The sequence below is a fragment of the Malaclemys terrapin genome, chromosome 15, assembly GCF_027887155.1.
Source record: "Malaclemys terrapin pileata isolate rMalTer1 chromosome 15, rMalTer1.hap1, whole genome shotgun sequence".
Lineage (NCBI taxonomy): Eukaryota > Metazoa > Chordata > Testudines > Emydidae > Malaclemys > Malaclemys terrapin.
The window spans coordinates 24,660,600-24,732,688 of record NC_071519.1 but is presented as its reverse complement, the minus strand read 5'-3'; positions in this window follow the sequence as shown (position 1 = coordinate 24,732,688).

Genomic DNA, 72,089 nt, shown 5'->3' with positions numbered 1-72,089 from the left:
AATGCTTTGCTGAAGTGGGGCCAGAGGAAGCATCGTCTGCCCCCTTTCCATAGTGCACACATTCTCTCTGCCTCTTTAATTCCCCGTGGCTAGAAAAGAAGCTTCTTTGTGAGGGACGAACTCCTGCAAGATACTGTTCTGATCTGACTAGTTTTTATTATTGCTGTCGCTCCAGCGATGACCTCTACATAATCTCCCATCTACACCAGGCTTAGCAATAATAGAGTGGCTTGAATAAATTATGTTTTCAAAGGCGAGGGCTGGATTTTTGGTGCTGAGCTCTGGAAATTGATGTCTCTCTTATTTCCTTAACCAAACAGCGACGGAGAGGTCTGCTGTGCTATCAGCATTACTGCTTGCCTACCTAGCACTCCCCACTCCCAGAGGAGGTCTCCGGCCTCAGTGAAAAGCCCCAGTTCATCTCTCTTTCCTTTCCCTGCTGCGGAGTCGAGATAGCGCTGTCTCCAACCGGTGATTAGTGACATTAGCGGCCTCCTGACAGTTCAAGCTGTTGCCAATGTGGATGTGTGCATCATTTTATATAGGAGGAAGAGGAGAGAGATGTGTGGAGAAGGAGGGAGAGAGGCAGATAAGAGAGAGAGAAAATACTGTTTCCCCTACAGTCACAACATCCAAAACAAAAGATGCTGAATGGTTTTACTGGCAAACTTGATTAATCTTTGGAGGCACCTCCATTCTTCCTCGTCACCTCTTCCCTTTCCCGCTTTGTCGGCGTCTCTCTCCCTTTCACTATTCCTGCTGTATAGACATATGGAAATTCATTAAGATCAGATCCTCAGAGGGTGTAAAGTGGCATGTGCATCCAGTGCAGTCAGTGAAGTTATGCTGACTTGCACCAGCTGAGGTTCTATATATTTTTGCTGTTTTCTCTAGTCCATGACCAATTTAGCAAATACAACTTTCTCTAAAGGGTCTCTCCATCTTTCTTTCACCAAAGGTCCTCCTTCATCCCCTGCCCCTGGCTGGCCATAACATAGAATAATAGAATATCAGGGTTGGAAGAGACCTCAGGAGGTCATCTAGTCCAACGCCCTGCTCAAAGCAGGACCAACCCTAACTAAATCATCCCAGCCAGGGCTTTGTCAAGCCTGACCTTAAAAACCTCCAAGGATGGAGATTCCACCACCTCCCTAGGTAACCCATTCCAGTGCTTCACCATCCTCCTAGTGAAATAGTTTTTCCTAATATCTAACCTAGACCTCCCCCATTGCAACTTGAGACCATTACTCCTTGTTCTGTCATCTGCCACCAGTGAGAACAGCTGAGCTCCATCCTCTTTGGAACCCCCCCTCAGGTAGTTGAAGACTGCTATCTAATCCCCCCTCGCTCTTCTCTTCTGCAGACTAAACAAGCCCAGTTCCCTCAGCCTCTCCTCGTAAGTCATGTGCCCCAGCCCCCTAATCATTTTCTTTGCCCTCTGCTGGACTCTCTCCAATTTGTCCACATCCCTTCTGTAGTGAGGGCCCAAAACTGGATGTAATACTCCAGATATGGCCTCACCAGTGCTGAATAGAGGGGAATAATCACTTCCCTCAATCTGCTGGCAATGCTCCTACTAATGCAGCTCAATATGCCGTTAGCCTTCTTGGCAACAAGGGCACACGGTTGACTCATATCCAGCTTCTCGTTCACTGTAATCCCCAGGTCCTTTTCTGCAGAACTGCTGCGTAGCCAGTCGGTCCCCAGCCTGTAATGGTCCATGGGATTCTTCCATCCTAAGTGCAGGACTCCGCACTTATTCTTGTTTAACCTCATCAGATTTCTTTTAGCCCAATCCTCCAATTTGTCTAGGTCACTCTGGACCCTATCCGTACCCTCCAGCATGTCTACGTCTCCCCCTAGCTTAGTGTCATCTGCGAACTTGCTGAAGGTGCAATCCATCCCATCATCCAGATCATTAATGAAGATGTTGAACAAAACCAGCCCCAGGACTGACCCCTGGGGCACTCTGCTTGATACCGGCTGCCAACTAGACATTGAGCCATTGATCACTACCCGTTGAGCCCGATGATCTAGCCAGCTTTCTATCCACCTTATAGTCCATTCATCCAATCCATACTTCTTTAACTGGCTGGCAAGAATATTGTGGGAAGCCGTATCAAAAGCTTTGCTAAAGTCAAGGTATATCATGTCCACCGCTTTCCCCATATCCACAGAGCCAGTTATCTCATCATAGAAGGCAGTCAGGTTGTCAGGCATGACTTGCCCTTAGTGAATCCATGTTGACTGTTCCTGATCACCTTCCTCTCCTCCAAGTGCTTCAAAATGGATTCCTTGATGACCTGCTCCATGATTTTTCCAGGGACTGAGGTGAGTCTGTAGTTCCCCGGATCCTTCTTCCCATTTTAAAAGATGGGCACTATATTTGCCTTTTTCCAGTCATCCAGGACCTCCCTCGATCGCCACGAGTTTTCAAACATGCCCATCTCTGCCTCTTCATGCCTGTCCAGTGCTATGAGAAATGGCCACTTCTCGTGCACTGACCACCATGTCACCCCAGGGAGCTGAAGTGTTCGAATCACTGTCAGGCAACACTTGGTGTTTGCTGGCCGGCATGATGTCAAACCTGCCTCCACTGCAGGTGGGCTCCAGGGGAAGACCACCAGGAAGGATGGATGGTATCTGATGGTTGCTACGTGCTCGTGCCCATCTGTAATGATGGTAGGCCAAGGGGAAACCAACCAGCGTCCCCCATCAGAGCAGTCGCACAGGATTATGGGGCACTGCGGGATGGCCTTGTGCAGGGAAGGCAGGAGCTAGGTAGATCTCAGAGTTCAGGGTGGAAATGAACTAAGGAGTGGCACAGTGCCCTAAAGAATAGGCAGCGGCAGCAACAGAATCCATTGTGTTCAAGGCAGCATGGGTGCATGGAGTTAATCCAGACTGGAAAGATCAGCCAGTCAGGCTGAAAGCACCAAGCAATGACACTAAAGCATGAAGTGTGTGTGTGGGGGGGCATCTGAAGCATCGTGTGTGGATCGACATGGTGGATGGCACTGTCCCGTGAACGTAATGGCAGCTAAGGTTAACGTGTTCTGTCCACGGACACAGCCACCTCTTTTTTCCCCCTGCAAAGCGGGTCAGCTGGTCTCCCAGGAGGGGGCCCTGCTGTGTCTGGGAGGTCCATGGTCATGGTGAGGAGGTAGTTGCTTAGTGCGGAGAATGGAACACTGTAAGGTGCTTGAGGGATACCTTGAACTGGTGGCTTAGGGCAGGTGACTGCTTAACAAGGATAGGTTTCTACCCAGTTTCACTGTGTTTGATGGTCAGGTAATCTGCCAAAGAAACAAACGGTTCTGAAAAGGAAAACGGGCTTGCATGTGACTCATCTGCCATCTCTGAACTGACCCATGAGTCACTGCCTTCCAGGGCTCCAGAAGGGTCACTGAAAGTTCACTCAGCCCCCAGTTGCCGAATGACTAAGGACATGAGTCAGGCATTAACGGTCCATTGTCCTACCCCCAGGGTCTCTGACATACGGCATGTGGCATCTGACCTTGTGGCAATAATTATACCATGTTTCAGGTAGCAAGTGTGCAGGGGACACTTCCAATGAATACAGTGTTATCCAAGCTTTGCAAGTCTTCGGCTTCTTGAGAAACGTGGAAACTTCCGATGCTGCTGATTATTAATTAGCTCTTTTGCCTGGCGGGTTTTGCTGAGCTAATATCTGACTGGTGAGTTTATTCAGTCTGGGGGATTTGCCAAATGTGATTTCTGTCTGAGAGATGCTGATCTTCGCTCCTGTCGACGTTGATAGAGGAAACCTCCCCTCCCACTCAGCTGGGAGAACCTTGTAACCGTCAGGCTCCCAGTTGTGAGTTTCTGAATGGCTGAGTGCCCATGGCTCCAGATGAAGCCAATGGGAGCTGCAGGTGCTCAGCCCTTCTGTAAATCTGCCCTGCCCTTGTACCTGAGTCCTGCCAGCAGATGCAGGATTCTGTCAATTGGACAAGCCCCCCCAGTGCTGGCCAACATCTGGCGGATCCAGTACAGTGTTCAGAACAGTGCTGCTGCTGTTGACCCATTCTTGGGGGCCACGTTTTCATTTCCGATGCCTCCGTTGAGGCTGCAAAATTGGAGCGTCATCTCATATCTGCGTGTGCAAAATCCTGGTGAGCCAACATAATTGCACAACGGCATGTGTGCGGTGTCCCGACTGGCATGTGCGGCTCTGAGATTTGTGAGTACAATTCAGTGCAAAGTTGGACCCGTCAGGATATTGCTGCCATTCTTGCCTTACCATCACCCACCACTTATGGCGCTAATGTAAACCTCCTCTAGGCCTCTTGTTCTCCTATGGGGAGTTTCTCCAAAGCCAATGACACAGTTCCCTAGGTTTTGCCGGCGCATGGGAGAAGAAGTGGATCCCAGCAGTGTAGCCCTTGCCCAAGGCGAACTGTGACAGCTCAGAGGTTGAAGAGCTGGCTAGTTGCTCTTAGTCCGTAGCAGTGGGCTGTTTGTAATAGGATGTGAGCCGTCCCGCAAAGAACTCTAAAGCAGCAGCAGAAAGGAAAGGCTTGGCACGTGTTCTGGTGTCGCGGGAGGATTTGGGGATTAGCGCTGTGTAATTGTATGTAGTGCATGACAAAACAAAATAAGTGGCAGAAAGAACTCGGCCGCATTAAGAATTCAAAGCAGACACTGGGCTTTTTTACATATGAAAAAAAGCAAGAAAGAAAGATGTGTAAATTGACTGGAGACCAAAGGATAAAATTGCCTCCTCTCCTCTCTGAAATCCCCACTCTGTGCGTGTCCCTTAGACTTCTGTTTCAAGAGTCCCAATGAGTTCCCCTCTTTCAGTGAGTGCTAGGGACAGAGAAGAGGGTATACGAGCCACTTCAGAAACAGCCCTGGCTGTTTTGGTGTAGATCCTGTGTGCCTGATTCTGCTCTCTCTTAGCCTGGCTCTTAGACGCAGTTCACACCAGTGGAGTTGTTGCTGATTTACACAGTCACTCTTATGTAACAGGGATCAGAATGTGACCCTATAAGCCAGATCCTCAGTGGAACTCAGCCCATCTACACCAGCTGTGGATCTGTCCCTATAACTTTGACTCTGCCCCAATATGCAGGTTTTTTCTCCCCTCAATTTTTTTTTCTCAGAGATTTCTGCCTCCCTCTCCCACCATATGACAAGTGTGGCCAATGCCCCACCAAGGACAGAAAGCAAAATGGATTCCTCCAGCAATGACCAGGAATGGCCCTGCTCTGCTCCCAGGAGGTGAGTAAAATTCACCTTCAATTGGATCTGTAGGTACTCAACGGTTCTGAAAATCATGTATACTTAGGTGCCAAACGTTGGATTTAAAAGCTGGCTTTAGGCACATGGGTTTGGAAACTTTGGCCTAAATATTTGTGTTGTTCACCATCTTGCAAGCAGGACGAAGCATGAGTTCGAAGAAGAGATGGGAATAGAACCCCCCGTGCCTTGGTTGCCAGCCCTGACGCTCAATCCTTACTCTAACTACTAGGCTATTCTACTTTCCTGTTCAGTTCGTCCCTGTTGCCATGCGGTTGTGTATTTTAACCCAATTACACATGTGACTTTGCAAGGCAGCTGTATGCTTTTCTATTGGGATTCTTGCCACCGTGAGACTTTCCTAGATTAAGTAAATAGTTTCACATTTGTATAATGAAGTCTTAATAGACTCATTAGTTCAGTCTTCGTGCTTGATCCCAAGGGAGTGGTGGCCAGTAAGAATGAAGAATTGCTGCAAAGAAATCCTGTGGACTCTGAAAATCAGGCAATGGGAACTTTGCTTCTGGGAGATGGTGGATCCTCCACTCCAGGGGTTTCATAGTTGTGTCTGTGTGTCAAAACTAGGACCTCAGTCCCCATCATCTGCCACTGGGTTTCTTGTCACCTCCTAGTCCAAACCTATATGAGAGAGATCACAGCATTGATATTGGCCTGATCTAAATACTCCTGAACTTGCAGGGGCATCCAAAACCCAGACCAGCATCTCTATTATAGTTCAAACTAACATCTTGGATCTGACCACCCCGCTGCTCCCCAAAGTTTGGGGTATCTCAGAAGGTTCTGAGGGTTGGCTCAGATAAGCACCAAAGTGAACTAGGTCTCTTGGGACTGCAGAATTGATTTGGCAATCTGATGAGAACAGGGCTTCTGGCATTTCTATCACCTCCCTCTTCCAGTTGGGTAGGAAAACAAGAACAGCCTTTTCATGGTATTTTGCCACTTCTTCTACCTGGCTCAGAAGCTGAGAATCTACTGCTGTGAAAATTCTCTGCAACGGAAGGAGTTGCGGGAGGGGGAAGTTATCTGAACATCATCAAACTTTGATTCAGGAGGCCAGTGTTCTGTAATGGCTGGTACTGATGGTGAATGACGGTCATTGATGGTGAGTGATGGTCTTACTCTGGCTAATTGGCCTATTCCTAGCCTCCTCATGCTTCATCCTGAGGTGGTCTTCTTCACTCAGGCTTAGCTCTTTTTGAGAAAATGAGAGTTTTGCCTGAGTAAGGACTTAAGGAACTGACCCGCTCTATTTTTGATTAATTTCTTAGGCGCTCAGCTGTGCAGCCCTTCCTCATGCAAGCTATCCCACTGGCTTCAGTGTGCGATGAACTCACATGAGTAAGGGCTCCAGCATTGAACCTTAGAATTCTGCATAACTCCAAGTTCCAGAAGGGCAAGAGACAGAGTGATTGATCGTGCACAGATGTTCAGTAAAGTAACAGATGTGGGGAAAAAAATGCAACTTTTCTGAACAGAAGGGGATGGGGAATGGTGAGATAGTGCTGGGCAAATCTTAAGGGAAGTTCAAATCCATGTACGTGTGCAGAAGCCCAGGTGTTTGGAAATGGTGGGGAGGATGAGTAATAGTGAGCAGGGGAAGAGAATTCAAGGGTTTGTTACCTATCTTACTGGTGGGTTGTATTAAATCACATATGGCATTTTTATGATACATTGTGAAGTTACATCAAGGACACCCAGAGTATATGGAGAGGTGATTGTTTTTAGTATTTGCCTAAATCTAAATATAAGTAAAATAAAAATGGAAGCAAAAGGAAGGTACCTACAATGGCTCTTACTCTCGTGGCATATTTCTATCACACACACACAATGCTGTGGAGTAAAAAGCCTTCAGGAGGCAGGGAGACATCTGTTTTTCCCTTTCAAGACCATTGCCTGTTCCTTATTTATAAAGAAATGATTGTATTTAAAACAAATATTATTCTTGTACACCAGCATAAGAGTAGAGATAGATGGATAGATTGGAGGAAAACTGATTTTGCATATAAATGGGAGTTAATTTGCTAACTCTTTGGAGATGTAATGACTGGCTGAAGAGTGTAGGGTTAGGAGCTTCGAGAAGTAGCTTCCAGAGTGCTATTTACATTACAAATGTCGTGGGCAGAGTGACTATGTTTTGAAATGCATCAGGCACCGTTCTATCTTCCCGTAGGTAACTGCAGGTCTTGCTAATTTAAGGTGACGAGTGAAGCCATTGGCTGATTTGAAATATTGTTCCATGAAAATTATGGTTGTTCCCAGTCTACCTCCCTGTCCTCTCAGCTTCCCTCTTCTTGACTGATGGCTTCCCCACATGGTTTGCCCTATTTCTTCCTGATTACTCACCTCTTTTTGCTAACATCGATGTTGCTGTTTCATCTCCAAGTTGCTCAGTCTCCCCCCGCACCCTCACCGCTGGCTGCCTCTCTCCACTGCATGCACCTGGTTCTCTTCAATCCCTGAGCTGAGCACAATTCTAGACACAGCTGCATGCTTCGGAGAGAAGCAGCCAGCAGAAAGCTGGGAAGGTGGTTGCCAGGCAGTGGCCTGACACACAATCTGGATAGATATTCAAAACCTGGGACTCTCTGGCCAGACCAGGTATGCTGATGACTTCTCCCCCTTTCCTTCTCCCTTCCCCAGCATGCTGGCGGGGGTGTGGGGGGGCATACAAGTGTTAGGAGTGGGTAGGGTTCCCTTTGGGTCTCTCTGCAGCTATTGACAGTGCTCAGCATCTCACCTTGCAGAGTGGAGCTCTGAGTTATTGTCCATCTACACAATGGAGTAACTGCTTTGACGTCCCCGGAGTTACTCCAGATGAACGTTGGTGTAAATGACAGTAGAATCTGACCCTGGCTAATGACTTTGCCGTATTGGCAAAGGGGGTGTGGGAAAAGGAAGAATGAATAGAAGAATAGAACTGATGAGACTGAAGCATCTACCAAAATCTGGCTAGAAGATCCAGTGACAACCCCCCCCACACACACACACACAAAAGCAAGAACACTACATTTAATTCATCTTGTTTTATTTCACAAGAAAAATCTTCACTACCCAAGGCTGTCATTTTGGAAATAATTTGTGGCTGGAGATTTCAACACCCACTCCAATGATATTTTATTCTGACCCTAAACAAAATCAATAGCTTATTTTTTTTCCTCCTCCTTTCAGAAAAACAGTATTTTTCAGCTCAGTGGAAGAAGAAAATAGATTCTTCCCAGTGTTGTTAAAAAGATATTATAACCACTGTCCCTGGAAGTGTAAAAAGTACACGATCTAATATGTCTGGAGCAATTTTGAAAGGCTGCTTTATTTAGGATAATGGTGAAGCAGCAGTAAACCTCATAATCTTGTTGGTAAAACGTACAGTAGAAGGGCTCAGAGATGCATCTTTCTGCCCTGGCTTTTTAACTGTAAAGGAGACAGGTTCATATTTGGATTAGGTCAGTAGGAAAAGTGGTTTGCAGTTCTCTGCTTTGTGGGCATACGGTGACCAGACAGCAAGTGTGAAAAATCGGGACAGGGGGTGGGGGGTAATATATAAGAAAAAGACCCCCAAATCAGGACTGTTCCTATTAAATTGGGACATCTGGTCACCCTATGTGGGCATCTAGTTCTATTAGATCAGCTCCTCAACACACAGGATTCAGCCAAAATTAAATCTTTGTTTGGAAGAGCCCAGTAGAGGAACAGCAGGGTGCAATGCAGATCAAGTTTGAAGTGCATTGGCAAAGGCGAGCAGGAGCCCAGGACTGGAACAATGCAGGGGGGGGGGGGGTGCTGTAGGTCAGGAACGAGGTGTGTTGAGCAGAGCAGTGGACCGATGGACATTAAACATATGACCGAATTCAAAGACCTGTGATTGCAATTCATGTTCTAGCTTGCTGGAAGTTGAATCTAGGCAAACTCAGCCTGGAAATAAAGCATACATTTTTAACAGTGAGGGTAATGGACCATTGCAACATCTTACCAAGGGTTATGGTGGGTTCTCCATCACTGGCAATGTTTAGATTGGATGGTTTGTTTTGTTTAAGTTTTGTTCTGGTTCAAAAGTTATTATTCTGGGGAGTTTTCTGGCCTGTTCCACGGGATGTCAGACTAGATGATCGCAGTGGTCCCTTGTTGCCTTGAAAATGACGAATCTCTGTTCCACAGTCCAGCTAAAGACATGACCGTGTCCAGGGACTTATACACATGTTACAGATGGGATGTTCTGTGGAGGCCCTGGGCTGGAATATCAGGTGGTGGTGCTGATCTTGAGTGAGGTGCATTGGTAGAGTTGTGTGTGGAATAGGCAGACATGTTCAGGACTGAGATGCGTTCACAGATGTGGGAGCGGAGCTGGAGCTTGTGCGTCAGGGCTTGGGGCAGGGGAGCTTGTCCACATTTTCTCTGGCTACTGGCTTCACTCTGGGTTCCTCATGTTCACGAGCACTGCAATAAAAGGGGACAACCTGCAGCAATACCATTCTCTTAACTGCTCTTCTTGGGCACTTCAGAAAAGCGTGTTTGTCAGAAGGGAAAAAAAAATCTTGTGAATTTTAAAATAAATTATAAAATATTTTTGAATAAATTATAAATACATCTCCTCTGTCAGGATTTGAGACGCCGTGCTCTGATCAGAAAGATTTTAAATGTCGTCTCTCGGCTTACTCAAACTCAGCTGTGTGCATCTGGGTGTTTTAAATGTTGGTTTTGATGAATTTTTTACTCCACCACCAACGAATACTTTGTTTGTTCTTGATCGGTGTCAAGGGAGAAAACTTCTGATAACGTGCTCAGACGCTTCGTGGGCAATCAGTGTCAATGGTAAAAGGTTTCACTGTCTAGCTGCAGTCTTCCCAGTGACACAGCACTCTAAGGGACTGGGGAAGAGGGGGATCCAGTGAAAAAGGGGTGGGGTTAGCCTTGTGGTTAAAGCACTGGACAGGGAGTCAGGAGATGTGGGTTTGGTTCCTATCTTTGTCACAGAGTTGCTCTGTGACCTTGGGAAAATCACTTCATCTCTTAGTTCCCTATTTGCAAAATAGGGGTCATAATACTTCCTTTCTCACATCTGTCTTATCTATCGACATGCATTATTATTTATTATTGGTATTGCAGTAGCACCTACTAGCCCCAGTCGTGGACCAGAACTCCATTGTGCCAGGAACTGTACAATCATGGAACAAACCCCCGTGAAACCCTAGTCCCTGCCTCAAAGAGCTTACAATCGAGGTATAAGACAAGTGATGACAGACAAACTGATGGAGGAGCACTAGGAAACAAGGAGACAATTGATCAGTACAGCGCCTCAGTGGTCCCACAATGGGACCACTGCTTGCGACCACAACATAGATAAATAAATGTACCAGTGAAGTTGCAGCAGCTAGTTTCTGTGGCCGGGCCGGCTCATTACACTGGAAGCTTTGCTAAGTAGCAGTTTTCACATGATAACTGGCTAGCCCTCCAAAATGTTTGGGTTTGCCAGGGCAGGTGGAAACAAAGCCTGTAATGGAAACATACTATAGGAACATGAAAAAACATTGCCTGAGCCATCCTGCACAGGCAAGTCAAAGCTGGGTTATTATTTGGTCAAGGAATTGCCCCCTCTTTCTCACTATGTGCCTTTCACATGTCTGCCCATGCCTGTTTGTATGAGTGCCCTGCCCATCTATCTGTGTGTGCCCTTCCCTGTGGCTGTATGCTGGTGCAAGCACATGCCTGTGCCCGCACACCTGTGCATGCCCATTCCACTATGACTTTTGTGCATGCTTCCTGCATGCCCGTTAGTACACGCTTGCATCTGTGCATACTCACACATCGACCAGTGTGCATTGCCTAACCCCTGCAATGAGCTCCGCATTAGCCATCGGGCTGGTTCACTCAGTCCTGGCACCTCCCTCAGGGATGTGGGGAGAATGGGAAGCAGCTGCAGGGATGGGTAGCAGCCTAGTTTCCTTACGAGCTCCCTGTCACCACTGTGGGAGGTGCTTTGCCTCCTCCGAGCGGCATGTCCTTGGGTCGCTCGTTGGATGGATGAAAGGTACTTTATTAGCCTTCCTTTCACAGGCTAACAGGAGTAATCACTCTTGTAGCTTTTAATTTAAATGTTTAATTAAGCACAGTTCTAGAAGGCAGAAAAGTTAAAGCTGCTCTTGGCCAAGTCAGTGCAGGTGGGGGAAAAAGGGAGTTTTTTTCTTCCTTGAAGGATGCCAGTGGAAGGCGCTTGGGGGCAGAGAACAGACCTCTCAGCCAGGTTGGAGGTGATGCATTAGGCTGGGCATCAGTGACACTACATGCCCTCTCTTAACCATGTGCTGGGGGATGTGACCAACTCTTCCAAGTGTAATCAGCATGGTAAAAGACACTGCTAAAGGAAGGAGCCACTGGCTTCCCGTCTCTGGTGTCGGTACCGGTCAGGAGAAGAGGTGTGCCCGCTGCTCTGAGACTGGGTAAGAAGCAGCTTTGGCTTGATACCTCCAAACTTGCTGTAAGACACTTGAGTGGCTGAAGCACAGGATTCAGGAGATCTGAGTTCGAATCCTGCCTTTGGTACATAATCCCAGAGTGGTGTTGGCCAAGTCACCCAAAAGCTGATTTCCAGAAGCACAGAGGCCAGTAACCTCTCTCTGTGTATTGGATTCTCCATCCAGATAAAAGCACTGACCAGGGCTGTGCAAAACCAGCCAAGAGTACAACTTGACAAAAAGACTTGCAGGTTCCTTCCAGGCCGTTCGGAAACTGGACCAGTTTTGGGAAACTGAAGTGTGGAAACGTCCCATTTCCAGTTCCTTCCCATTCCAGTGCTCACGCTCAGCTACCAACACCCAGGCAACTTATAATTATTTGCAAAGCCCTCCGAGATCCTCAGATTGTGCTGTAGACGTGCAGGGGCGACATACTATGAACCAGCAATATGGATACAGAAATCCAGTTCAGCTTCAGTCCATCATCTGGGTTCGGAGGCCGAGGGAGCTCTCTGATAGCACAAACTCCCTCAGCTAAGGGTTTTCACCTGGGACCGTCGCAGGTAAATCCATGGTTGGACTTTGTGGCCAGCTTCTCATGGAATCTGGCTGCTTCCTTATCTCTCCTCTTTCCCTCCTGGATTTCCTGTGAATGTATTGCTCAAGCTAGCTCACTAAAAATAGCAGCAATGCCAAGGAAGCCTGGATGGCAGCTTGGCCCGCGACTCTGGGTGCGCGTCCTGCAGTGTCCCCACCTGACTGCAGTGTAGACATACCCATTAGGATGTTGGGCTTGCTAGTACGGGTTCCAAGGTGGAAGGAGATGGGGGAGGTAAGAGGTGGAAGGAGGCCAAGTAATGGTGTGGGTGATTGAGGGACCAAAGAGACTGGCTTGGTGCTTCAGGTCAGTCTGGGTTAGCAACGGGCAGTGGCAGGTTTAGACTGCTGGGAGCATTGGCAGGAGAGGAAAAATCTCAGACTGGCAGATGTCAGTCCAAGACGTTGATCAGATGTAGCAGGAAGGCCGGGCAGCGAGGTGCAGAATTGGGCTGAGTCTCCTATCAGAAGCGCCGGGGGCTGATTTGCTAAAAGCATTGCAGATGCTGAGAGACAGTTTGAGCCCCTGTAAGAGGTGCCTATTTCCCAGTAAGCGGAGATGCACTTTGCTGAGGAACATGGCTACTCGATGTGGGGGTCTGAGTGGGGCTAAGATCTGGTAAACTCATTTCATGTTTGTAAGCCCAAGAGAAATGCTGGCAGGACGTGGTGGACTAGCCAAAGTGTTACCTGGCTAACTGCATTTTGGTGGTGGCTGTTTATTTTATTTTATTTTATTTTATTTTATTTTGGTTTTTTTAACCACCTGATTTCCCTAGCTTGGAACCAGGCTTGTGTTCCTCGCTTTGTCTCCCAGCCCATCAGAGAGCCGTGGAATCTCGGTTCTTCCATGCGAGTACGTTCCGTGGCTTTAAAAAAAGAATCTTAAACCGGTTCCCGAAATAGACTATGAGGAAAGAGGAAAAATCAGCACTTCGTGCAATGCAGCCCTTCTCCAGGGAGCAATTATCAGCCAAAAAAAAGCTGTTAGCGCTCCGCTCTTCTAATGCGTTTCCGTGTAAATGGATCCTCAGCCTCTCCCCCTACCTGCTCCATGGACCCTCGGCATGCATGCCACAAGAGGAGCTGCTCTGCTTCTAAAGTGGAAGCGTCCCCCAAATGAGCACTTCATCAGAGAGGGGTAACTCCATCTCAAACCATCTTAAGGAGGGGTGTAGCTCCCCCCTAATTCCTCCCCCTCTTCTGGCACCTGTGTTTGAAGTGTGTATGCAGGGGAATGAGGGGTAAAGCTAGAGATGGGCCTGATCCAAACCCCAATGAATTTTGGAAGTGAGCAAAATCCACATCTGAATCTTGCAAATGGTCTCTCTTCATAACGAGCTGAAGGCAATCCTGGTCCCTGTTGTATTAATCGTGAGGGTCTAAGGGGTCTCGTAGAACCAAAGTGCTAACATGACCTAGTGAGTGTCCAGAATAAGACAGTTTAAAACAAGGTTCGGGGTTTGCAAAGACCTCAGCCTGTTTAGTCCCATGGCAAACACACCATTAACAATCCTTTACACCTTTTATAAAAGGTACAGAGAAGAAGGGAAAACAGGTAAAGCAGTTGAAACGTAAAGTATTATTTAAGGCTTTCATTTTAACATCATCCCTTGTTCCCTTTGTTTATAGCTGGAGAGAGTTTTGAGACGGAAACCCTCCCCCCATTGTCTGACTGTCTTAGATGATAACTGTCCTTTGGTGGGGGCGGGCGGGGAAGAGGTTAGTTGAAATGGGCTGGAGCTGTTATTGTTAAAGCCCAATGTTTCCTAGCAGATGAAAGAGGACAACCGCAGGAAGGGGGAAAGAGAAGAGCAGCAAAGAGAGAAAATGCAGCTTCTGTCTCTGATGTTGACACTCACTCACAGGTCCAGCACACGGTCTTATTAGCCACTCTGAAACCTGCAAACTTGTCTCAGCATCGGGCTGTTTGGGGCATTGCTTTTAACTGCCTCTTCCTGGTCACAGGCTTACAACAGTGTTGAGAAATATACAGTCTTGGCTGTCTAAGCCAGGCGCTTATTAAACAGAAGGGAGAGGGAGAGGTGGGAGGAAAGGGAAGACATAAGGTGGGGAAGGAAAAGGACACACTGGGGGAGGATTGAGGAGACAACAGAATCTCACATATGACTGGGAATTAGCCAGAGCCGGTGGAGATGGCAGTATCACCTGAGCCCCTCTCTTTGGCCAGCTCTGGACATCTCTCGGGAATGGGATGAGGAAATCCCACCCGTGTTACAGTGGGTGCCAGAAGGCAGTGTCATCGGTATTGGCTCCCTGGTTTCCAGTCCCACGCTGTTCTCGTTTACCAGGCATGATCAGAACAGTCCTTGAATTATATCAGTAAGCCTTTGTGTTTGTGCTAATTCTCTCTCTTTTTCTCCCTCTTGCACCTCTTCCCATCCACATTTATTGTTTTAGGTTATTTTGACATTCTGTGAACTTTCTCTCAACGCTGAGCTCACAATAGGGGTAAATTCATAGGCCTAGTTATTACGGCAGCTCCTCATGAATTTTGGGGGTGCATGAAATGTGGATTTGGATCTGGACTGTTTGTTCAATTCAGGCCCCTCTCTGGTAAATGCTCCTCTACTTCCCATTCTCCCCCGCCATACAGAAGGGTCTGATTCCAGCTGGAGGGATTGCTTACAGTGCTTTCCGCTTGTGTCCTTGCCACTGAGAACCACCCGTCACATTGATTTAGGAGCGGGCCCAAGCTTGGCCCTATTATTATTAGAATAAATCTCAACGTGTCTTTGAACCATTTAGTTGTACATGGAGTATCTTAATTTCCTAGCTATCAAAGTGGTGAGTGCTGTTCAAATGCTTAGGTAGGTAAGTCTGACACACAGGCCATCAGCCAGTCCAACTCAACTAGAACCTGAGTCGTGATTTGTGAAGGAGGTTGGCCAACATTTTGGTTACTATTATTATTCCTGTAACATGCAGAGGTCTCAGTCAAGCATTGGGACTCTTGTGTTAGGTGTTGTACAACATACAATAAATAATAATAACAAAACAACCAGTCCTTGTCCCTAAGCGTTTGCAGTCTAGGGGTATATCTATATTGCAGTCATATGTGGGATAGCTGCTTGTGTAGACATACCAGAGCTAGCTTTGATCTGACTAGAGCAATGAAGTCACAGCAACACGTGCTTCAATGAGGGCTGTACAAGTCCTAGCTAATTATTTGTGTAGAGAGCCCATGTTGCCGTGGCTTTACTGGTCTGATACCCAAGTCATCTAGATGAAAGGTAGCTCAGGTATGTCTACTCTAGCTGCAATCACATCCCATGATTGCAGTGTAGACATACCCACCTGTCTCACACACAGGCTAAGACAGAAGGGGAAGCCCCAAGGAACCACACAACATTGTGATCAGCATGAGAAGCAGTGACAACTAGAGCTGGGAATGATTTTTCTTTAAAATTTTGGGGGTTTGTCAAAGAAACGAAAACTTGAAAAGTGAAAACTTCCCGTTTCTAGCTGCTGAAAAGCAAATAGTGTTCAGTTTTGGACCAAACCAGAACCCCCCCCCCCCCCCCCCCCAAATTTCCATTTTGTCCAAAAGTTGATTTTTGTCAGAAAAATGTTGTGATGCCCAGCTTGTGACCAGCTGTAGTCGCAACAGACCAGGGCAAGAGTTCTCACAGGGAAGCTGCTCTCCACTTGGAGTCAGTAAGGAAACCACCAAATCATTGGCCAGTCATACTGGGCTTGGGATTCGCTGCAAATGAATCACCCCGCATCAGCTGAGAGTAACCGCTGGAACGTCGTCCCCCACAGTCTTTTAGGAGCTGGTGAGGATGAGAGCACTTCTTTTGTCCCATCCCCTGCATCCCTGTCCACCCTGCTGCATGCTGGGATCAATCTGACCACTAAAAATGACCTCATGGAATGTCCTTTTGGTCTGTAACAGGTTCATGCCTTAGCTCTGTTTAGTGGTTGTGAAGCAAGACCCCTCCACAGAGGTATGGTCATGGTTAGCCCTTTCATATTAACTCTAGGGATTACTACTGAATTCAAGCCATTTGCTTGCACTTTTTCTAAATGCTGTTGTCTTGCCCGTTAACAATAGTCCTGTACCCTGGGGTATCACATTTTAAAACTTCATCTTTAGCTTTCCATTCAAGACTAATATTTGGGGGAAATCCCTTACTATAGGATTAGGAATAAAACTGTTGGTTTATCGGCAGTGGGATGAGGATTATCAGGTTAGCAGCAAAGAGGTTGATAATTATTGGGTTAGCAGCAGTCGGGTCAGGATTAATGGATTACCAGCAATGGGGCCAGGATTTTGGGGTTAGTAGGAGTTAGGTTAAAATTTATTGTCCTTATGAGCAGGAGTAGGACTGTCAAATTAGCAGTAGTGGGATCAGGATTATCAAATGGAAGGTTAGGGCTATCCCCATTAGTAGCATCTAGATTTGGGATATATTTAGCCCTGGGATTGGTGGCTAATTCCAGCACAGAGTTAGCGGCCGCATGATAGGTGGCTAAGAATTCAGTAGAAGCGATGCAGGGTCACGGATTGCCTAGCATCATCTGCGTTTCGCGTCCAGCTCCAGAGCCTGCCCTCCCTGTTTCAGGTTCCCTTTTCCTTGCCGATCGCTGACGTGGTTATTTCCCTGATTAATGAACTCTGCAAATTAACCTCCACGCTGCTTTCTAATTGCCGTTAAGGCTTCAAAAATCACTTAAGCGTTTCCGGTGTTCAGGAGCCCATTCCATTCGGCTGGCCAGCGCGATGTGCTGATTGCTGGGAGATAGAGCCAGTCTCCTGACCTCTGCATTTACAATTAATTATTGCATTCTGCACCCAAATTACCCCTGGTCTCCATGTGCTTGGCTTTATCTCTCCGCACACACCGGCCTGGCTTTTAATTAAAGGCCTTCCAAATTAAATGAAAACAAATTCAATTATTACCTCTCATTGGAACAGCTCTCAGCACATTGTTGACTGTGTTTCTGCAGTGGAGAGCCCAGGGCAGGCTGGTCTCCCACAATCCAACAGCACTATATTTTCCTAGCGCTTTCCTTATCACCACTTGAGCAGTTCCATGCCACTGAGTCAGTCCTGCTGTGGACTTTACTGTTGCAGAGCAAGTTGTGCTTTGCTTGTATCTTCCTGCTGTCAACCCCACCCAGGGAATGAATTTTCTTGTGCTTGTATTTCATTCCCAGCCTCTCACGTAATGCAGTGGTGGGCGACTCTCAGCGTTGCTGTTGTTACTTATTTGTACCTGCAGTTGCACCCAGAGGGCCCTACCAGGGATTGTGGCCCCATTGTTCTAGGCACTGTACTCACACCCGACAAAGGAGGTGATCTATGCCCCAAAGAAATAACAAAATTCAGCTGCCATTTCAGAATCTCACGTGAACCTTCTGAACCACCTGATTTTCCAAAACGGGGCTGAGAGTCTTGAGGACAAAGGGCCCAGATTTGCAAAAGTACCACGTGATTCTGGGTGCCCAGAGTGACACCTTAATGGGGCCTGACAGGTGCTCAGCATTTTCTGAAAATCAGGCCCCTTGAAGGTTCCTCAAGTGGAGGGCACAAAAATCACTAGCCACTTTTGGAAATCTTGGTCTGGATTTCTTGTGGCCTCCTTGGTGCTTCTGGTCATGCCAGTAATACCCCATGGAAAGCATTCCTGTCTACCTTCTCTATCTTGGGTGGTTATTGTACCATCTGTCATCCTAGTGTCTGATCAGCTGCCATGTAAAATCAATAGCATTGCTGAAGTCCCTAGTGGATTTCATGGAGTATCTGATACATGTCCCTTTTTGGGGTCACCACTCCGCTTGGGAAAGGGCTTTTGTTTAAAATGTTACTGATTTCCTTTTCTTGGGAAGGAGGCTTAATAGGGTTGGAGATAGAAGAGGATGCTAGTACTGGAGTTTGGGGAGTTCAAACGGGTTGTTTCTGCTGTGAGCGTCCTTTTTAGGGTGGAAGGCTTTCTCACAGAGGATAACTTCAGTGGTTAGCACTTCCACTGCCGGTCCCTACAGCACCAGAAATGAAAAATCACGGGTGGGTGAGAAGTTATTGGAACCTTTAAAAACCTCATGAAAGTTTTTTGGTTCAGTTTTTTGGACGCTGATTTGAGAAGGTCCTTATTTAATTCAGGCTGCCTCCCCCCCATCCCAAGCCCTGCCTGCCTTTTCTGTTGAGATTCGCCTCTTCCTTTCCCCCTAGCAGCCTCGCTGGAGCCATTGGTGCTGAAACGCTGCCTTTGGGGATCCCGTGAGGTGTCTCTCTTACAAATGACCCCAGTGTTGATCTGAGGCTCGTGTGCACTTAGACCCTTGAGCCTGCCGAGTTTCAACAGCTCAACATCTGCTCTCGTGCATCCTTACTCATGCTTTGGCCCCTTCCTGCGTCTCCCTTCGCTCCCCCGTGTGCTCTTCACATATGCCCCAGGGCTGCCCGGGCTCTTTGCTTGTATTCTGCAGGTGTGCTCCATCTTGTGCACGCTCACCTTTTTTGGATGCACCGGAGCAGCCAATGCCTGTCGTATTTTTTTCAGGCTCCATGGCAACCCCTGCAGTTTCTCAACGGAACGAAGGTCGTGGCTGCCAACTCATCCTGCCCCTGGAGCTCTTTTCTGCCCCTGTGCTGGTAGGCCTGTGTAGTTCCAGGCCGGTTGATTCAAACCAGGGACTCCATCCTGAGAATCCCACTGGAGAAACCAAACCAAGCCGCCTTGCACCCACGGGCACGACGACAATATATATATTCAAGGCCAGATCCTCAGCGGGCGTAAATCAGCCGAGCCCCATTGAAACCAACAGCGTTACATCTATTTACACCAGCTGATGATCTGTTCCTTTAAAGTTCCCTTTGGAAAGATATTGCCCAGCCGTCCGAGTATCTGGCTGCTCTGGCCCTCCGTGAGGGGAGCCTGCTGAGCTCCAATAACATGCGCCAGTGATTCCGGCGCAGGCTCCTCCGGCCTGGTTCTAAAAGCACAGGCTGATGCTTTCTGAAGGCGCCGAAGCTTTAATAAGCCCCGCGCTGTGCAGAGCCGCTCCTCACGCAGCTCTGTAGGGCAAGAACAGGAGATGATGTTGCTCTTTAAAAGTCCGTGGGGATTCCTTTGACTTTGCTCGTAGCCAACCGCCGTCTCGGTGCAGGGATTGAGGGTTATGCTGCCGTGGCAGCACATTCCTCTCTTTGCTGGGGCGGTTCATCCCTCCCACCCCCTGCTCTCCTCGCTGAGGCCTGCTCCAGCTCTCACTGGAGTCGACGATAAAGCTTCCCTGGAACGCCGCCGGCCGCAGCTTTGCACGAGGCCCATTCCCGCTTGCAAAAGGGCCTGTTTCTGCTCCTTTGGGAGTCCTTTGGCCTGGTGGTGAAGGCACCGATCTGGACTTCAGCTGTGCCGTGTTTGGTTCCTAACTCAGCCACAGGTGACCTTGGGCAAGTCACTTAGTCTCTCTTTGGCCTAGTTCCCCATCTGTACAATGAGGGTAATAATGTGCCCTTCATCTCTTGAGACGCTAAGCTTTTGGGGGCAGGGACTCTTACTATGTGTATGTACAGCGCCTAGCACAATGGTGCTCTGCTATTGGCTGGAGCCTCTAGCTGCCACCATCATGCAAATAATGACCATGAGAGCATGGCCGTGAGGCTGAGTGTCCAACTCACTTTTTGTGACCTAGGACTCCTTCACTAGACTGCACTCAAGGGCACAGACCTGCATCGGCTGGGAACTGGCTGGGACCCACCAGCTCATTTCGTGTAGGCCACCGAGAAGCTTGCAGATGTTTACTTCTGGTTCTTGGGCACTCGGGCTAGAGTTGAGCCAGGCAAGGCGGTCTGACATATTACCAATCCCCTTGCTCATCCTGCGCCCTGCAGCTCACCACCCTCCAGGAGATGAATATCACCATCATGTTATAGATTACTATGATTTCACTTTTATCAGGCCACAGCATACCCTCTCCTTTCCCCTGCGTCCAGTATGCAGGCCTGTTGTCGTAAACATCCAGCAATTGGATTTTAGCTGTCATCTCTCTCCAGCGCATCAGCACCGCTAACAGCAAACTGCAGAGCGAACGACACCTGTAAATAACCAAGATTTGGAACATCCATAAGTCAAAGGGCATCTTCTGCAGGGAGTGGGATGAAGTAGTAATTGTGAATAAAGAGGGGAGTGGCAGAGATTCAAAAGGCCTGAAGATAGGAGCATTAGGAGAGGACAGGAGAGGGAAGATGTAGGAGAATGAGAAAAGGAGGAGAGAGAAATATAAGTGGGAGAGAATATGGAAGTGGGGAGGAGAAGGAAAGCAGGCAGATAGGGTGTGGCGGGAGGAATTGAGAGCCCATGGGAGGTGATCAGGAAGAGAATAAGGACAGGAGCAGGAGACTGAGAGAAAGGGAAGTAAGAGAGTGTGGAAGGAGGGAGGCGTGATCGAGAAAGACAGAGCGAGCTCATCTCACTTGCCTGTGGGATGGTAGGACAGAGCCAGACAGTTTTGCTGGCATTTAATTTGTTCCAGGCACACAGAGAGGAGCGGGCCAAATCGGGTGCAGGGTTCTCTGGTTATTTCTCCTCACTGGGGAGATGGGAAGCTTGGGATGCCAGGGGATTGGAGCATTTTTGAAACTCAGGCATCGCTCTTCAGCCACCAACAAATCTTGCACAGTGAGTCTGGAGCAGTCATGGGGGATTTTCTGCTTCAGTCCTGAGTTCCCCCTGGCGGCACAAACACTCTGGTGGGGAACTGATTTCCTCTGTGATGTTCCAGCAGTCACTGAGATGACAGCTCTGTGTCTGGGGTATTGGAATGAATGTTCCTTCCTCCCCCAAGCCCATCAGAAGTGCTGTAATAACACAGGGCCGGCTCCTGAGGCAGCCCTCCTATTGCAGCCGAGGATTAAGATAGGACTTCGGAATTTGTCCCCAAATAACTAGTTTGCCGTCCTCGTAGCATCTTTCATCATCTGATCTCACAGCACAGTAATTCTCACAAGTCGCCTGTGAAGGAGGGAAGGAGCATTATCCTCATTCTACAGCTGGAGAAATTGAGGCACAGAGAAGCGAAATCACTTGCCTGAAAACACACACAGCTAGTCAATAGCAGAGCAGGGAATAGAACCCAGGGGTCCAGATTCCCAGCCCCATGACCCCCCCCCCCCACTGTAACCACTAGACCTCTCTCCTTCCACTTTTTTTCTTTACATAAATATAATGTGTTAAGGGAAATGTTTGAAACAATACAGCTTGGGCTAGTGGTGTATCAGTGCTTTGGGCTCCTCCTCTAGATCACTGTAATGACTTTGAAGACTCTGTGGAATCAAGCATTGTATTACATTAGCACCTGATGCTCCCCACTGCACTAGGTGTTGTATATAGACCCCGGAATGTAGCCCCTGCCCGGACAAGCTTACATTCTAACTAGATTGAGTTGGGGATTGGTCCTGCTTTGAACAGGGGGTTGGACGAGATGACCTCCTGAGGTCCCTTCCAACCCTAATCTTCTATGATTCTACACAAGGCAGAGAAAGAGAGTATTATTGTCCACGTTTGATAGAGGGGGAACCACTGCCCATGGTCACACTGGGAATCTGGGGAAGAATTGAGACTTGAACTCAGATCTCCTGAGTCCTGGTCTAGTTTCCTACCCTCTAAACCCCCCTTATTTTCAGAGAATATTGATGAATAGTTGCATCTGTCTTTACAGTTTTTCAGAGGGGGTTTTGCAGTGAGGGAGCCTTGCAGTGTCAGGAAACGAAGGGTCTGAGTGCAGGCTCTGTCCGTCAATGCGTGGATGACTGATGGAAGGGGAAGAGGGGTGGGGTTTTAAATCCTTTTGGGGGAAAAAGGTTCATTTTGGAAAGACTCGGCATTGGGTGAGCTTGTCTGCATGCATTTACCTTGCCGGGCCCGATACTGCATGTGAATCTGTATTGTGCATCAGAGCAGCGACAGCGCGGCACGGTTTATTGTCCCAGCGGAGCAAATTTGTCACTGGGCTAAGCAGGTATGACTCCACTGAACTTGGCAAATTTCTCTCTCTCTCTCTCTGCAGAGTGGTTCCCCCCGCCCCCCCATCCATCCATCCTCATTTGCCTCTCACAGAGGTGATTTCCCCAAAGTCAGCTTTCCAGACGCTGCAGTGCCACTAACAGAAAGAATTCAATGTGATGGGGTTTGGTTTTTTCTTGGAAAGCTGTGTCGATGCTGTAAATATTTCATAAATGACGGCCTAAAGGATACGGCCAGGACGCGTTTGTGTCTAGATACCAGGAGGCTCAATCTTAATAAAAAATTAAGCAGTCTTATTAGACGTCTGAGGATGGCTTGTGGGTGGGTTTGGTGAAGTTTCAAGCTGTGTCTAAAGAAGGAAATGACTTCCACTGCTTGGCATTGGATGCAAAATTTGGGAGGTGCTGGTACCATCATCTTCCTCATCCTTCTAATCTAAGAATCAGACCAGTACATGAAATAAGCGTAGCTTTCTGCTTTTCGCGGGCACTTTGTGAGCTGGGATTTCAACACCACCTCTCCCCCTGTACATTTTTACCTCCCTTTTTCTGTGTCTTGTATCTTGGCGAAGTCTCATCTCTCCAGCCCTCTTGCGCGAGGCTATTAGTCCGGAACAAAAGTCAGCTGAGACTCAGACATAATGGAAAATAATGGAAACTGCACAATAGGAAAGTTAATGGCCGTGGTTACTACTCCAACTCCTATTTCCCCTTGCTCTATAGCTTCATCCATTGCTCACTGAGAGGGGCGTGATGAGGTTGATGCCCAGTGTCACATGAAGAATTTTTCAGCTGACTATAGTGGGGTGTCTGCTGTCAGTGCTGGTTGTCACTTTGCGAATGTTGACACTATGGAGTGCTGCCCCAACCAACTCTCTTATAACCCCCAGCTTCGCTGCCCCATCTGCAGTGCTACAACCTTATATGGGGCCTAATCCTGTCAAGTTCTGAGCACCTACTGCAAGGTACGCAGTGCGCTCAGCTCCCAGTGAAACCCAGGGAAGTTGAGGGTGGTCCAGGTTGATCTGCTCAACTTTGTCATCCAAGTTTGACCACCCCCACCTGGAAAAAAAATGGCATGGAAAATATTCTTTTGAAATGGAATTTTTCTTGATTTTGTTGAAAAACCTGCAATTCTTTTGTTTCCAGTTTTTGATCATTGAAACCTGAACAATGTTGGCCAAAACCTGAAAATGTTTTGCTTTTCAGAAACCAAAAAAATATATATATCAGTTTTTGTCAGAAAATTTTCCATTCTGGCTGACCAAAAAGCAAAAGTTTTGGGGATTTGGGGTATTTTTTTTTTGTTTGTTTTTGGTTTGTAAACCCAAAAGCTTGTCAAGACAAATGTTGGCAAAACCTCTTTTGCTTTCCTTGAAATTTTTGGAGGCACAAAAAAACCCACTTCCCAACCAGCAATTTGCTGGAAATGTGCTGCTCTGTCCAGGAGAAGATCCACTCTACAGATGGCAAATTACTCAATAGACTCCAAGGCCTATGGTGGCCCAGTTGAAAACTCATTTGGGTACGGACAACTGCCACAAGCTTGGAAAAAAAAATCACCTTCCAGGACAAATTTATCACTCCTTGGTGCATCATGACATCTCAGAATGATGTGGGTTCACATGTCATGATAGTTTAATGTCTTGTGAACTTAGTGTGACTACTGAACCAGGAATGAATTTAGCCCCTTAAATGACTTGGGCCAAGGATGAGTCTTTAGCTTTATATTATAAAATGAGCTGTCAAGAACTGTCTAGTTATTACTTAGCCCTGCCTTGAGTGCAGGGGACTGGACTAGATGACCTATTGAGTTCTTTTCCAGTTCTATGCTTCTATGATTTTTATCGGGGCGCTGGTTGGCTCGAATGTGGCTGCACAGTAAGGAATTGTGAATGGCACTTGGGATTTCCAGTTCATGCTCAGTTGGAGAACATTTTCACCCCTTTGTATTTTCCGATATGAATATGGATGAGCTGGAGTTTGTGGGCATGTTTGAGGAATGTCTGCCCTTCACATGAATACCCCAAATTCCGGTAGGTGGGACAATATTTGAACACAACAGTAAGAGCATCCTTTGTGTATTACTGCTAACGGTCATCCAATCAGGGAGCAGAAGCAAATGCCAAGTGGCTTAGGTGCCCAATCACACTCTGTAAATAGCAGACAAATTTATGAAGTTCACGTTAGCAGAAAACCAGTATTTTGGGGGTAGTTATGAGTGAAGCCTATGTTGGTAGACATGGAAGTGGGATCCTGACCAATTTGAAAACAGGAAAAGGGGCAACATTCACAGGGTAAATTATTTTCAGTGAGTAATTGTGTCCTCTGTACCCTGGGGATTGGAAACAGGTCATGGAGCCTAGGGCTGAGATTTTCAATCAGTCTAGAGGATTTAGACACGCACCTTCCATTGAAATCAGTGGAAGATGCATCTAAATACCCTTAGAATGCTTTGAAAATCTCAGCCTTTGTTTTTGTGCAAGCTGGTTTGTCCCATCCTGCTGCCTACGAAGCGTTGTCTTGGCTCTCAGAGTGTGGTGATGAGACAGATGTGGATTTGTGCATCTGCTAAGAGTGTAAACACACTCAGAAGCTGTTTGACTGAAAGGATTTGAGAGGGTAGTCTGAGTTCCAGGGCTCCTTTCTTCACCCTACAGGATATGAGTAACTCCATCAAAGCTAAGGGAGAATAGAACCCTGGGAGGCTAAACGTGATCTTACCGTGCAGAAAAGGCACTGGACTGGAGCCGGACTAGGACCCAGAATGGATAAGAGGCTTTTTTTTTTAGCATCCACTATTCCCTCTGCTGATTAACTTTTTTTTACAAAAGAGCAGAGGCTAATTGTCAGTTGTAACCGTCTCCCTCCTCTGCTTTATTAACACGGACAAGCAAGTAGACACACCATTGATGGGTTTGCATTGCATCTTCACCCTGCAGGGTCAGACTGACTAGCTTGCTCCTTGCTCCTTGGCTGACTAGCAGTGCGCTATCTGCAGCTGCATGGGGAAGCGGAGGAGAGAGGGCCAGGAAGCGATAGGATGGGGCATAGGAATGACTGGAAACCATATCAGAGCATCATGCCTTGGAGAGAAGGAGTCCTGCTGAAAATCCCTCATGTTGGCGACTGCATCAAAAGGAAGAAGGGTGCAGTGGTTAGGCGTTGGCTGGATATTTGGAAGATCCAGTTTCAGTTCCCTGCTTTGCTACAGATTTCCTGTGTGACCAAGAAGACCTCTCTTTCTGCCTCAGGTCCTCAGCTGTAAATGAAGCATAATACTACTACATAACTTTATCTACAGGAGTGTTTTGAGGATTAATACATTAAAGGTGGTTCATATACTATAGTCCTAAGGGCCTTAAAAGTGCTATAGATAGATGCCATTGTAAAGGCTGAGGTGAAACTACTGAGATTTATGCAGTACCAGCTTCTGGGTTGCTTCTAGTTTAGCATCTGGAATTTAAATATGATCGGAGTCTCTGGATGCTAATAAAGCAAAACTTAGCCTAAATAGCAAAATTGTGCCTGGTTTCAGGCCAGAATCATGTCAAAGCACCAAATTTTTCATCATTTTCACCCCAAACCGTAACTCCACGCAACTCCACATGAAACTCAGTCCAATTCTACGCAGAACTGGGCCCCAGGCCAAAGTTTCCGAAAGTAGGGGGTGCCTGCAGTTAAAACTCATAAGTAGGGCTTAGGAAAACAAGATTTCCATTTACAGAAAAAAAAAATGAGGCTTTGATGTTTGTTTCCGTTCTGGGGTGGAAAGAAACCCAAGACCTTCAGAAATTGTTCATGGAATTGTTTTATGAAAATCCTTGTCTAAGTTGCATCAGTCTGGGGCCTGGCTCGCTTGAATGTTGGGCCACCTACAATTGAAACTGGCTCCAGATTGGGGTGAAACTGGGCCCAAGTTTGAGAATTGCAATGAATTGTCTTTGCTTGGTTTCTGGTTGTAGTCTAAGGTTGTCTCTAAACTGCAGCTGGCTGTGTAATTTCCAGCTCAGATAGACATACCTGCACTAGCTTTGGTTGAGTTGAGCTAGCACACTAGAAATAGAAGTGTAGCTGTGGTGGTGCAGGCAGTGGGATGGGTTAGCTGCCTGACTTGTGGAACTCATTGCCATGGGATATTGTGAAGGCCAAAAGTATAACTGGGTTCAAAAAAGAGCTAGGTTCATACACAGGGCAGCGTCCTATCTCTCCCCCCACACCACTGCTCGATCAAAGCATGAAAACTTGATCAAAACTACTGTGTGTATGTCTACCCCAGTCTGGAAATTACACCAGTGTAGACATACACCTAGTTTCACACAACTGATCTGCTTGGTGAGCTATGATGCTTCATATTAGCGTGTGTTTGTGTATAAAACCATCTAGGTAAAAATCATTCCAACCAGTTCAGTCACTGCCTTTATAGTCCTGCCTTCCCCGAAATCTTACTGTAGCCACTGTCCAGGCTAAGGTTAAATGTTCCCTTTTCACTCCCATCTTGAGTGAGAACTGGATGGCTTCGCTAAGTGTGATTGGAGCAGTTTGTTTTTAAGCTCCGCATAAGCACTGTGCTGGATTGATAGCGTTTTCATTCTTTCTGAATCGACCCACTGGGAGCCATTAACGTTTTATTGCTCTCTACAGCTCCCTGGCTGGAGCGGAATAGAGAGGCCTGCAACTGGAAATACTTTGTCTTCTCTTTGGAGGGTTTATGGTTGTATGTGGCTGGGTGCAATAGGGGGATCAAAGAGACTCAGGTTTTCAGCTCCAGATCTGCCAGGTTTTTTGCTCATCTTCCATAAGGTGCTGTATGTCACCATGTTTTGCTGTGTTGGTGGGGGGTGAGTAGGGAAAGATCCAAGAAAAACTTCCCATTAGTCCTCATCGCTTCCCTCTAGGTTGGGTGTCCCAGTGGATAGTGTCCCAGTGAATTGGGAGAAGAGAGGCACTGCTGCTATTGACTGTGTGACTTTGCGCCCAATTCACTTACCATCTCTGTGCTTTGGTTTCTCCGTCTCTAAAATAAAGATAATCTTCTTTAGTGAAGTGCTGTGAGATCTGTGAGTTGGTAACATGATGTCAAAGAGGCTTCCTCAAGAATATTCTTTATCAAGAATAAGACTTGTAAGTCTTTAATTGCTGGGAAAGGGGTCCTAGCATGTATAAGAATATGTCCCAAAGCTTTCCGATGAGTATAACAAAGAAAGGGAGGCCGTGCCAATGGGCAAACAAACATATTATGGGCACTAACCAATGGAGTTACCAATGGCTAATTTACAAGGTCTTTGCTAAACTCTCGTTGGAGTCAATGAGAATGTTGCCTAAGCAAGGACTATGGGCGTTGGCCGTGGATGGTAACTTTGGCTAGTAAATAAGTCTCTGGATGGAGAATCAAGAGACCTGGGTTCTCTTCCTGGCTCTGTTGCTGACCTGCTGTGTCGTCTGGAATAAATTACTTCTCTGTGCCTCTGTTTCCCCTCCCCACTTCCTCTATGTAGATTGTAAATTCTTTGTGACAGGGACCAACTCACCTGTCTATACAGTGTATAGTGCTTTGGAGCCCTGATATTGGGTTGGGGCCTTCAAGCAATACTGGAGTAAAAATATTTCATAACTCCTTTTGAGGTTCTCAGAATACTTCACAAACAACCCTGAATTAACAGTACAATGCATTGCCTCTCTGTAGCATGCTGGATCCATACATCTCTAAGCACTTTCCAAACGTTAACCAATTAAGCCCCTTATCGTTCCTTTTGGGTAGAAATTGTTATTCTGTTTTAGTGCTGGGCACATCAAGGTACAGGTACAGCAAGGGACCAAGGTAAAATGAGTTGCCCAAGGTCACTTGCCGAGTTAGTGGCAGAACCGGACTGGAGCAAAGAGGCTGTGCTTAGCACGGAAGATGTGGTATTGGGGACTGTGCCTTTAAGGGCTAAGCTTCTGGGTGGAGTGCTGAGAAGCTCTTGTTACATATAGACATTTGAAACCGGACACAGAATAGTGCCAATCTCTTGCAAGCTCCATAAGCACTGAAAGAAGCAAAGAGTTCAACCTAGGATGGACTTCTGGGCCTTATTTCTTACCACTAGGCAATGCTTCCTTGAAACACAGAGAGCTGAAATAATTGACTGGAAAAGCTAGAAAATGAGTGGGGAACCAAATAACATTTTTCCGTAGTTTAATAGATTTTAAGGCCAGAAGGCACCATTTAGATCATCTTGTCTGACCTCCTGTATATCACGGGGCATTCAGTGTCCTTCAGTTATTCCTCTGTTGAGCCTAGTAATCTTGTGTTTGACTGAAGCCTATCGCCAAGAAAGGCATCCAGTCCTGATTTGCGCTGGAGAATCTACCACTTCCTTTGGTAGTTTGTTCCGATGGTTATTCACTCTCACTATTAACATTTGGTGCCTTGTTTCTAATTTTAATGTCTGTTTTTAAATTCCAGCCACTGGTTCTTGATATGCCATACTCCACTAGATTTAAAGAGCCCTTTCTTACCCGGTATTTTCTCATCGTGAAGGTACTAACACACCCTAATCAAGTTACCTCTTGATCTTCTTTTTGATAATTTGTTTCCGTTTATTAGGTCTTCAACCCTATTTCTTCTTCCCGTTGTGTGAAACTGTAATCTCTTATTAGACTGTAATCTCTCTGGGTCACAGACTGTCTTTGTGTTATATATCTGTACAGCACCTAGCACAGTGGGGCCCTAATTCCTAAACGGAGGCCTCTGCATATTACAGTAATGCACATAATGATAGCTGAACAGACCAGAGTGGACAGTTTCCCTTGAGGAAGGAGAGCGCTTGCATTATCTCCTTATAGCTCCGAGACGGCCAGGCCGGGGTACTTCTGTCGGCATGTTTTCTAATTTAATTACTTATCCTTGTCTCAAATGGTTTATGGTACACTAGACTATTAAATGTGCCATAAGCAAATGGCTCTTGAAAGAGGAAGAGGATTTATTTGTTTTAGCAACCACTCCAACAAAAGTCTATTTCCTCAGCTAATTAAGATTCCATTCACTAATTTAAATGTTATGCTAATTAAAGCACAATTCTGAGACTGTAAAAAGGAATTTTTTTAACAAAAAAAAAAAAGAGAGAGAAAGAAGCAGCAAGAAAGAAAGAAAGAACTGGTTGGCCTTTTGGAATTACATTAAATTTATTGCGTTGTTATAACAATGGTGAGCAGAGTAATTATTTCATTTGCCTCGCATGCTGTATTCATGCTGTTGCTTTTATTAATTTCCCCCGTTCTCACACTTCAGCTCATTAACACGCGCTCTCTCTCCTCTAATGGGCATCGTTTTGTGATGGTTTAAAATGAATTGTGAGTGTGAGCCTTGAAGTGCTCCTTCTATTTCTCTCAGAAGGGCCACACAGAGTTTTTAAGCTTGTTTTATCTCCCCTCCCCCCCAAGCTGAGACAACCCTTCTGAGTGTTAGCTTCATAAGCGAGTTTTGCGGCCAAACCAATTCCGAGAGGTACGTTTTTGCTCAGTTTAATTAAAATATAATTAGTTTGACTTAAAAAAAATAAGAACTTTGCTTATTTAAACAAGACGGCAAAAGGTCTAGAGTTATGTGAGGAGGCTGCGAGTTAGCATGCCTGGATTCTGTTCTCAACTCAGCCGCTGACTCGCTGTATGACCTTGGGCATGTCTCTTCACCTCCATATCTCAATTTCCCCACCTCTAAAATAATACTTCTGTTATCATTTTATTTAGTCGTAGTATCACGTTTAGTCATAGATTTCCAAGGATTTTATAAAGAAGAAAAATATCATCTCCATTTAACATATGGGGAAACTGAGGGACAAGGAGCTGAAGTAGCTAGTAAGCCAATGGAAGAATCGAGGTCTCCTTAGTCCCACTCAACTGCCCGATGCATTGTCTCCCGGATGAGGAGGAATATATTTGCTACAAGGGAGATGTGGCAATCAATTAATGCATGTTGATAAAATTCTTTGGCTTTGGTTAAGAAGAGCCTGCTATTCATATGGGTATTATCAGCGACAGGCTGATACCATCCACATGGATCTTAACACCCGGGGACTTCTGAAAGTAGATAAAAGCTCCTTTGCTTCTACAGTTTTTGGCTCCGGGTTGGATCCAAATTTTGGAAAGGGCTGGTCTTCTGGGTTTGTTTTGGGTGTAGCAGGAGCCTTGTTGGAAGAGCTGAATTCATGAGGTATCCCCCGTTCCACCTGGCAGTAAACTCTGAATGTCAGTTACTTGTGAGATGTCTGCCCTCTTGAATCCACTTTGTTCTGAGATCTTCCCTCATTTGGGGCTGAAATATCCTCAGAACAGCCTGTGAAACTTCAGTGCTATGAAATCCAAACCGGAGCTTTAAATCAGGCTCAAACCCCAACCCTAATCTGTATCCACACAGCGCCTCCTTGGTCCATCACGAATTACCATGCTGCTTTGTCCATGAGGTGTTCAGAGTGAAATGCTCTTGGAGGTGAGGAAGTGCCTGTGGTAGCCCTTTGAGGCAGCGTGTGGCAAGAGGCTGATGTTCATTCGTTGGACAGCAGCATTAGGCTGTAAATGGAAGCCAGTGAAAAAGAAAAACATGGTGGTGGTGGTGGCAGGGCAGGTGGTGGAAGGTCCCGCTCCGAAATGCTGCCCACCGCCGAAATACCACCGTGGTCGCCTAGGGCGCTACAATTTGGGGGGCAGCGACCGCAGTGGTATTTCGGCAGCGGGACCTTCCACCGCCTCTGTGGGGGACAGCATTTCGGGGCGGGACCTTCCACCGCCTAGGGCGGCAAAAAAGCTGGCGGCGCTCCTGGGTGGTGGGAAGAGAAGTAATAAGAGATGACAGGGGAAGGAATAGCCTGAGCAAGCCTGGCCATGCCAAGAACACACTGAGGCTAAATGGGCCTTAGATCAACCCAAATTTTACGTCCCCACAGAGAGCTCCTTCCTTCCTCAGAGCTCACCCACCCGCTTGGACTCTCGCACCCACTCCTTCCGCCTGCTCCCGTTCCCCTAGATTCTTGTCTCCTAAGTGCTTCATCTTCCTCCTTAGCTCCCCACACGTAAGAGGGCAGCAATCAGCTGTGCACGACCTCCCGCTCCTCTCGCATCGTCTGCTCAGGGGCCTGCATCTCACCCGGACAGGGGAAGTTCTTTTTGCTGGCTGGGATTGCCCTGATAAGCATCTGATCTTTGGCCTGGGTGCAAAAGACCTGTCTTGTAGCTGGTTCCTTTGCAAACGATATTTCACTGCAGGGGCGCCAGGCAGAGGTTTATGCTCTTGTTTTAATTGGTCATTTATTTATTTGTATTTAAAAAGGAAACCCATTAAGATTCTGTTATGAGCTCTCCCAGTTCCTCAGCTCCGAATTCCTGAGCTCCCGGCAGCCCTGTCACCAGGACCATATTAAATCTGCAAGGCAGTGCATTTCTTAATTTTTGTTTGTGGTCGGGGAAGATAAATTCCATGTGACACTTTAATAATTGAAATGCCTCCTTTCCCTCTTCACCCTGGCTCAGTCCTGGGAAGTGTTGAGATCCTCCTGTGCGGGTACTGAGCTACCACAACTCCCCCTGTATCTCTTCTTCCAGTTCTCAGACTATATGTATTCCCATGCAGCACACAATGTGCAGAGAAAGGCCAATGTTAAGAGAAGCACAGGGCTGGTGCGAAATAGAGAAAGGGGTGGTTGTTGTCGTCTCCTACCTCCATCTACCTTGTTGTTTTCTGAGTAAGATTGTTTAAAAATGCTTTAAGCACAGCAGCACCATTTGCTGTGGTCCAGTCTGCGCTGACTGAAGTGTGGTTAGGTTTAGGTTTGTTAGGTTAGAGTGAAATTTGTTGCGGAGCTACCTAGTGGAAATGCAGCCGCTTTAGCTTTCTGGAGGCTGAGAGTTCGAGTCCTGCTGCTGGGATTGTGAATTTAGCTGGCTGAAAGGAGCTGGCTTAGCAACCCCGGCAAAGCCTCTGTTTCACAACAGCGTTAAGGGGGGCGTAGCACCAGGAGCGCCAACCGCAAGTGATCAAAAAATCATGAGTCGGGGCAAAAAAATTCAAGAGATTGACTTAAAAACAATTAAATGAAATACAATAAATGTTGGGTTCGTTTTCTTTGTCTCTTTCTTTCGCCTCGTTCCCACCTCCATCACCCCAGCTCTGTCAATGTGCCTCAATCCTGACTGGCAGCAACCTCAGCTGAGCCAGTCCTTGGCAAGCAATAATCCCTCTGTTATAATACCCACGGCTTTACCAAACCTGGCTTCTCCCCCTAAATACACATGCAGAGCTGTGCCAATGCACCTCACTGGTTCTCAGGCCTCTGACCACCACGTCTCTGCAAATACAGACATTTCTCCTAATTTACCCTGATTTTGACCTGTCATTCCTCTCCTAGGCTCTGCCAATACACCTCAGTCCTGAATGGCAGAGCCCCCCTGTTTTTCCTCTCCTGCTCTGGCTAAGCCCTCCACACACACATCACTCCGCCAACGCCCTTCAGTCCTGACCTGCAAGTAGCACCTGCTGGTCTTATCTTGGGCCCAAGATAGATCTGAACCTTGATCTTGATCAGAGGTGACTTGCAATGCATTAAAGCCATAGATGTTTTGAAACTGCACGGCGAGAAAGTCTAAGTACAGTACTATTCATACGTCCGGAGCTTGCTGGGAACTTGCAATGCCACCCACGCTTGGTATTTTCTACCAGCTTTGTGAGACTTACACAGCTGTGGAATACATTGTGCGAGAGAGCGAGCCTCTACTTAAGGGATTTCATAGAGAGAGCTGGATTAGATAGATTTGATGGGAATGAAAATCAATGTTTATGAAAATGAATTTACCTGCATCTCAATTTGATATTTGGTGCGAGCGAAAACAAACAAACCAACCAGCAAACTCCTCAACCCCCCCCCAAGTTAATTAACTTGCATTGCTCATCCAGTTTGGTCATCTCTTCCCTTTTTAACCATTTAATAATTGGATCTCCTAAACCGGCTTGCCAGTCAACAGCAGTCTAGAATGCAAAACTCAAGCCTGCCACTTTACTTGTTCTTTGACTGGCCCCTTAACTACCTGATCTGTTACTCAGAAAAATGAAGTGGGTATTGTGGAATAATTGGGTGAGGGGAGAGAACTACATTGACCCTGGGTAGTTGGCTCCACTAACAAAATTGCTTTTGGCGCATGCATTAATCTCTGTGGCTGTCGGAAAAATTCTGTCAAACGCCTTCTTGGAAATTGAATACATTATTGCTAATTCAATCGCACAGCTGGAGAAGCCTGGCATTTCCATTGGCTGTCAGGCAGCTCTGTCAATCTTTGCCACTGGAGGTTCTGGGGAGGAGCCAGATGCAAGTGGGTGTGGGGGAGAATGACTTTCAGAATTTCATTGGTAGGGTCCTACCAAATTTGTGGTCCATTTCAGTCAATTTCATGGTCATGGGATTTTTAAAATCGTAAATTTCATGATTTCAGCTATTTAAATCTGAAATTTCATGGTGTTGTAACTGTAGGAGTCCTGACCCAAAAAGAGGCTGGGGGCGGAGGGCGTTTCAAGGTTATTGTGGGGGGGGGGTCACAGTATTGCCACCCTTTACTTCTGCACTGCCTCCTTCAGAGCTGGGCCGTCAGCCAACAGCCGCCACTCTCCAGCCACCCAGCTCTGAAGGTAGCGCTCGGCCGTCAGCCAACAGCCGCCACTCTCCAGCCACCCAGCTCTGAAGGTAGCGCAAAAGTAAGGATGGGAATACTGTGACTCCTCCCCCCAACAATAACTTTGTGACTCCCCCCGCAGCCCCTTTTTGGGTCAGGGCCCTCAGTTTGAGAAACGCCAGTCGTCCCTGTGAAATCTGTATAGTATAGGGTAAAAATACACAAAAGACCAGATTTCACGATCCGTGATGCATTTTTTATGGCCGTGAATTTGGTAGGGTCCTGTTCATTGGGTTACGAGGAAGGAGGTGAAATTAAACACTAGCATTCCTGGGTGGAGACTGGATGGCCAGGTTGAATTAATATGATTGTCCTATGTCGCTTTCCAGTCAAAGATCAGAAAGCACTTTACAAGTAGTAGTGCATTTAGCTACACACACTCCACCTGTGAGGCAAGGAAGTAGTGTCATCCCTGTCTTACAGATGGGGAAGATGAGGCATAGAAAGCATCAGTCTGATTTTCAAAAGTGTTAGGTGTCAAATGCACATCTACTTTGTGCGCACCGTCTGGTATATGGCATGCACAAGTCATGTATTTGTATATGCAAATATCCAGATAGATGCAAGGCTTGTCATAGTTTGCATGTGCTTAAACCTGCATTGCACATGCAAATATAGGTGCACATTTTATCACAGAGGGAAAGTGAAGAGCGTTAAACACAATGCTACTGTTTTACAAGGGACTCCCTTCAATCAGGGTCTACACAATACATCATCCCATGGCCATGCAGCTCGACAGGATTCTTACAGAGATGGCCAGAGCTGCAAAGTTTGGAGCTGAACTTCCCCAAAGTTCAGGGATAGCTGGATCTAGGATTTTGGTTTAGCAGGTTTTAAGTACGTGAGTCAATTGTGAAATTCCGATCTCAGTCTCAAGATTATGGGCCTGTGCGGAATAGTGTTTGGTTTGGCTCAGGGAGTGATGGGCCAACCACAACATTCATATGAGGATTGAAGTTTCCTCATTATTTAAGGGGCTCAGAACTGGAGTCACAGCTCTGCAGTTTTCTCTGTGTGGTCCATCATGTCCACTCAGCCTGCCTCATTTACCCAATGAAGTGCCACCCAGGCAAGTTGTAAGGAGGAATGCATTAATGGGTGACATTAAGTGCTATTTTCAGGACTTAACTGGGAGTTAGACAGTGCATTAAAGGAACAACGACTTTGCAGTGAAGACATGGGTCTGGGACTCAGGAGATCTGGGTTCAGTTCTTGCCTCGGCCACAGACTCTAAAGATCTGCCAGGAGAATCAATTTGCAATGCACAGCAAGTTTTATTGGCCCTCCAAAACCCAGGAACTGTGCTACTTGTTCTCTAGTTTCAGAGTAGCAGCCGTGTTAGTCTGTATCCTCAAAAAGAAGAACAGGAGTACTTGTGGCACCTTAGAGACTAACAAATTTATTAGAGCATAAGCTTTCGAAGTGGGCTGTAGTCCACGAAAGCTTATGCTCTAATAAATTTGTTAGTCTCTAAGGTGCCACAAGTACTCCTGTTCTTCTTTTTGTTCTCTAGTGCCACCTACTGACACCATTTCTATTAATGCTATTTACACATATACAGCTACAGAGCTCTCCTGTAGCACTCTGATGGTAGCCAAATTACGTCGCCTCATTGTGCCTCAGTTTCTGCATCTGTAAAATGGAGATAATGGTGAAGTACTTTGAGATTTACAGGTGAAAACTTCTATATAGGATCAAGGTATGATCATTATTTGTATTCATCTCTCTGTGCCTCAGTTCCTGCATCTATAAAATGGGGACAATAATCCTTCCTTTCTCCTATCCTGTGTCTGGCTTGTCTGTTTACATTGTAAACAGTTAGACCCAGGAATTGTCTCTTCCTATATGTACATGAAGAATTCTTGTGGGAGGAAGGAGCTATTACCTTTGTGTATAGTATTAATGAGACTTACTGGAATGCTGTGTCCAGTTCTGGTGTCCACACTTCAAAAAGGGCTTTGAAAAATTGTAAAGCATTCACAGAAGAGCCATGGGAATGAATAAAGGTCTGGAAGCCTGTCTTATAGTGAGAGACTAAGGCCTTGGCTACACTGGCGTTGTACAGCACTGCAACTTGCTGCGCTCAGGGGTGTGAAAACGCCCCCCCCCGAGCACAGTGAGTGCAGAGCTGTAAAGCCCCAGTGTAATCAGCACCTGCAGCGCTGCAAGCTATTCCCCTCAGAGAGGTGGGGTACTTGCAGCGCTGCGAGAGAGCTCTCGCAGCGCTGGCGGTGTGACTACACTCGTGCTTCACAGCGCTGCCGCGGCAGCGCTGTTAATCCCCAAGTGTAGCCAAGGCCTAAGGAAGCTCGATCAAAGAGAACGTTGAGAGGAGACTTGATCAGCATCTACATTTACTTACCTGGTGGCCAGCTCTGCTATCCAGCAGAAGGCATAACAAGATCCAGTGAGTGGAAGCTGAAGCTAGACAAACTCAGATGGGAAGTAAGGTGCACATTGTAAGTAAGGGTGACTAACCATTGGAGGAACTCACCGAGGGGCGTAGTGGATTCTCTATCACTTTCAGTCTTTAAGTCACAACTGGGGGGTCTTCATAAAAATGTGTGCTGCAGCTCACGCAGACGTTATGGGCTTGATGCAGAGATTACTCGGTGAGGCTCGTTGGCTTGTGTCATGCACGAGATGATGGTGGTGGTCCCTTCTGGCCAGAAAAGCTATGAATCTAGCACAGTGTGTTCTCAATCTCCCTCAGGGCTTGTAGGTGCTACTGTAATGCAAAAACAGCGGCTACTAGTGCGTGAGCGTAGTGCTGGCCTTCTGCACAGGAGTGAATTTCACCTTAATCCTAATGTCTATAAAAGGCCTGGGGAGCCTTGGGTAGAAAGGGGTCTGCATGATGTGCTGATTTATTATTATTACCACCGCTCCAGGTGTACTCCCTAGGGTAGCACTAAGATCCAGTGACTTCTACTGTCATTCCCGTTGTGACGGATGGAAAAAGCTGGAGCTGCAGAGATCAGGATCACTAAATAAAAGTGCAACACATCTGGCGGGATCCCCATGGCTCCCTCCGGAGCCCTCTCCTTAGTGGAGCTGGGTGGAAAAGGGGGACAGAGCATGGAGTTGTCTGAGAGAGATGGGAGAGGCAGGGTGAATGAATGCATCCCTTAAAGACTGCAACAAACAGGACTAAAGGTTGAAAGGCATTTACTGGGGTGGGGGGAGCCTGGGCGATGGGGGCAAGAGGGGGTCCAAGTGTATTTTTTGTTACTCAGACGTGAGGCTGGGTTTGTAGACATGCCCAGCCGCGGTGCTGCCAAGAGCGATAAAGCAATGCTTTCTTCCTGGCTCGCTCTCTTGGCAAGGATTGTGATCTGGGTTACCAGAGGCCGTCAGTGGTGCTCTGGTATAACCCCATTATAGGCAGGGTTAGAGAACTGGCAGGGAAGAGATGGGTTCTCGGCCTTCTCCCACCTAAATCCTGATGATAATATGGGTCTGATCGATATTTGCAAGGCGGTGTTTCCCTCTCCCCTCTCCCAGTGGAAGCCATTAGCGTATTTGATTCCAAATCTGTTAAAGGTACAGTGCATCCACAGCTGGCTAGGAGCAGAAGACAACATGATTAATGAGCATTATGCTAATTCTGGCCCAGGGGACACAGTGTGGTGTGTGTTTTTTTTTTAATAAAGAAACAAAAAACCAAGCCAAGACAGAACTAAGACAGAACTGAATAACACCTCTCTCCCCGCATCTCCCTCCTCCCCCCGTTAGCCCTTCTTGGCTTTGTTTGCTTTCGGGACTCTTTAGTTCGCAGTTTTGTGTCCAAATCTGAGTTTTCAATGTTGATTCAGAGCTGACAGCTCCTGTTGACTCATCCTAGAATGGTGAGAGTTGAGCGTGTCTGGGATCCAGGCCTTGTGTTGATACCGCTTAGAACTGATTGACATTTCCCCATCATATTGTCAAACCGTGATGTTTTGACCAGAATTACGATTAATTATTTTGTAGTGTGGTAGCATTTAGGAGCCCCAGTCCTGGGCCAGGACCCCCAATGAGCTAGGTGCTGTACAAACCCAACAATCAGACGGTCTCTGCCCCAAAGAGCTCACAATCTTGGACATTTTCATTTTAGTTTAAATTTTTCAGTTTCGGGGGGGGGTTCAAAATGTTTCACTTGTTTCTATGAAAAATAATAATTGTGCATCCTCTCACTTCATCCCCACCTCTTTTTCCAGTGTCATAAAAAGAAAAAAATTGAAAATGGGGAGTAGAAGGGACATTTTCCCTCAGGTTTTTACTTTTCTCCACCGGAAAAAGATGGGGAATGTTTTTTTTTTTTTTTTTTTTAAGAACTACTCCCACCCTCTCTTTCTAACAAAATAAAATCAATAAAAAGTGACGGTGTTTTCCCCAGTGAACTGAGCTAGCGTTTACTTTTAATGTCCAAAATTTAATTTAGATTTTTTCCCCAACAAATTAAAATAATGGAAAATTGTCAAACAAAAGGGATTTTTTTTTCTTCCTTTCACATTGTTTTTGAAACCTGCTTGCCTTTTTCTCCAACCACCTCTAATAAATATATTGATTATTTCAAAGTATACAGCCCAGCTGTTGAAAACAGAACTTAAAATCCTAGAATCGTTTGGAAAGGCAACGCTGGTTGCTTTTCCATGCTTTTTCTGCCGTGCTTTAAGCTCCAGACCAGTGTTTGAAAAGTCAGAGCTCACCCAATTTGATGCTATGTGATTATTTCATTGTTAGATGCCAACCGTGCCTTCAGCACCTTTGTCCCAAGGGACGCAAGTCTGTGCCTACACTATCCTAAGGCTGTGATTCGCTGCTCGTGTACACATGCTTCGCTAGTTCTCACCGAGTTAGCACTGTTATAAATAGCAGGACAAGTAGCAGCCGCCGAGGCATAGCTGAGCTATGCTGAATACAGACCCACCAGTGCAGATGGGTTGGTATTCCCATGCCTCCACTGCTGCTTCCTGTGCTACGCTGAATGAGACACATGCTACTTTGGCTCAACTGGCCTGTCCTTTTGGAGGAGGAGAATCTGCGTTTGACTCCCAGTGTTGCAGGAAGTTGCTGGGCAACATGGTTGCGGTGAAGTTGTCAGTGGTCATGCTTCTGGGGTACGATTTCATATTCGAGTGCCCTTTCTCATCGACCCCAGGCGTTACGGCCTTTTTTTTTTTTCCTGTTCGGAGCCTTCCCAACTGGCTCTTAAGATACTTGAACAAAATGGACTTCATGTGCAGATCCCAGTGTTACCCTCCAAGAACGCAGCTGGGCAAGCGGTCGCTTTGGGTTACAGTCAGAAGCAGGGCGGAAAGCAGTCCAAGCAAAGGCCTCATTCTGCCGGGTTCTTGTAAGATATGGTGAGACTGTCTCTCTCACCTCAGCCATGTCACAGAGAAGGCAGACGTCAATCCTGCACAGCCCAACCCCTGGGAATGTGTGCACCCCTGGAGGCAATGCCAGTCGGGCTCAATCCTGCAAGGGTACTGAGCGTTCTGGTCCCAAGCCAGCAAAGCACTAGGGCGCATGCATAAGTTTAAGTGTGTGAATAGAAACATTGACTTGAGTTGGACTACTTGTGGGCTTAAAGTTAAGCGTGTGCCTTGGGCTTTGCTGGAATAGGGCCAATATGCCACTGATTTACCTAGGGGGAGGACAGGCCCGTAATGTCCATATACCAGTGCGTAGACCAAAACTCTGCACTCTGTTAAACTGGTGCGAGTCTACTGAGGGGAATGGAATCACTGAGAGCAGAATTCAGCCCTCTGTATCTTTAGTGTGAGCTCCCTGTTCTGCTTGTTGCATGGATCTCTTGCTCCCTCCTCCCCTTCCTGGAGGCTGTTTGTTTTATCTCTGGCATGAAGGATCTTTATTGGGCTGTCCACTGTTTGCAGCCGCACTGGCTGGTTTTACGACTAGTGTTCCACTACTTGGTAATCATAGGCTGTTAGCAGCCTGCAGCGGGGACTCAGCCGAACACCAACATGCAAGGAGAGATAATGGTAAATAACCAGCAGCTATTGGTGAAGGTAGAGGGAAAATAAATGGATCCAATTTTCAGTCCCTTTTTTCCCCTTCCTCCGTGACTTCTTTCAAAGTGACTGAACAGCAGTTTGGGCCTTGCAACATAAATTATGGCCGCAGCCTGGGAAGATCCGTATAGCTCTCCAACATTTGATGACACAAAACACCCAGACTCAAACCACAGCACCTCTGTGAGCTGTGGAGGTAGCAAAGAGGCCTGGCAGGGAGTGGGGTTTGGGCCTCGCGGCGCTCCGTAACTAGGGCTGGTGGAGATTTTTACTCCAACTCATCTTTTCAACAGAAAACCGGATGTTCAGGGAAACAAAAATGTCGGCAGAATGACTCTGCTTTCCTTCACATTTTTAAATTTGTCATCAGAAAACTTGAACAAAAGAAAATTTTCAACCAACCCTCCCTCCCACCCTCATTTTCCCCGTTTTCAGCCGTTTGGGGCCAAATTCTTTTTGGTTTTCAAGTTGCATGTGAAGATTGAGGCACATTTGCGGGCGAGCAGCGCGTATGGGATGCTTGTCTCATACAGGAGCCGTCGTCAGGATGTAAGCAGAGGACTCCAGTCTCCAGGGCTGTCAATCTGCCACTTTTCACCAGCACTAAATTTACTCAACATTAGGGGCGATGAATATGAAAAGCATGGTTTAATTAAACACATGATACATTTGCTCATTAAAAGGCTGCTCAGAGTAAAGGGAAAACACTGCTGACAATCCCATCAGCCTTGCCTCTGAAGCCTCTCTGGCGAGAGCAGAGGCCGTTCAGATGACTCATAGCGCACAGCACAGCATGCTCCTCCTTTGTAATGACAACTTTGTTTTAGAAGTCACTTGCAAGCTCCTTCTTCTCAGCTCATGTCAACACACATGGAGGAGAGATGGAGTGAGACAGCTCTCACAGAGGGGTGCAGCCTGCTTTCTACTCCTCCATTGGTCCTGATCCTGCACTCGCTATGGTTGAAAATTTTCCATTGAGACCTTTTTTGGAAAAAAAAGTCTGCTTTCCTCAACAACAACAACAAAATTGTCAGGAAACTCCTATGCTTTTCTGGTTTGGCTGCTTTCAGCCAACTCGCTTTTCAGTTTGTTTTTTGTTTTTTGCTTCCTTCAGTGAAAAGTCACCATTTTGTGTTGCTGAAATTTTCCACTGGGCAGGGTGGGGAGACATTTTCCAACGAGCTCAATGGAGGATGATGATGATTCTGCCACAAATGTTGTGAGGCTTAATAAATACAGGTGAAGTGCATTAAGATCCTATGTGCAGTATTGTTATAAAAGGCAGCTCAGGTTTCACTGAAACATGGCAGCACCTGCCTGTATTCCTCTGACCCCATCCTCCTCTTCCTCCTCACACTCAAGGCAAGTTGGAGTCCCCCTTGAGAGGAATAGCTGTGCGCCTGCATCTCCCCATCACAATAAGCCCATTTGCCAAGGTAAGGAGCTCTATTGAGGGATGCTGTTAAGGTTACATTAAAAGAGTTGCTTTCAAGCAGTTTGAAAGGACCAGAAGGGAGTCAGCAAATCATGTGCTTGGGGTGCATCTGTTCAGACAAAGAAGTGTCCTCCTGAGAGAAGTAAGACCAAATGAAATTAATAGGCAGCAGATTTAAAACAAATAAAAGGAATGATTTTTTCACACAACATACAGTCAACCTGTGGAACTCCTTGCTGGAGGAGGTTGTGAAGTCCAAGACTATAATAGGGTTCAAAAAAGAACTAGATAAGTTCATGGAGGATAGGTCCATCAATGGCTATTAGCTAGGATGGACAGGGATGGTGTTCCTACCCTCTGTTTGCCAGAAGGTAGGAATGGGCAACAGGGGGATGGATCACTTGATGATGACCTGTTCTGTTCATTTCTTCTGGGGCACCTGGCATTGGTTGGAAGACAGGATACTGGGCTAGATGGACCTTTGGTCTGACCCAGTACGACCATTCTTATGTTCTTTGGCTTCTGGGCATCCGTACAGCTCGCTTATCTCAGAAAGTTTACCTCCCTCCCCCCATCCAAAGAGAAGATTGCAGTTTGTGCTGTTTAAAGCCTTTTCTTCTCTTTCTCTCTCTAATTTTACATAGCATTTGTTCCACAACGCTAATAAAAGAGGCAGGAGAATGGGACGTTCTACTCTGCACCCTTCGACAAAGAAGAAGAATAGGACCTTGCTGGTCTCTCCTTTTAATTTTCCTTGAGCCTTTGAGTAAAATTCCTTCAGGGATTTATGAAAGAGAAATTGCACAAGACCCTCATTTCACGTGTGAATAAGGAGACATTTTTCATTAGTAAACATACAGGGCTAAGATTAAAACAAAAATAAAGAGCCGATGCTCGACAGCTAAGAACAAAAGAATGACGACATAACTCCGGGTGGGCAAAACCTCCAGCAAGGTTTGCAAATAACAAAGCTAAGCCAAGATGGTTCAGACCCAGGTGTCTTTAATAATTATTTATTAGGATGGGTTGGAAATTTTCTGTGGAAAGTGGTTTTTAGAAGGAAAATTGGATTCTTGATAAAAGTAAAATGTTCATCACAAGTGCCTGATTTGGCCAGGAAATTGTGACTTTCCATCAAGAAAAGAAAAAGTCTTCAGCTGAAAACTGGTTTTCAATTTTTTAGGGAAAACCTGCGCTAGGCGCTGTACGAACGCAACAAAAAGACCCCCAAAGCGCTTAGAACCTACGTCAACTGTCCTTTATTAACCCCTTCCCTGATCACGCAAATAAGCTCAGAGGATGAAGATAAATGACTCCAGTTGTGGTCCAGCCCTAGAAATAAGACGACAATATAAAACACATTGCAGCTCCGCTCTTGGCTAAAATGACAATTGCTCCCTCATCTAGTCAGACAAAGCTCAAATTCTCATCTCCCTCTCCCGACAAACAGAAAGCCATATCCCAGATCCCTCCTTTAGTGCTTGATCTGAAGTCAGTGGCAGCTTTCTCATTGCCTTCAAAGGGCTTTGCGTCAGACACTTTCAGAGTTCTAGTGTCTCATGATTGTCCTTTTAGTTTAGGCCTGCAATACCCCGAATGGCTGAACCTCCCCCTAATCAGACACCAGCTGGCTCTTTAAACTAAGCTTCTGGAAAAGTGGCCATTTCTCCCAGAGAGGCAGGAGCCAATCTCCCTCGACAAGCAGGCTTCCTGAACTGGTTAGTGTGCTCAGACCCACAAATAACAGCAGCTAGAGTTGAATGGTGTGGAAGGTCATGCGATGGTGGGGGGTTTTTTAAGTGCTGGTGTAAAAAGAGGCTTTTGCGAGGGCTTTGTCGTTTCACTTTGCAAGGGTTTGTGTTGGTTTTGGTTCGTATCAGATTGCAAACCCCTCTCCAGCATTCCCTCATCCCCCGAGCAGAGCAACACTCTGTGGACTTCCACCTGGTAGCCTATCAGATCCAATGACTCCATTGCAGACCCATATGTTCACCCTCCAAGTGTTATTCAACCCAGGGCCCGAGGCTTATGAACCATAGTTGTGACTATCTGTAGCACAGCACAGAACTTAGGTGAGAGCTGCATGGCTTCTGATCCTGTTTTACACAACTCTGGTTTTATCAGAAGTGGCTTTGTTCCTCCTCTCTCCGTAACAAGCCTCGGTTTCTTCTCTCACTCATATCACAAGTGGTATGGTCTCAGCTCGTTCGGACTCCGTCTCCTCTCTCCATAATCCCTCAACGTGGTGTTCATCAGAGTCTTGGTTTCTGGATGTGTCAGACTGATGATTTGGGGCATGCCTCAGACCATTGCAAAGGGTAGGGAGAATGTAGCCGGATTTCCTGGTAGTGCCTCTGTGATTTTATAATGGTATTTACTGGCACTGATAGCTGAAGCTGCTTGAGATCTTTTAGAGGGGCCTTTGAACCGACTCCTGCATCTATACACTCTTTGCTTTTGGGGGGAGTTTGGATTCAAATCCACATCCAACTTATCTGAGGCCAAACCCTAACAGTGCTCTTCCATAGCTCTCTCCATCCATCTCTATGCACTTTACAAAAATAGGGTTGGGGCTGAGCTGTTACCTCCATTTTACAGATGGGACAATTGAGGTATGGAGAAGTGAAGGGACTTGCTTGAGGTTACACAGCAGGTTAGTGGTAGAGCTAGGACTAGAACCCAGGTCTTGTGACTCCCAATTTAATGCCTTCTCCTTATTGCAAGGCAGTGTTGCCTAATGGGTAGAGCATAGCACTGGGCTATAGGAGAGCTGGGTTTTGTTCTTGATTGTGCCACTGGCCTGGCTGGGTGACCTTGGAAAATCACTCCACCTCTCTGTGCCTCGGTTTCCCCATCTGTAAAGGGGAATAATGACACTAACCTCCTGTGTAAAGTTCTTTGAGATCTATGGGTGGAAAGTGCTATGTAAAGGACAAGGGTGGCATTATTCATAATAATTAATAGATATTCCCCACTGGGCCACAGACAGCCTAGCTCAATCTAGTCTAGTGCCCTATCTGGTGGCCTGAAGACCCCAAGACACGGAGGAAAGTTCAGACCAGGAGCTGAATGTGGTTGCTCAGATCCCATTTCTTGCTTTCATCTTTGCTCTTTGAATTCAAAGCGCCAAGCAGAGTTGCAATTTATGGTGAATATTTTATGCCTCCTAATGATATTTTGTGGGATTCCAGTGATCTTGCCTGCGGTGCTGCTGTCAGTCTTGGGGGAAGCCTGCCTTCATTGCATGTGTCAGCTTGATGAGGCTCCGTTTTTCCAAATGGATAATTCTGTTCTTGTGTCATCGAGGAAATTGTTCCCTTCCTGGAAAGGCTGAAATGCCTTCTAAACAAGGTGCTGACTGCCAGCGAGCTCACAGGGAAAATAGGTCAGATAACAGCAGGCAACTCTGAGAAGGTGACAGGGTCTTCCGTATTTCCTTCCCTGGTCTTCTCTGGAGCAGTTGCATTAACGGGGAGACCGTCAGGGTTTAGAGAGTTGAAGACTAAGATCACCACCTGTACTAGCTGTGGCCACAGTCCATGGTGGATAGATACCTTTTCCCCTCCCTTATCACTCAGGACTGATTGGCAGGGCAAAGCTGAGAATGGGTACAGCACGGGCAGTAACAGCGTAAGTGTTTCCCTTATCTAGGGCGAGGTCCTCAACTGTTGTAAACCGGCATGACTCGAATGATTTTGTGGGACTCAGTTGACACTGGCTGAAGATCTAGCCCCCTCTTCCTGACAACCTAAGCTGAAGGTCCCTCTCTAAGAGGGACAGAAGTGATTTCAAGGAAATGGCATTGAGTGTAGTAGATGGGAATGCTTGGCTCTTCTAATGACTGCAAAACCTACAGTCCGGTCCTGTAGATAGGATAAACACAAGGCCACCATCTCCTTTGATCCCATGGCAGACAGGGCATTTCCAACACTGCAGGGCGTGCCTGTGTCCAGAAAATCAGTAGGGCGATCAAGTGTAGAGATCTCGGAGATCTTTGGAATAAGTTAGGCCCCAGTGTAATTTTGGAACCTTTGTAATTGCGTGGATTTACCTCAAGGCTGCTAAGGATCGGTGGGCTCTGAATATTTGAGATATGTGGAGTCATATATGATCCTCCTTGTGTTTAGACCAGTTGGACGGCTGAACACGAAACAGTGAAGGGGGAGCAGGAGAAGGAATGGAAGAACTAGGTAGAGAATGGGGGAAAGGACTGGGATAAGAAACGAGGGTTGGTCAGTTCCATACACAACAGGAGATATTTGTGGCATGTGAATCCCAGTGTCCTGTCAGATTTCTAATTTGAGCAACTGCATTCTGTCTACTGTTTTGGCTGGGCGAAATAGGCCTGACTCATCACTTATTTACAGCACTCTTCTGACTGTTAATTGTTGACGTCAGTGAAGTGATTCCCTTTTTACACTCATGTAATTCAGCGTACATCTCCATCTGAGCTAGGAGCTGTGATTCCCAGCTCACGCAGACGTACCCACGCTAGCTATGCTTGAGCTAGTGCCAGGGGTGGCAGGTTTGTAGAAATGTTGGTGGTGCCCAGAACCTGTCCCCCCCCAAAAAAAAACTTCACCCCCCCACCTGCCTAAGGCTCTGGGAGGGAATTTGGGTGGGGGGAGGAGGACTGGGGTGCAGGCCTTGGACTGGGGCTGGGGATTAGGGTGCACGAGGGGTGCAGGCTCTGGGAGGGAGTTCGGGTGCAGAAGGGGTGAGAGGTTGGGCTGTGGGAGGGAGTTTGGGTAGGGGAGGGAGTCTGGGGTGCGGGCTCTGGGATGGAGTTTGGGTGCTGGGTGCAGGCTCCGGGCTGGAGTAGGGAGTGGGGGTGCAGGAGGAGGCGAGGGGTACCGGCTCTGGGATGGAGTTTGGGTGTAGGCTCTGGAAGGGAGTTTGGAGGTAGGCTACAGGCTGGGGAAGGGGGTGGGTGTGCAGGAGGGGGTGAGGGGCGCAGGCTCTGTGACAGTTTGGGTGGAGGCTCTGGGCTGGGGGTGGGGGTATAGGAGGGGGTGAGGGGTGCAGGCCCTGGGAGGGAGTTTGGGGGTGGGAGGAGGTGCGGAGGGAGGGGGTGCAGGCTCTGGGAGGGAGTTTGGGGGCAGGAGGGGGTGTATGGGTGGGGACTGTGGGGTGGGGCTGGGGATGAGGGGTTTGGGGTGTGGGGGGGAGCTCAGGGCTAGGGCAGAGGATTGGGGTGTGGGGTGGGGATTCATGATGCAGGAGGGGGCTCAGGACTGGGGCAGAGGGTTAGGGTGCGGGGGGGTGAGGGCTCTGGCTGGGGGTGCGGGCTCTGGGGTGGGGCAGGGCTGGAGATGAGTTTGGGGCCAGAGAGGAAGACTCCCCCTGCCCTCTCCCCACTGGCAGCAGCGAGCTCTGGGGGAGGGGCCCCCCGCGCCCTCGGCAGCACACTCACCCTGCACCACTGTCACTGCACGTGCTCCTAGGGCCCCTCTCAGGTCCAGGAAGCCCCCTCGCCTCTCCTGTGGTGGGTGCCGGGCGGGGGGCTTCCATCACATGTGTGCCTCCTCCCCTGCTGCTGCCCCTCACTCTAGCCTCACTGGGGGTGGGGGATGGGGCTGCTCCTTGCCCAGCATGGGGCAGGAGTGGTGACTGCGAGCTGGGGGGTGGCCCTGTGCTGGTGGAGCGTCCCACCGGAAAAAGGAAGGGTCCGAGGCAGAAGGGCAGGGTAAGGGCAGCCTGCCCTGCCACTGGTGGATGGGGGGGGACTAGGACCCTGCTGCAGCAATTGATGCCAGGAGTCGGTAGAGCAGAGTCAGCGTGGAGCTGCAGGCTCCGGGGCCGGGGGAGGTGCACGGGGGCAGCAAGTGGGGACCAGGGGATGCGGCCGGGGATGGCAGGTGGGGCTGGGGGAGAGACCCTGCCCCAAACATTGGTGAAGCCGGGTCCCCGGGCCTTGAATATTGCTGGAGCCCAGGCACCATGGGCCCATACAATTCACCGCCCCTGGCTAGTGCCTAAGACTAGTGCTGTGTCCCAGGTGGCACATTGGACAAGCTGCCTGAGTTCGTGCCCAGGGGGCTCGGTGGGACTGTACTTGGTGCGGCTACCCTCCGTGGTTGCCCAAGCCACTGTGGACACAGGTCTATTTTTAGGTGCTAGGTCAAGCAGAGCTAGTGCTGGTATGTCTATGTGAGCTGGGAGCATACCTCCCAGTTCCAATGTAGACGTACCATAAGAGAATCAGGGCTAACGTTCTTCACTTCCTGTCTTAAATTCGTGTATCTTCCACTCCAGAAGTGGTTACATTTCAGTGGTGATGCAGCGTGTGTATTCCTGTCAAGTCTGTGAAGGGCTTTGGGAACTTCTGGGATGAAAGGTGCCATACACACATGAGTATTACTAATACCATGGAAGTATGCCAGTGATAATTAAAGCTGTGAGAACCTTCACGGTTTCACTTCACGGAGCTTTTTGCAAATATTTCCATTGGTTTTGATCCATGCCGCTTTGCCGGCTCTCGGTTTGGCTTTGAATTTCCAACACGTGCAAAATCTCCAAGCAGAACTCAGTGGGAACCTGTGAGCTACATGTGGTTTTATGTTGCAACTGTGCAAATGTATTTATTGTTACTTCTATTTGTAGCACCATAGTGCTGGCCCAGGACCATCCCACCTTGCAGGCTCCCAGAGCCCGGGCTGCTGCCTGAGCCCGAACATCTACACCACAATTAAGCAACCCCTTAGCCCGAGATCCACAAGCCTGAGTCGGCTGGCATGGGCCAGCTGCAGGTTTTTAATTGCAGTGTAGACATATCCGATCTTTACACCCTAACAGGCTGGCATTGTCAATGTTCTTTGTAGGCATCATGGCAAAGGAAAATTTGAAGGAGGAGGAGGAGGAGGTGCAGCAGCATGGGGGAAAGTTCAAAAGTTTGTGTTGGAAAATATAACAATTGAGCGATGGAAGCTGACGTTATGGGCTGATCAGAGGCGGGAGTCGACCTTTTGATACTGAATGAAATAAGCAGGGGTCGGGATAGGTCCGGAAAGCCTTTGAAAGTGAAGAGAGAGAGAGTTGGTCTTTTGATTCGATAGAAAAGGGGGAGCTAGGGTAGGGATGCAAAGGAGACGAGTGACGTGGTCAAAGCGACAGGCTAGGGAAATGATCTTTGCAGAAGTGGTCTCAATGGCAAAACTGCACTTGGCAGGGCGTGTGGATGGGGAGGTTTAGGTTGGACATTAGGAATAAATTGCCTAGGGACGTGGTGGAATCTCCATCACTGGAGACTTTTAAGAGTAGGTTGGACAAACACCTGTCAGGGATGGTCTAGATAATTAGTCCTGCCATGAGTGCAGGGGACTGGACTAGATGGTCCCTTCCAGTTCTATGATTCTATGGGATGGAGAGGTTCAGTTGGTTTCATTTCGCTGAAGGAGGTGCTAGGAAATGTAATACTCAATTAAGCAGCTCTGTGTGGCAGATGGCTCCTTGCAGGGGTGGATAGGGAGGAGACTTCAATCTCTGTGCAGTTATGAAAGGTTATCGCCTCCTCCTAGTCTGCTCCAGCCCTTCCCTTCTGTCACACTTCTCCAACTAGAGCTGTGGGAACCATGCCCAGTGAAATCCAAAGCCACGTGCAACTTGCCTGGTTTTTGTTAAATGCTCAAAACTCCACGCCAATTTTGTCCAAACTTTTCAAGCAAACTTTGGGCCCATTTAGAACAAAGCTGAGTGAATCTATGGGTTTGCGTCAAAACCATGCAAGATTTCCCCTTGACAATAGTTAGGCTCCTGGTGTGCAGAGACCACTGGTGGTCATACTGACCAATGTTGTCTCATTGTTTCTTTGGGCTCCCCCATCGGTCTATCTGTATCCATCTGCTGCCATAGGCGCAGGAAGTAGGGGTGCGAGGGGTGCTGCAGAACCCCAAAGGTTTTGTGCCCGGTGTCCCATCCGCCGGCCCCACACCCCTGCTACCCAGGGTCCTGGCCACCGGCCCCACTGCTGCCCAGGGGCTCCACTGTCGGCCCCACGTCCCGCTCGGCCACCAGCCCTGTCCCCGGGAGCTCTGCAGCCAGCCCAGAGTCCTGCTCAGATGCTGACCCTGGAGGCTCTGCTGCCAGCCCCAGGGTCCTGCCTGGCCTCCAGCCCCATGCCTGGGGGCTCCGCTGCCGGCCCCTCATGCGAGGTCCTTGCTGCCTTACCCCTGGCCGCAGCCCTGCTCCCGGCCCCAGCTCTAGGGGGTGGTGAGGGGCACTGACAGGGGGCAGCTCAGCACCCCCACTCCAAAAACTGTTCCAGCACTACTGTCGGCTGCCTCTTGTCTTATACTTAGATTGTCCATTCTTAGGGGGAGGGATTATCTTTTTGTTCTCTGTTTGTACAGCACCTAGCACCGTGGGGTCCTGGTCCATGACTGGGGCTCCTACGCAGTGTGATAATACAAATAATAATAGTGATAAATAATACACATCTTTCCCACCTTTCCCTGCTGTTTGCCCCCTGCAGCCCACTTACACACGCACGCGCACAGACACTTTTTCAGAAACATTGTCATAGATCTTTATAATCCAAGGTATCCTCTGCTTTCTTGCATGCATAGATGAGCAGTGACATGACAGTGTTGCAATTTAAGTGCCATCACAGGCATCCGAGTTAGCACCCATTGATATGAATGGGGGCAGTGCACACCTGAAAGCTGCTGTTTCAGGCTTTCTGCACCACTCAGGCAAACAACTCTGCATCCATTACGCTCACTTCTCATTAGGAAGGTTTTCTTTGCAACCATAACAGCTAGAGACTGAGTTTTTTGTTTTGTTTTGTTTTCCCGCTGAAATGAAAGCTGACTCTGGAAAACAACTGTGAGGTCTGTCTGGTCTCTCCCCATCCCAAGCTGGTCCTTTGAGCCTTCCTGGAACTTGATCCACCCTTTGGGAAATACTACTGTATGAGAGTGGTGAACATACCTAGCTAGGACTGCTGTAGCCATGTTACAGAACCTAATGAAGCTCATTCATACCACTTTTCCTGATTACAGATAGGTCTGAGCCAAATATCTCCAAGATTTTGGGGTGGGAGGGTGTTTGAGATCTATACCCATATTCTGCCAATGGTCCCTGTCTTTTTAGTGGGGTGAACCAAAAATCTCAAGGCCAGAAATTCCCCCGAATTTGTGGGCTCAAAAATTGTCTCCAGCCAAACTCTCTGGCTTTAGTCCATCAGCTTGTGAGTAGAGCCAAGCAAATCATTGACTTTTTGGTTTGGTGGGGAAAATGAAAAACTTGAAACGATTTTTTTCCATTTTGTTTTTGGGTATTTTAATGCTTTTTGTTACGTTTTTCTAATGCATCTAGTTTCATTTTTCTGTCAGCTGTAACTATTCGCTGAATTCGACACAAATTCATGCATAATTTTGGTTGACCCGAAACCGCATTTTTTGGCAATTAAACTACTTGTATGAAAAATTTGGCCCAACTCCACTTGTGACACAGACAAATTCTGCCCACAAACAAAATCTGGCTGATCCCCCCTGGCTGTGCTGCTAATTAAAGATCATTTGGAAGTGGGTATCTGGAGAGCTCTGGCTTCTCTCTTAACGACAGCATCGAGCAAATTTGCTATGGGGTTAAATGTGGAGACAGAACTGGAGAGATCCTTCTGTCAGCCGGGCCCCCTCTGCAAATAGCGATGTGATGTGGCATATAGCAATTAACTGCATTGCAGCCCCACTGGCTCAGCAGTAGAGAGGGAGCAACAGGGGCACATCTCAAACTGTGCGTGTGGGAATCTTGACTGTGAGGATGCAGGAAATTGAGGAAAAGTGCGTTTTTTTAAATGTTCATTTAGCATTTGTGGAAGGTGCTGGATTGACAGCCCGGCCAGGAACTTGGTAATGGAAGGTCTGTAGTTATCCCTACTATCAGTATAGTGCAATCAACTGCAGAGAAAGCTTCCTGCCCATTGCCCATCCAATGTGCCTCTTCCCTGATCAACTCCACAGCTGAGGCCGTTCCCCCCTTAGAAATGCTACAGTAATGCTTCAGTGTAGATACTTACTACAGCGATGAGAGGGATTCTCCCATCGCTGTAGTTAATCCACCTCCCAAAAAGGTGGTAGGTAGGTTGACAAAATAATTCTTCCCTCGGCCTAGCACTGTCTACATCGGGGTTATGTTGGCTTAACTGTATCTCCCAGGTGTGGATTTTTCACACCTCTGAGTGAGATAGCTGGGTTGACCTAACTTTTTAGTGAAGACGGGGCCTGAGAGAGGAGTTCAGTTGTCATCAGTGAGAGAATCATAGTAACGTCAGGTGGGAAGGGACCTCAAAAGGTCATCAACTCTAGCGCCTGTACTGAGGCAGGACCAAGTAACCTAGTCTATCTTTGACAGGGATTTGTTCAACCTGTTCTTAAAAATCTCCAGTGATGGGGATTCGATAACCTAACATGATAGTTAGAAAGTTTTTCCCAATGTCTAACCAGAATCTCCCTTGCTATAGATAAAGTCCATTACTTCAGTGGACATGGAGAATTATTGATCACAGTCTTCTTAACATATTTGAAGACTATCATCAGGTGTTCCCCTCCGCCCCGCCCCGTCTTCTTTTCGCACAATTAAACATGCCCAGTTCTTTTAACCTTTCTTCATAGGTCACGTTTTCTAAACCTTTGATCATTTTTGTTGCTGCCCTCTGGACTCTCTCCAATTTGTCCATGTCTTTTGTAAAGTGTGACTTCCAGAACTGGACACAGTACTCCAGCCGAGGCCTCACCAGTGCCTTGTACAGCAGGACAATTACCTAAACCTAGAACTTTGGAGGATGTTCAAGTTCCAACCCCAGTCCTGCATCTGGATGTGCCATTGTTTTGTCGATCTCTGGTCTCCCTGGCCTATTTAAGCCTTAGACTAAGGGGTGCCGACTTCGACAACATTTCTTAAGATGAGGACACCTGATGGTTGGGACCTGAACTGAGGCCAGCTGCTCATTTCACTATGGCAGAACATGGGTTTTGATCGCGCCTGACCTAGAGGTGAAAAACTCTGTATCGTATTACCAACCCCCTTGAGCCTTTTAATTCGGTGAGCTGAAGGTCTTTTTGATCTTGGTAGCTCTGCAATGCAGCCAAATCTAGCCACCGAGTCTTTTAAAATCCATGTCTGTACGTGGGGTAATGTTTCAGGGTATGAAATTCTGAACGTTTGCACTTGTTTCATTGCGAAGTTTCCATATGTAACAGGGGACGAAGCTTTCTCTTGTAAGCGGGGAAGGGGATGAAATCAGGATCTGAAACAAATTCCTCAGGTGCTGGCATAATTATTTATTATTACACATGTAGCTAGTCCTTATAGTAATGTTCCAGCCTAGAGGCATACTATACTGCGTACCCTCTGGATGTATTGCTGAGATTCCATGGAAAGGCAGTGGAAGGGTCCTTTCGCTTTATGTAAAAGAATTCAGTTTCTGAAGGTTTTTCCCAAGGCACCAGGAAAAAAGGCTCCTGGAGAGGTAGGTGAAGAGTTTACCTAGTGGCATTGTTTTGTTAGAGATGACTGGGAAAGCCAAGCTTCATTTCTATCCTAAAAAGCTTCATGCAAGGTCATGGTACACTCTGCCTCTTCAATAACAGTGAGTTTTGGAGAGCTGTTATCTTTCTTCTTCTGTGTGAACAGAATGCCACCGGGTTGCTAAAGTGTTTGTAGACTGTCTCTCTTGCCATAAGCACTTTCCTTCCTGCAAACACATGTACAGGCATTTGCAGCCCAGAGTGATTTTTTAGAGGATGCTTATGTTTCAGGAGCGTGGGGAGATGCTTGTGGCATGTTGATACATCACGTTGGACTCTGACCTTCCCAGAGCTCGTGTGCCTATGCAGAGTCAGGCCTGGTCAGGGCTTGAAAGGGAGACGGCCATGGGAAGCCCCATTGTTACTGGAAGTGGTACTGATGTTTCAGGAAACGACACTCTTCTTTCTCAAGTCATTCTGAAGCAACGCCCCAGCATGGAGTTAGCATGGACTGTGCTGGCTGCAGATAGAGCTGGTTAATTATACAGTTAAGTGGTTTTTGTTGGAAAATGCCAGTTCATCGAAACGGCAATTTTTGCGTTTGGAAAAATACCAGTTTTGAAGGTCACGGATGGAAATTCTGGGGAAAATGAGGCGGGGGGGGGGAATGAAAGGGGGAGAGGAAGAAGAAGAAAAAGAAATAATAGTCAAGAGTGGGTTGGGCCCTCACCTGGGGTGTAGGAGACCTAGAACCCGAACCCCAAAGCTCTTCTGGGGTCTCTTCCTTTCTGTGGTTTTTTTTCAATGAGAAATTTTTAATGGTCTCGGTGTCATTCCAGTGCAGAAGGAGAAGAAATGTCAAAAGCTCAAAATTTTTCACGAACCGGAATTCTTGCTTTCCAGCCAGTCGTAGTCACAGCGTCTGTTAGGTGAAGCCTAAAATCGAGGCCACAGGCGCTGTGTTAGTCCCAGGGACCTGGCCAAACTCTGGCTTGGGTTGCTATATGTGGTCTCCCTACAGTTTTTGTCTGAAATGGTGTTCTTCATTCAGTGCCTGAACATTTTGTGTACTATTGTTAAACAGTTGCCTTTTCCCACACTGGATGTGGCTGCATTTCCCTCGTGGATGAAGCAGTTCCTGCCTATATGTTACATTCATGATCCTTCTGCATGGAAGGCCCAGGATGTATGTTGGTTGAGGCAATAGTCATGCATTGCTGGGGTGAACCATGTGTTGGCAGTGATTCATCCCTTCACTTTGGCAATGACTCTTGATGTGATAGCCACACTGAGGGGAGGGGACTGGTTAGAAGTCCAGCATGGGGTGATTTTCTTTGCCTGTCATGAGACTGGGGAAAGGCCAAGTTTAAGCTGATTTCTGTTCAAACACAATCACTCTCCCCTTCCTCTATCTAGAGCTAATTCTGCAATCTTGGTACAACCCCTCCCCCCTGGGCCATCGCAGGGGTTTGAGCCCATGTCCTTAAGCACCAAAGCACAGACCTCCACTGCTTGAGCGATGGGGCAACTCCATTAGCTGGCAGCAGTAGTAGATTGTGCTACGATATGTGGACAAGCTGCAAGAGGTGTGTGTGTGTGTGTGTGGGGGTGCAACATGCACTGCACAAGAAAGTTAGTTAGTCTCACTTATAGTGATGTAAATCAGGAGTAGCTCTGAGTCGAGTGGAATGACATGTGCGTAACAGGAGTGAGACCGGAAATAAACTCATTGGCTAAGATTTCACAAAGTGGCCAGGGATTGTGCGAGTCTCATAAGAACATAAGGGCCATACTGGGTCAGACCGAAGGTCCATCTAGCCCAGTATCCTGTCTTCTGACAATGGCCAATGCCAGGTGCCCCAGAGGGAATGAACAGAACAGATAAGCATCTAGTGATCTGTCTCATCTGGTTTGTTCTGAAACCTGTGCACTATTCTGACACTTTGTTTGTCAGCTGGGCCCAGGTTTGATCAGAAGGTTCTTTTGAAAAATCTGAGCTGACTTTGGGGTTTGTACAGGAATCTGAAACCAGGTGAGGCTCATGTAGATCCGCCTTCCATTTGAAAAAAATTTTCTCAGCTTCTACCACCCCCTCTCTCTTTATTTCTCTCTCACACACACTTAGTACCATTACCAACTAACCCTTCATGCCCTAACTGTGTTCGCTTGTGTAGCTGTCCCCTCCTCCTGTATTCTTGGTATAGCATTCCCATTGTTTTAAGCTGTAACCGATGTACATTGTGAGTTGCATAAAGGACGTGTTGCAGAATGGAATTGTATTGTGCATAGCGACTGTGTGCTTCCCTTTAAACTATAGCCCTGTCACCAGGCAGCTTTCTGCAGAGTGGTTACTGAGTGAACAGCTGAGAACCTGTGGGAAGACCCAAAAGGCACTTAAATTATATTTGCTCTTTGATTTTGAAGACATTTAGTCCCGTTTAATGGAATTGGAATGCAATTTAACTCTGCAAAGAAGGGGAGGCTGCCTCTGGAGAAGTGACACTGCCATGGCTGGGGAAACAAAAAAGCGAAGTGAGCAAAACAGCAGGGTCGGGTTCACTATCCAAATAATTATTATTAAATAAATAAGCTAGTGGGACTGTGTCTGTCAGCCTCTCTGTGCACTTGAAATTCTGTTAACCACATCAGCGCTGCCTAATGTACTAGGTTAGCTGCGCTTTGCAGTGAAACGCGTACCCCATTCTTGGTCGACTCTCCAGGGGAATGTTGACAATGAGTGAGGTCAGGTCTACATGACAATGGTTTGTCGGCATAGCTGTGTAGGTCATGGGTGCGAAAGCAAACCCGCCCAGAAACTAACAAGTGAGACTCAGGTTGCTTGATGTGTTCTGCCAGTCTAACTGTACCAGCAAACCCTCCTCCAGAACAACCCCACGTTCATCTCCCTAGCCCTTAAACAGTCCCTACCCAATTGCTCCGGAGAAGAGATGGGCTTTGCCATGTCCCAGCAAGGCTTTATGGAACTGAGGATAGAAGCAAGTTCTAGAGTCAAGGGACCCTGATGGAAAACTTTACCACCAGCTCTTTTCCATTGGAACCAGGGGAGCACTAGCTCAAGCCCCTGAGCATAACTACGGTGGTATCACATGACACCATGGTACATACTTTTAGACTGTGCCTACATGCAGTCCTGGGGATTTTAAATTCCAGCCAAACATGGGATTTTCTACCCTGCTGGGTGAATTCCATTGTTGAACACTGAATTCCTGTAGAACAACAACCAAACTGAATCTCTTTGCAGAACAGGCAGGATTTAAAGTCTATACCTTACTGTCTAATAATAGGCGTGCGTATATATGTCTGTATCTTTGAAATCCCTTCGTACATCCAATGTGCCTGGACAAAAGCAAGGGACTGATTTATGACTAAAGGACAATATTTCATTTCCCATAAGTGCCTTAATCCCGTGAGTAAATAATACAGCTTTGTGCTATAATCCCTCAGCTGGTATATCTCTACCCTTCCTGGCTACCTCTGTGTTGATTTACATTTAATATGTTGCTATTAAGTTGCTCTGTGTGTGTGGCTTATAATAAGTACCGTATTTATTCTGTCAGGGGATGGTTGTTTTTTTTAAGTCACATTTGTATTGTATTTTAGTGCACTCATGAAAAAGAATGCTGGGCACATTCCCAAGATATTTGTATCTCCTCTTCCCTAATTCTTTCCATGCTGCTCAGAACACACGTTATTTTGGGCCTGCATCTGACACTGTCTATGTCAGACTGATGAGTTCTCTACAGTAAGTTGCTCACCCGGCTTCAGCCAATTCCAGGTGGCTTTGGTTACTGGCTTTTGCTTTCTGGCTGGACTCTTTTCCCCCTCTCTCCTCCTCCAATTATTGCTTCAGACGTGTCCTCCAAGCAGTCACCGTCCAACCTGAAAGTCACAAATCTCAGAGAGCACCATGGAATCTGCGGGCTGAGGTTGAGGCGGGTAGTAGAAGCTCCAAAGGCAGCATTTTCAGATGGTCTAAGCAGCTGCTACCTGGATCAGCTTTTTGAAAGAGCTCAGCACTAGAGAAGGTCAGAACGTTTTTGGTGAGAAATATTGGTTGAAGCCAAATCTCTGCTCTGGGTGATTCAGAGGCTTTTTTGCCCCCCCCCCCACCTTTTTTTTTGTCTTCCTCCATTTCGGATCACTCTGAATCAGACAGACCACAGACGTGCACATTGGGGAGTTCCCCATCCCAGGTCAGCGTCCTAACCATCAGGCAATCGACTGTGAGAGTCATTCCCCACCCACCCACCCCCCTCTCTCCCAATGTGGAATGAAAACTGATTTTGAAACTGGCTTTGAACTAGAATTGCCATCCTCCAGACACCTCGACCCAGCCCCCAGCAACTCGCGTTGAGCACCGTGGAGATCCCAACCCCCCATTCAGCAGGGTGGGAGCTGCTGGGTGCTCGGCTCGCTGCAAAACTGGCCCTGGTGGCAGGCGCTGAGAAATTTTCAAAATTTCTCTCTCTGCATCGGGTTACTGTCTCGTGGCTTTGGGTTTCAATGAGGACACATGGCACGGTTCTACGCTGTAAGTACATTATGATGTGTTTTGGTCGTGCCGAAGAGGACCAGTTGTGGACAATGGCCCCATTGTACTGAGACCACAGCCTATCGTACTGACAGATATTTGTCTCATGGTTTCCTTGTGTTTGTCTGTCTGTTGCCACCGGTTGTCTTATACTTTGACTATAAGCTTTCTGGAGCAGTGACAGTGTTTTTGTTGTGTTTGTACTGCGCCTTGCACCATGAGGTCCTGGTCTATGGGTAAGGCTCCTAGGTGCTTTGGCGAATGATGGTAGGTGCTGGAGGAACACACAACAAATAAACGGTCCCTCCCCCAAAAGACACAATCGAAGTACCGCACCAGAAACAACGGGGAAAACAGTAATTCTTATTCTAAGCCCCTCCCCTTCAATGAAACTTCACCCATATTTATTTATAGACCCAAATCTAGTTGTCTTCTGTGCGGTCTCGAAATGTTCTGACTAATGTTTCTTCACTTCCACCTTGGGACTGGAGTCACAAGTGCCAAGAACACCATGTGAGAGGTTGTTCTTTTAGACGTTTACGGTCAGGAGGAGAACTGGCTGAATAATGGACAGGAGGAGGGGTGGGGAACATGGGTTTATTTGTGAAGATTTTATCCAGTGACTGGCAAAGATCACGAATGCTTTATTTGACTGGTACTACTTGATCAGCTGCAGAGGTGGCAAATGATGAAAAAAAGGGTGTTCTTTGTGAATGATGGGCTGGATCCTCTGTGGATAAAACCATGCCACTCTGTGGATATCAGTGAAGCTATGCTGATTTACGCCAGCTGACGAGCTGACCCCAAGCCTTCATCAGTTGACTGGGAAAATTGCTGAAGATGTTATTCATGACTATTATTTGAGTGGCTGTAGCCAGTAGACGCGCTGGACAGAGTTCTCCTACTAGCCTGCTGTGAGGTGTCCAGTCCAGTTCTGCTGACGGAGAAGGTTCAGAGAAGCATTGAACATTCTGGATGCTTCGCTGAACAATGTGTGATGAAGCAGGAGGTGAGCGTCAGTTTGGGGGGTATCTGGCTCCAGGGTTGTGGGTGGAGGTCAATCTCTAATCTGATCCCCAAACCTTTTTCAGTTCTCCCATCCCTACTGTCAGCCACAAACTCTGGCAGGCGAGAGTCATTTCTGCGTTAGTTGCCTCAGGGCTTGTCTACACTACCGCTTAAGTCAATGTAACTTATGTCACTCAGGGGTGTGAAAGAGCCACCCCCCTGAGCAATGTAAGTTACATCAACTTAAAGCGGTGTCTACAACGTAGCTTCTCCCTCTCCTAGTGTGATAGTGAACACAAGCCCTCAGCATGACATCTGGTGGAAAAGCCTCGAGTGATCCATTTGTTTCATTTTGAGCACACGAGTCCCAGGCAGGCGGGTTCTCTGCAGCGGGGAGCTGAGCGATGGAAGGGCACAGCAAACTGTAAATAATTGAGAGGTTTCAGCTACCACCTCTGAGCTAGGCATCCTCCGGAGACCTCCCCTCTCCTGCTCCTGGTGCCTCTGTGCGACACCGAAGAATCCGCTCGATACCTGCCCTGAGATTGTGCTGGGAGGGAGTCAGGCTGGAGTCTGGATCGAAGCTCCTGAGAGGCGGTGGAGAGGGCCATGCTGTGCTCCCCTCTGGGCTCTGAAGCTGGTGTTTTGGTGTCAGCCTCGTTTTGTTTTCTCCTGACACAAGGGAGCCTTCTTCTTAAAGGCAAACTGCCAACAAAATCCTGACAGTGCTGCAACACCAGGTGAAGGGGAGGATTTAGTGTAGTTACTTGACACTCCCCCTTTCCCTTTCACGTCCCTCAGCCTCTGGCCTCACTCAAACTACTGGCATTTGCCCTGAACCAGTGCCCAGCACATCCCAGCCTGGCCATGTTACAGCAAATGTGTGCTGAGATGCCACCCTGTTAGCCTGGGAACAGTATGGCCTAGTGTGACACAGCACTGGACTGGGGCTGTGATCTGGGTTCTGGGCTACTGGGAGACCTCGGGGAAGTCACTTCGCCTTTTTCTGCCTTGTCTCCAGAAGGGTAATGATGCTTAGCTCCTTGGTAAAACACCTGGTGACCTACAGATAAGTGATCTATGAGAGCTAGGTGGTGTTATTAAATATAGATACCTCTATATTGGTAGACACCTTTAGCTCAGGTGTTTAGAGATTGACATTGTAGCGTATGAAGTCCCAGGTATAGACCTGTGTGCTGGAGGGTGTTATACGTATTAGAACCCAGAGCAGGAAAAATCATCCCATGAGACTGCAACGTGCGGCAATTCACTCGGCACGTGGCAGCACCTGCCCATGCTGCTGAATTGGGCCGCCTTTTCATGCCTCCCTTACGGCGCTCCTTTTTTGTCTTGTGCGTGCCCTGGCCATGTTCCTGGGCCAGAGTTCGATCCTTTATCGTCTCGGGGGCTGGCAGCGGGTCTGTCATAGGCTGCTCTAGCAATTAGCGTGGGCTGAAGGGAGTAAAACTGCTTGCCAGGCCTTTGCCGAGGAGATTCTAGCCCTGGCATTAGGCTTTGCAGGTATTTTATGTTTTAAAAGAAGAGAAGGAGGAAATTTAAAATGTGCAGAGCTATTTATAAAAGCAGATGAGTTCCCAAGCTGTTCTGATGAAGCATACGCCAAGGGGGGAAGTGGGGGGGGGGAGAGTGGGGGGAGCAGAAACCACACGGTAACTATTTAAAACAGCCCTGTTCAGTTTGACTTTTAAATTTTCCCCTTCTCCTTTTGCTAGAAACATTCTAATCTAATGCCTGGTGCAAAGCTTCGGGGAGGGTGATGGTTACTCTGGAACTTGTCATTTGAGGGTAAATCTCAGGGCGCTTAATTGCTTTGAATTCCCTCTTGGCACATCCCGCCCTCCCACCCAACACGCCCCCTCCCCCCCCCGTCTCCCCATAGCAAGTCATTTGCTGTCCACTGTGCAGACCAGAATATTGCCCCTGCAGGTCTCTGAACATGGAGGGATGGGTCCTTGTGCCAGATTCTGTTTCAAATGGGGTCCTGAGCGCTGATAAGGTTAATTGATTTCCGTTGTTTTAATTAACGAAATTCAATTTCCACCTAATGAGAGAGATTTCAGTGTGACACGTGTAAATGGCAAAATGACGAACGCCATCTGTGATGAAAGGGAATGGAGGCAGCAGCTAGCGACATGGAGAGAGCAAACAGGAGACTATGGAGAGGGGGCTGGGGGGAAGACAGCCCCATCAACCCCTTGGGGATGAACACCCAGGAAATGTCCCGACTCTACGGGGATGGAGCTACCTGCTCTCCCCATCAGCCAGTGCTTTTTTGAGTGGCAGGGGCTTTTCCTTTCGGAACAGGGGGATCTGAGCACGCTCCCTGCGAAGAATGCAGGCCTTGTGATTACGGCACTGAACTAAGATTTGAGCTCCATTCCCAGCTTTGTCACAGACTTCTTATATGATGCTCGGGAAATTGCTTATTCTCTCTGTGTCTGTTTCCTGAAGCTTCCTCCATAGTGTCCCTGGCTAGAGCACCCTCATCCCTGACTTGGCAGGGGAGCACTGCATTTAGGGGTGAGAGGGTCATTCATTTTTACCGGTCCATTCGTTCTTTAGCCTTTGCCGAGCCTACCAGCAGGGGGACACGCTGCGGTCTTGGTGTGTACAGCGCAATAGAGACCTGTGATCTGGAACTGGGCTGAGACCATCAAACTCATGACATGTAAAATACAGAAAAGAGGCACGTGAGACTCTGCTCAGGAAAAGACGAAGTGCTGAGAAGAGAAGAGTGCTGAGAAGAGAAAAATGCAACGTGCACATGGGGCTATCAGGACAGCCTCTGTAAGGGGGCTATTGTCTCTGGCCCCTCCGAGTTCAGCGCGGTACCGAGGAGGCCAGAGGCTGCAGATAAGAGAAAGCGATTTCTGGTTTTAATTAACTGAGCTTTCATTTAAGGATAAACAAAGGCCATGTTTGTGTGCTGACAGCTGGCTGTCCTTCTGGGTCAGATAAGAAGGCAAGTTATTGCCTGCAAGCTGCGAAAGGGACCAGGAGATAGTCCAAGAAGCGGGGATGTGAACCAATGCTGAGTGAACGTAGAGGCTGGCCAGGTTTTGAGCAGTGGCAGAGCTAGAGGGTGATGGGTCATTGTTGGTGCCACCTTCAATTATACCTATTGGTTTGAAACAATGCCACACATACACGTAAAGGCTGCCGCGGGTGGGGGGCCGCGGCTCCTTCTACTCCTGCCTAGTTGCTCCACCATAGGCCACTTTATGCTTGGCACTGAAGATCAGCAGGGAGCCTGATGCCCATTTGCCCTGGGGTGGGCAAAGAATGGATCCCAGCAACCGCAAATCCATGAACCCAGAGCAGGCGAGCTGGGGAAACATACCCCCTCTGACTCTGGAGCGATGGAACAAGGGGGTTCCGAAGAGATCCTGCCATCTTTGATTGATTTATCCACTGGGCTGATTCTCCTTCCCGGCTGCTCCATTGTCTTCCCCTTCCTCCACAGCCACGTGCACAGAGACCACATGGCCACCCGTGGATGGCACAGCAGGTGGCATTAGGAATGCAGCAGCTGAGTTTTAGTCCTATAAATACAGGCTTTCATAGAGTCTCATAAATGTCAGGCTGGAAGGGACCTCAAGAGGTCACCTAGTGCGTCGTCCTGCACCAAGGCAGGGCCATGTAAATCTAGCCCATCCCTGATGGGTGTTGTCTATCATTTTCTTTTGCTGTATTTCTTTTCAGAAGGGCCAAGCCGTTTCAAACCAGCAGTGACAGAGCACCACTAAGCCGTGTGAAGGGGTTGGGGTAGAAAGTTTGAAATAGTGACAAGAACTAAAATGCACCTTTGAGCCTTTGCTCACTCTGAGACCTAAATCATTCTGGATATCCCGCCTTGCTCAGTAGGGTTTATCTTCCTCCCATTCGCAGCTAGAAAAGGATTTTCCCATGCCAGGCAACTTTTCAAGAGTTCCAAAAAATTTCGCGTTGGGATGAAATTGAGAGCTTTCAAAGGGTTTTTTTTTTTTTCAGGTGGGGGAAGTGGGAGATAAAAACAGAATCAGAGAAACCAGTAAGTCAGCAAGCTACCACCCCAAAATAACCCCATGGTTGGGGCATTCACTTGAGATGTGGGCCTGCCCAGGTTCAAGTCCTTGCTCTTCCTGATTGAGATTAGGGACATGAATTGGGTCCCAGGTGAGTGCCCCACCGATCAGGGCTATTCTGTGGATCAGCCCTCTCAAACTCTCCTGTTGGAGCTGTTCCACTGTGTATAAAAAATTGAATATTCAATGAGCCAGAGTGACCCTGACTCGCTCTGTAGCCTAATGGTTAGGACATTCTCCTGGGACATAAGAATCCAAAGAGCTATGGAGGGGGGAGCGAAGAGGGTGCAGAATCTTTCAGGTGATGGCCATTGCAAACAAAAGCCCAAGTATTTTAAACAGCCCAATTCCAAATCCTTTCTGCTCCGAGTTGCTCAGATTTCACTTGGTTTTTATGCTGCCATAATCTTACCAGTTCTCCAGTTGGCTGTAGAATCTTCCAGGAAACACAGGATAGTTGTGAATTTCTAATGCAAAAAAAAAAACAAAAACCCACCACCAATACCAGGCAGACTATGAGAACTGTTTGCATGTGTGTGTCTGTGTTTTAATATTTCATCCCTTTTTGATCAATCAGAAGGAAACACAGCAAGGCACCGTGTCAGATTAGGGGCACTCAGTCCTAAAACCACAGAAGGGTTGTTATTTGGTACAAAAGGGTGTGGGGGGGGATGTCAGAGACTGGCTATTTTAAGAGTCAGTAAAGGAGTAGAGCCCCTTCCCCAAAGCTCTCATAAGCAACTAACTTCCCAATATAAAATAAACTGACAATAACCAAAAATATAATAGGTACATACAGGTTTCAAAAGTTTCCCCTGCAAGAAGCAGTGAATTTTTTCCACCATCAAATTTCAAGCAGACAGGCCTTTTACTATATATTACCCACTTTAAGTGTTCTAAAACCATGAACCAGACCCTCTAAAATCAGGAGTTTGGCTTAAAAATCATGTTTTTTTTTAAATAATAAATGTTTGGATTCTTTTCTTTGTCTTCAGGGCTTCGAGCCTGTAGCTCACACGTCAAACTTTTCTCTGCAACCAGGAGGACTAGAAACTTTTTTTTTAAAATGAAAGCTGACATACTCACTTAATCACATGTGCAGCCCAATCTATAGAGTATGCATTAATTGATACTGATACTTAAGAATTCCCAGTTATCACTCTGAGGTTTGACTAATCTTCTCCCCAGATTAGGCCCAGTAGTATTAAAATTACTGTTTAACTGGGAAACCCAATGTACCAGTAAGGTAGATAGAGATAATACAGAATGTACGTCTGCACATCCATATACTCACACCACCCCTTGTGGAACAACCTGAAATGTTAGCCATGATCTTCCTCATCACCATCACCTCCTCATCATGACCAGTGGCCATCATCCTGGCCATTCCCAAGGGCTACGTCTCTCTCTCCTCCTGAACCGAGGGTGGGATACAACTTTTCTAATACCTTACGCTGATGCCACTATGCCTAATGCATATTCATTAGGAGTTTCCCACCTCTTCCATATTTGTATTTCTTCATCCTACTAATGTTGGGGTGCCCTTCTCCAATAGGTTAGTATATTAATGATGTCAACTTAGCATATATGTCAGTTTGTTGCCATGGCATCTGCAAATGTTCCTATCCTAAAATATCCAAAAGCCGGTGTTAGCTCATGTTCCTGTGGTTGGCTGGCGTCATTAGGGAGAAACCTCCCCCTTAAACACTCTATTCCCAGTTCCCCAAAATGTAGAGGTGACTGTTAGGTTATTTATCTGTGCCAAAATTCAAGGCCTCAAGCCTTATGCTAACTGCTGAAGCCAATGTCTTACAGGGGACAGGCTTTTGGGTTCTTTGCATTACTGCTGCATAAAATAAACATTAAAGCCAGTTCTATGGGCTACACATGATGCTAGGAGTTGGCGCTTTAAGAGAAATCCCGAATAGTGTGACAAAAATCACAGGAGTTGGTAACACAGCAATAGCTGCAGCTGCCCTGGCCTCTTCCCTTCAGCTCCGGAAAGGGACTCCTTGAGGCCAAGCTGCCGGCCCACATGGGTGTCGCCTCACTTTGTTACAGAAACTGTGGCAGTGGGGAACCAAAGGCCATGAGGGCCCCCTCTCTCGGGCTTGTACTCCTTGCTACAGGCACAAAGCCCAGTTTGGTTCCCCTTTTCCTCTTCCTAAGGCACCTTTAAGGCTTGCTAATTATGGGGTGCGGGGATGGGGGCAAGTAGGTCGAACAGTTCATCTGAGGGTGTAGACTCCACTCACATAACGTTCAACCTGGGGCAGGGGGGGTTTCTTCTGGCATGGCAGGATTTCCTCTTCGGCTTTCTTGTTCATACCCCTCTGTCAGGGCAGCCATCCCCCTGGTGCCCAGGGGGGCAGGTACAAAGGCTCTTCCAGATGGAGATGGCTGTAGTTGTGTAAACGCCAGCCTTGCTGTTTCAGTATCAGCTCTGAGATGAATTAAGTGTTTGAAGACCTGAGAAATTGCAGCATTCACAGGCTGTCATCTAAACAATTGCATTCGATGGGAGAAAACAAACTCACTCAGGTCACCTGCAATCGGCTTTTGATGCTGGTAGGTAGCAGTTAAACTGATGGAGGAGCAAAAACACCTCCCGACAGCTGATGATTCAGAAATTCAATCACCCACATGGCACCTTTTCTAATATAGCAAGCACCCGGTGTTCACAGTGTCTGTTGGTGGGGAGGAAAGGGGGGGCAAGATCCAGTATTGTTGCTGAGGGCTTGTCTAGACAGAGGGAATTTGCACTGGTCGATGCACTTACACTGATGCAAACGCCAGTATTGCCACGCTCCACTGCTACAGAGTACAGTGCTAAGTGCTCACTGCAGGTGCTCAGATACTGCAGTGACACACCCCGTATACAGGAGGTCAGACTAGTCGATCGCAGTTGTCTCTTCTGGCTTTTTAATCTATGAATCCATAATCTGTGTATGGACCCAGATAGTAACTCCTCATACAACACCTGCCGATGATTGTCTGATAGAGGGACAGCTCTAGACTACAGTGCCCAATTTGCAGAGTGGTGTTCATATGCCCTTATGATAAAGCAAAGCTCAAGCATTGTCAGCTCCCATATGCCCCAAATGCCACCAGGAATGTACTTGCCATTTTGATGGTTGAGAAACAGCCAGAGAGCTCATAAAAATCGAAGAGAACCAGCCGGTTCTGTAAGGTTAGCAGATGTGCAGTGCACTTTTCCCCGGTACGCAGAGATGGATTTTAGCAAGTGAATGGGGGGGTTGGCTGAAGGTAACAGATGAGAATTGGGGAGAGACTTACCCATAACTTCTTGGAACCTACAACGATAGCAAGTTTGGATCTATTCTGAGCCTTATCGTGAGGGAAGGGCTGGATTTTACTTTTTCTGAACTAGAGCGGGTCCAAGTGTTTCCCTCCAAACAGAAAACGGCTTTTCATCTAAAATCAACATTTTCCTGGAGTTTTTGTTTTGATCAAAATTTTCTGTTTTCTCAATGCAAAGCCGGAAACCACAAGCTGATTTTTCTTCAGTGAAATATTTCAGTTTTTAGAAAACCTTTATTTAACACCCCCCCACCCCCCCACCCCCAACTAATAATGGTTTTTGAAACCTGGAATTTTTTTATTGAAAAACCAAAACATTTTCATGGAGAAATTTTGCGGGGGGGAGGGGTTCTGTAAAACTAACTGGCATTTTTTCTCATTTCTAGTCTAGGAACATCTCCCCCCCATCCCTAATTTAAGTTGATTGCTGTAAGGCACTTCCTAGTTAAATATTCCTCAGCCTTGTGTTTTCTGCGTTCCCAGACTCTGATGGATCTTAAGGAGTGCCCTGCATTATGCAGCTCTGTATCCATCTGTTGTCCTTGCAAGTTAAACAGCCAGAAAAAAAATGGATTAGAGCCTTAGCTCCCCTAATGAAGCAGCGATTTGTCTCCAGATCTTGATCCAGGTGTAGCTGAGCTAACGAGCTGACTGGCCTTGTGCATCAGAGAATGTTAAATACAGCTTTGGTGGAGAGAAACCTTGAGTAACTGAGAGGAGTGTGAGGAGGGGAGGAGAGGGGGACCGAGATAGAAAAGCCAAGAGAAATCAAAGAAGAAAGGTGGGTGAGGTCAGATCTTTTATTGGACCAACTTCTGCTGGTGAGAGAGACAAGCTTACACAGGCTTGAAGAAGAGCTCAGTGTAAGCTCGTCCAATAAAAGCCGGTCCAATAAAAGATATGACCTCACCCACCTTGTCTCTCTCATATCTTGAGATCAACGTGGTTACAACAACACTGCAAAGAGCAATCAACCAGGTTACACTGGGTGGACCCGGCTTAGAGAAAATGCTTAGGGGAAATGGAGAAAACTTCCACTATAATACTTTGTTCCTCTCTTCTGAGGAGATCTCAGCATGTTACCAGCCTTACTTAACCCTTAGATCATCCCAGAGAGCTACAGAAGGTTGAATATTTTACCTGTTTCGCACGTGGGGTGGCGGGAGGTCACATGCAGAAAGCTGACTTGATTTACACAGCGAGGCAATGGCATAGCTGGAAACAGAGCCCAGGACTCCTGGCTTGGGAGCCTGTGCTCTAACCACTAGACCGCCCTCTCTGGAAATAGAACCCAGGAGTCCTTGCTCCCAGTCCCGTTCTGTAGCCACTACATCACACTTCCTCTGGCTACCAAGAAGGACTGGAGGGAGTTCTCTTTAAAGAGAGTTCGGAGCAGTTGTTAAACAGCCGATGCCGCCACGTATTATCTGGAAATATCCCTGCTAATAATCTCTGCTTGCCTTTCTTACTGTGGGACGTGAAGTCTTGCAGGCAGCTCTGAGTCACTTAGCAACTCGCACTGGGTCCAGGTTAATGGAATTGCTCCCCCATGTTCACTCCTACTGTTTTCCAAGAGCGAAAGAAGGTGTATTACGCTGGGTAGAAATGGTGTAGAGAAAATAAGGGGGAAAGAAGGTCTCATTCCATTATGCGGAAGGAAATAGGTTCCAATTAAAGGGATGTGAATGTGATGGGGTGGGGGGAGACATGCAAGTTGTTGGAAGGAGGGGGAGTCCACCTAGGTGGGGCTGAATTGACAGCAGCAAAGTGGTGATAGAAAGGAAGGGGGACAGGAGGCAGCCGGTTGCATACTTTTTCACGGCAATGAAGATTTGGTTATGAAAGCGACAAGAGAAGGAGGCGATGGGAAGGGAGGGGGGAGTTGAAGGCTGGGATGTTGGAGATCACATTCCATTCAATTCCGAGAAAAGGCGAGAGAGAAAAGAAGATGAGTCTGAAATGAGGCTTAATTTTAATGAAGGAAAATTCTCGGCTAAGCAAGGAGAGTTGAAAGGGAGGGGAGAAGACGGTTTTGAAAATGACAGGATCCCCACATGCTATTGTGTTGGGCAGATTTTTTTTTCTTCCTTTTTTTGTTCGGGTTGAAAGACAGATAATAAAGAGCGTGGAAGATGAAGGAGGAAAGAAAGAAAAGATCTGATAAATAACTTTTTTTAAAAGTGTGTGAAGAATAGAATTTTCTAGAAGAAGGAGGCCTAATGCTTAGAAAACCAGGGCTAAGAGTCAGGAAACTTCCGTTGTATCCTTGACTCCAGACACAGACTTTCTTAAATGACCCTTCTACCAGTTTCCTTCCCGTCATGTGCATCGCAGTTTCACCATCAAATAGATACCATCTACCTCATACCGGTATTGGGAGAGCTAAGGCCCAGTCAGACACCCCTGAAGTCTTCCCATGGATTTAAATGGGAGTTGAATTATGTCCTTGATGAACACTGGGAGATTTTTAAAGCACTGTGGGGTTGTCCCATGGAAGGTGCTATGCACGTGCAACGAATTGTAACACATCTGAGGTCATCTAGGATTTCACTGCTTTCTCTGCAGGAAATCAGAACTTCCTGGTGACAGAAGGGGTAGAACTCTCATTTAAAACCCAGGCTCTTACCACTTGCATGAAAGGAGAATCTGTACTAGCGGTTATCATGGAATTGCCGTGATCGAAGGTTTTTAAGAACGGGTTAGACAAACATCTGTCAGGGGCTGATTCAGGCATGCTTAATCCTGCCTCAGCACAGAGGGATGAACTGGATGATGTCTTGTGGTCTCTTCCAGCCATATGTTTCCATGATTAGAGCAAAGATTCCTAAAGTGTGGTCCATGGTGCATTTTCTGATGGGCCCTGAAAAGCTGGTTGCATGTTTCTGGCTCCTCCTCACCTCAGCTACTAAATTCGAAGCTAAAAATACATTCATTAATTCCCGAATGTTACTTTCTTATGTGAGCAATAATTGGTGGTGGTGGCTGCTTCAGGTCGGTGATGCAATCACTGACGGGAGGGGACCTGTCCACAAGAATCGTTGATTTGGTCCACACTATGAACGGTTTGGAAACCCCTTCGTGGTGGTATTGTACTGTTCTACACACTAGTGTAAATGTATCAGGAATCAGTGTGAACCTTTGTCCACGTTAAACCCTTACAGACAATAGGAGGCATTTGATTGATTTCACTTTGCTTTGCTGTTTTTGGCTTTGTTCTATACACTTTGGATTTCAGAAGGAAGTGCTGGGGATCTCACACAAACATCTTGTTTTCACAGGATGTCTCGCTGGCATCTAGATAATAGATTGACAGATTATTCATCTAGAAGGGGCCATTGTGCTCATCTAGTCTCACAGACACCACTTCTAATTTTCCCCAGGAGTGCTCAGCCCCAGGCCCTGCCCCCCACCTCCTCTACACCTCTTCCCTCCCCCACTCCACTCCTGGCCCTGCCCCCACTCCACCCCTTCCCCTCCGCCCCCACCCCTGCACGCCTCTTCCCTCCCCCACTCCACTTCCAGCCCCACCCCCACTCCACCCCTTCCCCCAACACCTCAACCCCGCACTCCTCTTCCCCCCCGCGTCTTCCCCACCTCTTTCAGACCCTTCCCCTGCGTGTGCCCTGCCCCCGCTCCTCCCCTTCCCTCCCACTGCCTCCTGCATGCCACGGAACAGCTGATCTGCAGGCGGTGGGAGGCGCTGGGAAGGAGGGAGAGGAGTTGATTGGCAGGGCTGCCGGCAAATGGCAGGAGGGGGGTGAGAGAGGAGCTTGGCTGTTGGTGGGTGCTGAGTACTTGCTAATTTTTTTCCATGAGTGCTCCAGCCCTGAAGCACCCACAGAGTTGGCACCTATGTCTAGTCTTACCTCCTGCATTATCCAGGCCACTGGCCTTCCCTGAATTAATTCCCGTTCGAGCATATATTTTAGAAAAACATCCCATTTTGACTTAAAAATGTCCAAAGTGGCTCAAACGTCAGATGGCGTTTCTAACTCTTTGGATGTCTCTCCAGACCAAACTTCTAATCCACGTGAGGTTCACCGGGCGCTAAATTAACACCATGTTGTTGTGGTTTTCAAAGCTGCAGACTTCTTGTTCTTCATGAATAACATTAAGTAGGTGTTAAAATAGTATTTCTGCAAAGCTAGCTGGAGCTGGAGAAATAAGAGGCAAATGGCCTGCATTTGCTGGTTCATAATCAACAAGCAAACAACAGAGTCTTGAGCAATGTACGAGCAGGTGGTATGAAGCAGAGACTGTGGGAGCAACAGAGAGGTGGATGGTGACGCAAGTAATGCTAGGATGGATTCTGCTGCCAGCATGTGCTGCTTTTCCGGATGGGAGACTATGTTGAACTAAATTTTGACCCTGGGTGGGTTTGAAATGTAATCAAGGGGAATACATCTTTGGAAAGCATCCAAACTCCATGTCCCCATACCTGCTTAGTTCTCTCATTTCTGGGAGATTGGCTGGCTCAGGGGATTGATAACAGCATATGAAGTCTTTTCCCTCTAAGCTATTGGCTCAACTTCAGCCTGCGTCGGTAACCAATAGAAAATCTTGTCATGAAAGGACTAGCTCACATGAGATGAGTTAATGGGTCTCTGCCCAGTTCCTTGTGGTCGTATTCTCATCACAAAAAGTCACCATTCTGTTTGGGACAAGTTGGCCCCCTTGTTCAGTCTGAGCAGATAAGATACATCAGTCATAGCGAGGGAATCATTATACCGCCTTGAGCGTATGCCAGATGGGAGTGGGTGGGAGGGGGGAAGCTGGTGCCAGAATGAGGGATAGATGAGTGTGAATGGTAGGAGCCCTGAAAGCAGAGAGAAAGTGACACCTTGAGGGAAGGAGAATGCAAGGTGAGGGATAACCCTGGAGTGGGACCTCCTGGGGAAGAGGATCATTGGCAAGAAACAAAAGGTGAATGTGTAATTTCAAGAGCTGTGCAGAAAAGACAAATTACATGTCGTGGTGGATTTGGAGATTGCAACGTTTGTATTCTGCTTTGTTTTCATTTTGAAAAATGCTAAATTATCTTTGAAAGAAAATTGGGGATGAAATTGTTTTAGGTCAATTGAAACATTTCAAATTAGATTTTTTAACATTTGATATTATGCTACTAGACAATTTTTTTTAAAATTTTGAAATGAAAAGTCACTTAAAGAAGAAAACCCAGAATGTTTCCTTCTGAAAAGCTCAACTTTGTCAATTTCAACATTGTCCAAATATATATATATATATATATCCCCCTATTCTTCCTGAAAGGAAATGTCAGTGAAATTGACACAATTTCACAAAATGTTTCAGTGGAGCTGCTTATTCCAGTAGAAAATGATTCCATTGACATTTTTTCCAGCCAGCTCTTGTCATTTCCCATGGAAATCATTTTGGAAAAATCCTATTTGTTAAAACTTCATGGGTAAAATTCTCAGCAGAGTTCTGGGCCCGTTATGTTGCTCATGTGGCACAGAGGGGCTTCAAAGCAGCCAGATCTCACCACTGGGGAGAACCCTTGTACAGGAGAGTTCTTGCACCGACTGACCCCACTCCCCTAGCTCGTACAGCACCTGGCATAGGAGCAAGAGGGGGTGAATTGGAGGTGGGACGCATGGCCAGCACACTGAGAACGCTTGACTTTTCTTTGCTGCCGGGCAGAATCTTAGGGGCTATATCAATCAAGGCTTAAGAGCAGGGGCAGCCCTAGGCACCAGCGCACCAAGCACGTGCCTGGGGCAGGAAGCCGCGGGGGCGGTGTGCCAATTGCTGTGAGGGCGGCAGTCAGGCTGCCTTCGGCGGCATGCCTGCGGGAGGTCCACCGGTCCCGCGGTTTTGGCGGCAATTTGGCGGCGGGTACGCCGAAGGCGCGGGACCGGCAGACCTCTCGCAGGCATGCCGCCGAATCCATGTGGCCAGCGGACCTCCCGCAGGCATTCCGCTGAAGGCCACCTGACCGCCGTGCTTGGGGGAGCAAAATACATAGAGCCGCCCTTGCTTAAGAGTTACGGCAGCTGCAGAATCCCGTAGATGCAAGAGTGGCCTTACACTACCTTTGTCCTCCCATGTCTTGAGCTGTGCCCTCCGTAGGGTCAGGATGGAGCTGAGGATTTGGATACAACTAGGGTGACCAGATGTCCTGATTTTATAGGGACAGGCCTGATATTTGGGGCTTTTTCTTACATA